This window comes from Haemaphysalis longicornis, unplaced genomic scaffold (assembly GCF_048455015.1).
Source record: "Haemaphysalis longicornis isolate Haplotype H1 unplaced genomic scaffold, Haemaphysalis longicornis Haplotype H1 scaffold_33, whole genome shotgun sequence".
Taxonomy (NCBI): Eukaryota; Metazoa; Arthropoda; class Arachnida; order Ixodida; family Ixodidae; genus Haemaphysalis; species Haemaphysalis longicornis.
In genome coordinates this window covers 3,441,729-3,513,284 of record NW_027526346.1, presented here as the reverse complement: position 1 = coordinate 3,513,284, position 71,556 = coordinate 3,441,729, and the positions used below count along the sequence as shown (strand labels likewise).

Genomic DNA, 71,556 nt, shown 5'->3' with positions numbered 1-71,556 from the left:
GCCAGGGGCAAATACGCTCAAAAACAAAGCAACGGCGGACAACGGTTCGTGATGATGATGATAATGATTAGTGGCTTTCCCTTTAAATCGGGGCGTCGGTTGTCGGCAACCGACTTGCCTGTTTTATTACGTTTACTTGCCCTACTCCCAGCTAACCTATAGATTTGCTTCCTGCCTCCTGTTCTATTTTAAACTCATCGCCCCCACCCCCCTTTTTTCTCCCCTCGCTGTTCTAAATTCTCATCCGTATGATTACTCCGCCTGCGTACCCATTCCTTCCTTACTTTTCCTCCACCACCACTCCAGTCTCCTCTTCGTCACCTCTATGGCCTTGAAGTTGAGGTTCCCCCTAGCCCCAAATCCCAAAGCCTCCGCCAGCGTCGTTTCCCCATCACCCTGCGGTGGCCGTATATCTGTGCAGCTCCTGGAAATATGGTCTATAGTTTCCCGATCACTGCCGCAGCATGCACACGTTTCATCCTGCTGCCTGTAGCTACCCGTGTATTCCCGGGTTCTCAGGCACCCTGCCCGTGCCTCGAAGAGCAACGCACTGCCTCTCGTATTGCCATAGAATCCCTCCTTAATTTCCCGTTTCTCTGCCCTATAAGTATCCAGGGTTTTTTTCGCTTCCATTCTCTGTGCCCACTTCGTCGTCTCTGCTGCCTTTACCTGCTTTTTAACTGTTGTGTAAACCCCGCTTTCCCCTACCGACTTTCCGTACAGCTTGGTCAGCTGTCTGTTCCTCCGTCTCCACCGCGTGTCCACGCTCCTCATTACAGGTACTTAAACACCCTCGCGGCCCATTTTCCGTCCTCCATGTCACGAAGTCGCTCCTCAAACTTTATCTTGCTCTGCGCCTCCCTCGCCTCGAAAGACGACCAGCCCATATCCTCCTGCACCGCTTCATTTGTAGTTTTGCTGTGGGCCCCTATGGCCAATCTGCCTACTGCCCTCTGATTTACCTCCGGGCCCGCTTAGGTCTCTGGCGTCATGCACAGAACCGAATTTGCGAAAGTTAATCCTGGTACCATGACCCCTTTCCAGACTTCCCCTACCACGTCGTATTTGCTGTATCCCCAGAGGGCTCTATGCTTCATTATAGCCGCGTTCCGTCTTCCTTTCGTCTTAAGGTGAACCTCATGCGCAAGCGTGTAATCTTCGCTGTTGTTCAGCCATACTCCTAAATATTTATACTCTTTCACCAATGGTATTTCTACTTGCTGCACTGATACTGTTTTGTGCTCCTCGCAGTCATTAAAGACCATGATCCCCGATTTTTCTCTGCTAAAGGATAGCCCTAGGTGCGTCGCTTCTTCACCGCATATATCCATCAAGCCCTGCATACTTATCCGGTTGTCCGCCATCAACAATATGTCGTCTGCATACATTAGTCCCGGAACCCGTTGTTCCACCACCTGCCCGTTTTTCATGTAGGATAAGTCGAACCCCATCGTGCTGACTTCTAGCTTCCTTTCTAACCCCGTCATGTAGATCATGAACAGCAGCGGAGAGAGAGGACATCCTTGTTTCAGACCCTTGTAGGTGTATACAGGCCTATTGTATGTTACCCCCTCCCACACTATTTGCACTTGGTTCTCCCGGTATAGCTCCCTGAGTAAGCTAAGGAATTCTGCCCCAACTCCCTCGTCCTCCAGGATACTCCAAAGCCGCTCCCTGTCTACATTATCATAAGCCGCTTTAATGTCCAGAAAGGCTAACCACAAAGGTCGGTTTTGCATCTTCGCCACCTCTATGCATTGGCTTACCACGAATAAGTTGTCGTCTAGTCTTCTGTCCTTTCGAAACCCATTTTGAAGCTCCCCTAATATCCTATTCTCTTCCACCCACTGCTCTAGTTCGAACTTCACTGCCTGCATTGCTAACCTGTACAGCACTGACGTGATGGTTACTGGCCTATACGAGCTCGGGTTTGTCCTGACTCCTTTGCCCTTGTACACTAAGTTCATCCTGCTCATTTGCCACGCGACCGGTATTCCCTTTTCTTCTATCCTTGTTCTGATGGCTTGCAGTAGCTTTCTTTGCTCTTTGGTCCTAACTGGTTAATAAACTCCATCGGTATCCCATCCGTGCCTGCCGCGGTATTTTTGGGGACCTTTTCCTCTGCTCTTTTCCATTTCAGCTTGTCCCCATCTATCTTCAGACATTCTGGCCTACCCGCCGCGACATCTCTGTGTCGCTGCGGGGCCTCTTCATCCACCTTACCGAACTTCTCCGTGATGATTTTGTGTAGGTATGCCAATGCTTCCTCTCCCTTGAGCATCTGCCCCTGCTCGTTTTCTATAGTACCGCCTTCTGTGGGACTCGTACGTTTCCCTAATGCCTGCACATGGTTCCAAAACCTTTTCAGCGCGTCTCTACCCCTTCCTCGTATTTGCGCTACCCATCGCTCGCTGTCCCCCTTTATTTTAGCCTGCACTAATCTGCACTTCCTGTTTCATTTGCTTATACTGCTCCCATTTTAGGTCCACCTCCTCCTGATGTCTCCCCATCCTCTTGGCCTGTCTGTGCTCTCTAGATGCCTGTTTACGCCTCTCTATCGCCGCCTTGATTTCTTTGTTCCACCAGCTTTTGGGTGTTTTTTTTCCTCTCCATCGATTGGCCCCCTCTGCCTTGACTATTCTTTCCTGCATAGTCTTGATGAGCCTGTCATATTCCCACTCTTTTCCAGGATTTATTTCTATGTTAGCCTCTATGCTTTTGGCTATAACCGCAATTTGTTTGCTGTTTAACTTTGTGCGCTGCCCCGGTCGACCCGCTTTTTCGCCCCCCAGTTTCCCAAAACTCAGGTTTATGCGCTTCTGGTCACTGCCCAGACTGTGGCCCCCTTCCTCATCTATGGTCATTCCATCCAACAAATCATAAAGTCCCTTTGAAATAAGGCAGTCAATACTCGACTGCCTCCTACCACACTCCCACGTTATTCGACCCTCGCATTTTTGTTTCCTATTTACTATGATCAGCTTCTGGTACTCACACATATCTAGCATTAGATTTCCGTTGAAGTCTGTGTACCCGTCTAGATTTTCAATGTGGGCGTTCATGTCCCCTACCAATAGTACCTCCCCGGAACGTTTCAAATCTTCGATGTCCTTTTTTAGACACGCCACCAGTTTTTCGTTTTGTTCTTTGCTATCCTTACCCGTCCACAGGTAAGACACCCCTAAAGCCATCATCTCCCTACCCTCCACTATCCCTTTCATCCACACATGTTCTTTACAGTCTTCTTTCACTCTCTTCCAATTATCCCCCTCCCGTACAAGCATACCTACTCCTCCGGCTTTTCTCAACCCAGCCGTCCTGTTACAACCTTCCCATACATACTCTCCGATTACCGGAGGTTCCTCCAAGTCCCGTACGTGCGTCTCGGTCACAGCGTATACGTGGATATCGTCCTCTTCTAGCTGCTTAGTAATCTCCATCCACTTCTCTCTTTTCCTGCCACCCTGCATGTTTATGTACGCGATCTTCAGTTTCCCCCCTCTCTTCTTTACACGCCGTCGTCGTCCCTTTCGTTTGCCTGCAAAGATCTGCACCGACCCCGCTAGCTCCCTTTGCTCCTTGCATTTCTCTACGCCATCTTCGCAAAGGCCTGTGGGCCCCCCCAAAAAAGCCACAGTTCGCGCCGCGTGTCGTCTACCGATGGCTGCTCCCACCGGCCCGTTGAAATGCACTCCGTCACGCTGGAACGCCCTTTTCCGGCCCACCCATCGGATATCCCTGTTGATGTCTACGACAGCGAAACTCAGCTCCTGGCCCAGCTCCCGTGTGTCTCGGTTTACCGCTACAACTTCCCTTTCCACATGTACCCCTCTCCCAATTATCTCTGGTACTGTGCTCACGACGACCTGCACATGTGGGCACAGCGCCCGAAGTTCCTAGCTTCACCCCCTTTTCTAGCTGCTTGCGCACTCCTGCGCCCTTTCCTTGCAGAACGTCATTGTTTCCTCCTGCGATAATCACTAGGCTCTGCCCCTGCATATTTTCCCACATTTTATCCTTTGCCTTTTCTAACACTAACCGTCTGCCCCAGGAACACGCCAACCTGCACTCTCTCGTCCTCTCGCACCCGGCCTCTAATCTCCATTTCTGAGTACCGCATGTTGGAGTCCCCCGCCATGATCACCATGCGCCTTTCTTCCTTTTCCTGGATGCCCCCCGGCGCGGCCACCTGCTCCCGCACCGGCTGAGTCAGCGCCACTCCGGGATCGTCTTCCGGCGTGGCATCTTTGTCCTCCTCCTTTCACTTCTCGGGGTCAAGTACTGCCGACACATCTGCCTCGTGACCTGCTTCATTGTTTGTCGGGATGTCATCCTTCGTCGCCAGTTTGACCTCCATTTGCGCCAACCTCGCTTCGAGTGCCCTTATCTGCTCTTGTCCATCCTTCAACTCCTCGTGTAGCTCGCCTACCTGAACTCTGAGCTGCTCCTTTTCTTCTTCGAGCCGGTCGAGGCGCGACGCTAGCACACACACTCTGCACCTGAAGTCCTGCCCTTCCGCGTCCTCATTCGACTCGAATCTCGTCTCCTCGAGCGGGTATTCGTGCTCGCACCCCGTGCACCACACCCGGCTTCTTCCTCTGAGGCATGGTACTGCCCGTCCAAGGCGTGCCCAACTCTGGCTTACTTCACTGCCGCGTTCTCGCGCGCTCCCCTCCAATTTAAAAGTAAGCCGCAACGTGTGATTCTTTTCTACAGCATCAATTCTTTCACGAATTACCAACTATCACGCTTTCAAACCGCCACGTGCAACAACCGCGCGACACATTTGATTCGGTCACTTCCCTACGCTAACAACTACCGCCCCTTTCAACTAACCTACATCTCTCTCTAAAACATGGTGGCTCTAAAAAAGGAATAATAAATTTCAAACACTCATCCGTTTTCGTCGTCGATGCCTCCGCCGCTCTCTGTACGTCCGCACACCTCGACAGCTCAACCTTGACTCAACTCCGACTTTGGATGACCATAGCAGCGCCATCTGTGAGGGCTGACGGACAGCAAGGCCGCAAACCCGAATGACGCAGTGGAAGTAGATGACCCCGAGTGTTCGCGATGCTCAGCCAATAATGACATTGCACACATCCTGTGGGACTGTCCTCGTTTTGCCGACTGTCGCGAACAAGCCTTCAAAACCGTAGGATTGGCAATCCCACCGAGCCTTATAAATTGGCTTTATCCAGGCAGTTCCAATCAGAGCGAAGAACGGCGCCTGCTCGTCGCTCTACGAAACTTCGTCGAGGACTCTGGTCTTTACCATTTCCTTTAATTCCACACCCAATTAGATGTACCATTGGATGTATCCTACTTTTTCCCCAACTCCCATTACCTAATCCCTCTCCCCTAGACACCAAAATTCGCTAAAGCGTAACATGGCGTCTTTGTATCCCTTGTACATAAAATAAATGCGTGTTACCACCACCACCGCAGTTGAAGTTCGCTTGAATACACGCACTTCTGACGTCATTGCTGACATAACAAAAACCCACGATTTGGCGGGACAATAAAACTTTTAACCTAAAATGATCAATTTCTCAGTGAATACGGCGTCATTTGCTGCCGGACAAGCGCTGGGGGCACTATAAAACGCGAAATCTTTCCAATAAAACAAACTTGTATTCTGTCTTCATGGCTCCTTTGAGAAAGCGTTGAATGTGTATGCTGTACAATCTACTTATTAATTCAGTGTAAGTATTTAACATAAAAAGTGTTTTAGATGCGACGCTCAGAGCATCTCTTGTCGGCGGCCCTGTCCTTCCTGCGTGCGTCCGTTGTTGTCCGCGTGCGTCCGTTGTTGTCCGCAGCCACTCTCCACCTCTCCTCTCCGATAGCGAACACTCTCTCGCGAGGGGCATTGGATTTGATTTGGATTGGATTAAAATGGATTGTGTTGGATTGTGTTGCGTCATAGCCGCGGCACTCTCTCTCTCCGCGGTCTCCTCTCCTTCGGGCGCGCTGCGCATATAACCGATGTGCCGCTCTCCGGCGGCCTTTCGGCCGACGGTTGCTCTCCGCTTGCGCTTGAACCCCCCTCAGCGTCGCATCACACCAGGGTTCCCGCGAGGGGAGTTGGGCGTAATTTTTTTTCTTGTATACATGCTTATCTTTATTTGATGCGTTCCTTCCGAGTTTTCGGTGAATACATGTACCTCTTTGCCTTTAATTTATTTCGCTTTGTCGACTTGCCGGGGTGCCGCTAGTCAAATCGGCTTTGACAGGCCTGCTACTCTGTATTGTCAGAACTAAGGGCGATAAATTGTTATTATTATTATTATTATTATTATTATTATTATTATTATTATTATTATTATTATTATTATTATTATTATTATTATTAAGCTCATTCTGTTAGATGTCCACGCTTCTTTGGTGGGTCTTATACGTTGCTATCTCCAGCAGCGATATTGCTACGTAAGTGTTAACGGTCAAACTTCATTTAGGTACAAAGCAACCAGTGGTGTACCCCAGGGATCTGTTCTGGGTCCCCTTCTTTTCTCCATTTTCATTAACGATGTTGCTTCTGTAATTTATTTTTTGTTGTATGCTGATGATATGAAAATCTTTAGAGAAGTGCGTAATATTCATGACTGTAATTATCTTCAGGCTGATATTGCGTCATTCCATCGTTGGTGCACCAAAAACGACCTAATTTTGAACCTCTCAAAAACGAAAGTTGTCTCCTATAGTAGAAAAACTCAACAGCTGCAATACTCCTATAAAATTGCAAGCACTGCATTGCCGAGGGTGACTGAAATTCGAGACTTGGGAGTACTATTTGATTCTTCTCTGACTTTCTCTTCCCACGTTACACAAATTACCCGTCGCTCTCTTCGATGTCTGGGTGCTGTTTGCAGATATTCTAGAGAGTTTAAAGGTCCTCTTCCTTTCTTCAAGTTGTATTCGGCTCTCTGCTTACCTCTTCTCGAATACGGCTCTGTTGTTTGGAATGGAACTTGCAGGTCCAATAGTGACCGTATCGAAAGAGTTCAAAATAAGTTCCTTTCTATCTTTAGGCACCGTTTCCGTCAGGGCCGTACCCAGAGGGGGGGTTTGGGGGTTCGAACCCCTCCCGAAATCTTTTCCAGGCAGCACGTAAACAATACTTACTGTTGCTTTCAGCAAAACTACCCCCTTCCCAAAATTCATAACCCCTCCCGAAAAAAAATTCTGGGTACGGCCCTGGTTTCCGTCATGTACAAGAAGACGCTAACGGCAGCGTGCCTTTTCTGAGAAGTCTTCCTTCCCTTCGGTGTCGACGAATGCGAGCTGATATTATCTTTCTTTATAAACTTCTTCATGGGGATATTTTGTGTGACGACTTGGTTACACTTATCAATGTCAACTTGCCGAACAAACTTTTCCGAACATTTCGAACTTTTAGAACAGATGCTTTAAGTAGAAGACGCTCGTCCATCTGCAGAATACAATGTGCATATAATGAATATTCTGATCGTCTTGATATATTCCAGAGCTCTTTTTTTTTTGTTCTCAAACGACTTGAAGACTGTTGTAGCTTAAGTGCCTTTATGTCATTGCAAATTTATGTGCCGTATTTATTTTAGGCAAATCATGTTCTTGTTTGTTTGTTTTTCACATTTCCTGGTTTTGCGTTGCTTGAATTTCTGTAGGTTTGAGTGCCAGTGCTTGTAATGCTGAGCTTCTTTCAAAGTTGAACCTTCCGAACATTTTGTTATGAAACCTTCGTTTTATGCGTATAACTTATCTCTGTCATGTTCAGTGAGTATTTCCTGTTTTTCACGTGCCTTGAACATTTCGCTGTCCGAGTGTCATGGCTTGCAACGCTAGGTCTCCTGTTTCTGTTATTTTCTTTTTTTTTGGCTGTTTTGCTTTCTGAGATTACTGTAACTATCTTTACTTTATTGTTTCTTTCATGCATACGGTTTTGGGTGTTGTGTTGTCTTGATTTTAGTTTGTTTTTATGTATGTTTTGTATATGGTGTACCAGTACCAAGACCCTAGGGTTGTTCCTGGGCACCGAAAATAAAGGTTGATTGATTGATTGATTGATTGATTATTATTATTATTATTATTATTATCATTGTTATTATTATTATTTTCTATTCGCTTCCTCACCTGGAGAAGGAAAACAACCTTCAAATCCCTCTAGATAATTTTCCTCGAGTACCCTAATTATATAAGAATCCTTTTCTTTTCTGTAACGGCAGATGTTCAGCCAATTCCCTGATTGGCTATGCGCCAATAACAGGGAAATAACCACAGCAATGCCCCTCTGTGGGCACGAGCCACTACATTAAGAAGAAGAACAAGAAGAACAAGAAGGATGACCCCTCTACGGCGAGTCTTGCTCTGGGTGATCGCCTTGTCTCTGGGGTCCCCAGGCCAGACAGTGTGCGAGCTGAACTGCCAAAAGAATCGGGATCACACGACCTGCGCACGAGCTCCCGCCTGGTGCCGTCCTCAAAGCAGAGGCGTGGACGCGGCCTCACGCTCTGCGATCTTGAAGGCGCACAACGACCACCGCAGCCAGGTGGCCCTGGGGAATCTGGCAGGGTTCCCGCCGGCCGCCGACATGCAGGAGCTCCTCTGGGACGACGGTCTCGCCAAAGGGGCGCAGGTATACCACCGTCCCCTGCAGCTTTGTTACACGGGCTTGGCTAGCATCACAAAATAAGCTACGCTGAAGAGTACCGCCACTTCGGGCACCCAGAAGCGTCTGGGCGCCATTTTGTTTCTGGCTTGCAGTGTTGCCATCTCTGCCAACGAAACCGCCGCCGGTTGTGACGGGCACAGTGTGACCGGCCGCTCTTTAGCGTCCGCGCAGCACAGAGAGAGAGAGAGAGAGAGAGAGAGAGAGAGAGAGAGAGAGAGAGAGAGAGAGAGAGAGGAGAGGCGCCCAGAAACAAAATGGCTGCGCCCATACGTAAAGAAATATCACGTGGTGCCGACCGACTACTGAAAATCTAGCCGGCGGCACTTAACAATGACAGAAAAGAGTGCCGATATTCGAAAAGCCTTCATTTAGTGACGCTAGGTTTGACCGTGATGAGCACCTCGGGGAGTGCACATGGCTTTTGGTGCTTTCTCATTTGATGGCGGCCGTTCCAATTACATTTGAACATTTTCTAGGCAGCTTCCACAAACGCCGGTCTTTACTAAAGATAGCTTTGTGCGGTCGCCTATCTGGACGCAATGCAGGACTAAGTGTGGTGCTATGCGCCTCTACCGACGAAGTCTGGCGAGGTGACGTAACGCACATGTACATATCTATGTCGTGAGAACTTATTTTAAGGCTTTATGAAGACGTATAACGTGTCTCAGTGAGCGATGCGGGCTTGGGTTTCCTCTCATAATTTGCATACTTAGAACACATGGCCAGTCTATTATCTATTGTGTACCTTTCATGAGGTATTGTTATGGGGTGTGCAGGTGTGTGTACGACTCCGATATCATGTGGTGGTTGCGTACCTCCCAAGTGGGCCGCTCACCCCGCAAAAAATAGAACCGGGTCGGCGTGTACGATGTGTTCAAATTCAAATTCTAGTGGGGGGCTGCGTCGTGCCGTAGTCGAGGGGTCCTGATCGATTTCAACCACCTGGGCATAAAAGGGCCGCCGCGGCCGATATTGAACTCGCGTCATGAGGCTCAGCAACACAACACCTTATCCACTGGGCCCGCGGCGGGTTCGGTGTTTTTAAAGAGAAGCTTTCTATGCCTTACTGATGGCATCATTCTTACGAGTAAAAGGCACTGCATGAAAGTCAACTTTACGCAATGGGTTTTACAAGACGATGATGATAAGCGAAGGCACATCAAGCGCCTCAAGAAAGAAACGCCTCCCGTGGCGGTCGGAAGCGAACGATGGGTCTCTCGCATCATGAAGCCGACGTCTATCCGAATGCGCCCCTCCGAAACGGCTGAAAAAATTTGGATTTTGGACTTTGACTTCGACTCTGGCTTCACGGGAGAAAGATTCGTGTTTTAACCATGTTTCTCTTACAAAAGGGGCTTTGTTAGATTCAGGCTTCATGGAAGAAATATTCGTGTTTTAACCATCTTTCTCTTACGAAAGGGGCTTTGTTTTTTATACTGCGGCAGCAGGTGCCCTGTCTTCAGCGCAAGTTCTGTGCGTGCAAATGTATTAGATCCACAGTAGACGTCCTCTGAAACACGCTGTGCTGTCCACGTGTGGCAAGCGTTACAGTAACGACCATCATAGGCACGCCTGACATGTTTCTCACGTTTCCTCTTTCCCACAACAGGCCCATGCAGAACTGTGCCAGTTCGCGCACGACGACACCAATAACCGCTGCACTAGGCGCTTTGACGTTGCGGGCCAGAACATCGCCATTTCTACCAGCACGGCACCATTGGGGGCGCCGGTCTGGCCGCCACCGATCTTCGATTGGTTCAACGAATCCTGGGAATACCCATCAAGTCGGGTGAAGGCTTTCCAGAGTGGAGGATTGAGAGGGGGGATGATTGGCCACTTCACGCAGGTCATTTGGGCCAAGAGTCGCTACGTGGGCTGCGGCTACACCTACTACCACTATACGGGGGGTGTAGGGTATCCCTACAAGCAGCTTTACACATGCAACTATGGTCCATCCGGAAACTACCGAGGGAAGCCGGTGTACCAGGAGGGCGGCACATGCACTGCGTGTCCAGCTGGAACCATCTGCAACCACGCCACTGGCCTCTGCAGCGACGGTACGAATAGCGGTGCAGGTGGCGATATGGGCCAGGGCGACGGCGACGGTAGGGGCCAGGGCGGCGGCGGCGGTAGGGGCCAGGGCGGCGGCGGCGGTAGGGGCCAGGGCGACGGCGGCGGCGGTAGGGGCCAGGGCGACGGCGGCGGTAGGGGCCCCGACGATGGCGGTGGTAAAGGTCACGACGACGGCTCCACCGCGGCCTCTAACTCCTGGATGGTCTTTGTGTTCCCATTCCTTCTAGGCGTTATGGTTCCTTTATCAGGATGGGCTTCTTGGTGGTGCTACTCTCGGAAACAGGGCGCGGCGGATGGCGGGGCGGCTCCCATCGTTCCTGCCGAGGAAACGGCGGCGTCAACCGCGACGTCAACCCCGACATCGACTCAATAAGCCAGCATCAGGACACTCTTCCCTGACTGGTTTCCAATAAAAAAATATTTTTATCAGCGGCAAAAGTTACGAGGGTATCGAATGTTTCAACTAGAGGGTTCGCCAGATTGTCAGTTTCGAGCTAACGGCGTACTTATAACATTTAAATTTTCAAAATTGAATAAATCACGGCAGAATTCGAAGTATGTAGTCCGTGTGGGACTCGAAAAGGCGCAGTCTCTCTCTTCAGCTAGTACGGACGTATACGTAGGAATTAAAGGTGCCGCTGTCTCGGGACTTGTCAAACACACGTTACTTCGTCTGTGCCGGCTCCACAATAAACGTACGGTCTTCGATCTTGGTGTTAAATAATTACGATGACATATCCTTTATGGCTGCGAGCCCGAACGCATTAGTATCCAATGATCGCTGGGGCGTGCTCTCATTTTTTTGTATAATTACGTTTCTTCTAATCTCGGTTACTATGATTTGGGCCATGCCCATGCTCGCATCGCCAAGCTGAGACTGTACCTGAACGACTGCATGGAGTGCCACTCCGACATCCCTCGTTAGATAGAGAACAAACATTGCTCAGACAAGTCAAAACAAACACCTGTTGTGGACTTGCTCAGGTCTCAGAAACGCCCAAATTCAACACCTTCGAGGCACAGGGCTCCATCCTGGGAGACTCCCAGATTTTAAGCGTTGGATATGGGGACCCCAGTGCCGGACTCTTCTTGGATTTTTGCGGGAAACGCGTGCAATGTTGCACCTTTAAAACTCTGTTATGCCGTAGGGCAAGATCTCGTAATAAAAAAAAATTCACGCATCTCCGCGACTTGAAGTATTATGACTGGGCAAAGTGCTGAGAATCGTTCTTAACGTAAATCACCCATGGGATTGCCAACTCGCGCATGTAAATGAGTAACAACGCGTGTGTACAGGATATACAATTCCAATCCAATCCAATCCGATACACTTCAATTTCATTCAATCCGATTCAATCCAATGCTCCTCGCGCATGCGCGACACTGTGTACATGGACGCCAAGCCCCGGACAAAGCGAGGTCCTAAGGTGCTTCGCCCCTAAAACACTACAAACACCGGCATAGTTACACCGCCTAAGACATGGGGCTGCCAGCCTTCCCCCAGTGCAGCAACTGCAACGCCACACTTACACAAGAACATATCCCGCGGGAATGCACAAGCACCTCACGGGGCGTAGTCCCCCGGACTTCGCCTCATGGACAGAGGGTCCACATCACGGCCCACTTCTCCTGTTTCTTCAGGAATCCGTAGTTTTATGCATATATAGTTTTTATGCTTATTAGAAAACTTCCGCAGAAATAACAACAAAAAAAAAAACCCCTCAGCAGTCAGAACACATCGCACTAAATAGTGGCTGGCTACTGCCTGCAATCAACCAGATCAAAGGGGCCTGGTGACCATCGAGTGCCTGCCCGGAGACGAATGACTGATAGCAGCCTTACCTCCATGATCATAAAACAAATAGTCTTTAGGGGAAAAGCCCCTTAGGGGCTCAGGCTGTTGGTGTCTCCTGTAATCACCGGACTAAAAAAAAACTGACAATCGTTTTTTAGCGCCTCGCGCTGGACCGCTTCGTGTTTCAAAGACACGAGACTTTTACAGCAAAGCTGTATACCTCTACCCCACAACGTTTTCATCTCCGTGGGCAAAATTACGGCCAGTATGTCTCATTTAATTTGTTTAAATGTGGTTCAACGCAAGAGAGGGCGCCACCACCTCATCAAGCACGTGATTGCTCTTCCCACCGGCGCTTCTCCGGCGCCCAACCAGCGCGCGTCGTGTGGTAATGGTAAGACAGAGACTTGCAATCTTTAAATACCCTTATACACTGCATGCTTCGCCCCTCCCCAGATTTCACGTTAAAGGAGATGGCCCGGAATTTTTCTTTCTCTCTCTCTAGTGGGGATGTGCCTTACTACTCTCTCAATAGCTACTCCTGGAATTCTCATGCTTAAAATACTCATATAAGTCTGAGCACATGCCTCTCACACGTGTTTTTAACCCAGAGACCACAATGCATCGACTAATGATGATGATGCCCTCGATGGTTTTGGCTCGTACCCGCCAGGGGGGAATGGCCAAGGCTTAATCGTTGAATGTACCTCGATGAGACCTTAAAAGATTAATTTATTTCCCAACTCCCTCTACCACATGCACTGGGAGTGTTAGAGCGTAAGGGAAACTATCAGAGGTCCTCACACCGACACCGGAGAAGTGGGAGGCCTTGCAGGCCAGCGATATCCAGGCAAACCAGCGTGGCCCGGTGACCCGAGCCATTCGAGCTGCAGCCGGCGTGGCAACCTTGAAGCATACTTCCAAACCCTTCGCTGCATAGATTTTCATACTATATACTAGAGAGAAATCTGTCGTAGCAGGACGCTGTGGGCGGCGCCATTGCCGCTAGCGACGTTCCTCACTTGGCTTAGCTAGCCAAATGGCTTCTTTTTTGTCTCGAAGCCAAAATAAACGAAAAAGAGTAACGTGTTTTAAATGCATAGCATTGTAGTAACTCACAATGTCACGCGGCGTTCGGCCTAGTCCGCAGCCAGGCCACTACACTATAAAAGAAACAACAGTTTCCGGCGCCCGGATTCGAACCCATGACGGCGCGGGCGGAACGGCAAGTGCCGGGCGCACTACCGATTGAGCCACGCAACCAACACGGATTTCGATGCACCGATAGCGCCTTATATCCTTCACTCATTTATGGTTTGTTTCGAAAGCGCCATAAGTTGTCACGCGCCTCCGCAAGATGGCGACACAGGTTCCGCGATCGAGACTATGATCGAGAGACCCGCCATAAGTTGTCACGCGCCTCCGCAAGATGGCGACACAGGTCCCGCGATCGAGACTATGATCGAGAGACCAGCAGCGCTGGTCGCGTCTCGTGCTGCCGGGACGCCCCGCTGTAGCCCACCGCAAATTTGATGACGTGCAGCGTGTAACAAGAAAACCAACAACCAATACGTAATCCATACGACTTGCCGGCGCACCCCCTCGGAAATGCTGTGCATTTGATCGTGCCCCTCGCGAGGGGGATGTTTTTTTCAACTTACGCTCTCTCCGGGCGATTGGGACGGCCGGAGCAACGGCGCGCCGCCGGTAGCCGATCGCGGAGGCCACGGGCGCACTCACACGGTTGCACGGAGTAGAAGAGGGGTGCCTGATTTTAAACCTTATCTCATATCATTTGTGTGCATTGATCCTGAGACTGCAGTGTAATATAACAGGAACGGCTCGGTGCAGCAGTTGCGCTTTTTTCTTGTTCATAGTGCATGTAGCTTATAAATGATCACTGACAATTTAATCTTTTTTCGAGGTTCAATTTTATAAAACCAAACAATTTTGATGAAGCTTCTATAGTAATGTTGTTGCTTTCTTCCAGCCAGAGTCAGTGGGGGGGGGGGGGTTAAGAGAATTTATTATAACCCACATCAACTTTTCAGCCTGTTCATGAGCCATGCCAAGTACAAGTGGAAGGTGCCTGCCCGGTAGATGACGGAACGCTCTGTGAAGCGCGGCTACCCCAGACAGTGGCGCCAGATTTCCCTCTACACTCGGTTACAACTCAATAACGGCACCACCTCATGTATCACTCTGCCAAAGCGCCGGACCCGTGACGTCAGTGTGCGCGCGCGTTTTGAAAGGGGTTTGATATGAATGCGTGATATCGTCTGCCTAGTCTCACGCAGTTTGTTTGTCGTCACTGGAGTCGTTTATAAGCATATTAAGTCCAAAAAAATTGCCCCCACCTCCCCGAAGGGAATCGTGAGGAAGTGCGAATGCATTTCTTGCGCCGAGAGTACACGGCGTAGTAATTCTGCCATCGCCTTGAGAGGCGCAGTACCGGCGAGGGGGAGCTGTCAGGCGAGGGGAGAGGCGCGCGCCGAGGGTGAGTGCAAACCTAACGAGGGGAGAGGCGCGCCAGCTGCAGAGCATGTGACGTCACGGCGCGAGGAGAGGGGGAGCAGACGCAAAGGCGCCAGCACGCGGTCACGTGGGAGTGTGACGTCACGGCGCGAGGAGCGGTGCGGGAGCCGGCGCGGGCGCGCGCAGCCACGGCGCGGGAGGCGGAGCGCGCGCGGGTCACGTGGGGTGTGACGTCGCTGCGCCGTTGCTACAGACGCTCCTCTCCGCTCCTCGCGCCGTTGCTAGGGGAGAGGAGGAGGAGCGCGGATGACGGCGGATTCAGGGTCGCTTATAAAGTGCATCGCACTTAAAAAATCACGGGAACGGCTCACGCGATGTTGAAAATATTCCCAGTAACGCCTTACTTGCGCCGCGCCGAGAAACATCCGGCTACGGTGATAATGCACAGCGGCAACTTCCGGTGCCGTTCTTAAGTTGTCACCGAGTATAGTATATTTTAGTATGAAACTCTATGCCTTCGCTGCTCAACGCCCCACGCGACATGTCTTCGCGCGATACAAAACATTAATTAAACTTGGTCCTAGGCTGCGCCCCGAACCTAAAGAGACCTAAAACATGCCAAATCACCATTTATAACAAAAACAACACGGGGAATTGAGTTCTCCCGCAAGAAAGAAGAATTGAGGTTAGAAAAGAAATTGCAATAAAAAAAATTACACCATCTTCCCGTGGGGAACCCTGATGAGGATGCGAGGCATCGTGGCGGTTCCGTGTGGTTCCATTGTGTTGCCGTTATGTTGAGTGATCTGGTTTTTACTAGCGCCAGAGGGAATTCCGCGTCCGGGTCCACACCGGTGGCAAAGGCACGCAAGTGCTGCTGTGTTACGGTGAGTAGGTGGTGGTTCTTGAGGCGCCGAAACTCGTCCATCATGTTCTTGTCGATGTTGTCTCTGTGGTAGAATCGGTAGTCTCCGTCAGCTTTGGTGAGGTAAAGGTTGTTGACAACGGTGCACTGGCTGAGAGCAATGTACACGCCCTCCTCTTCGCAGCTTTGTCTTTTCGTTCTTCTTCTTCTTCGGCGGTTCCCCTACGGGAAGATGACGACGGTGGGTGAACGCGAACCTATCTCGTGATGGATTCTTTGGTTGGCCAATTCATAGGGGCATCCTGCCACAATCAGCATCAGAGGCGCTGCGGACGGGGCTGGTTGAGCTGCAAGGCGCATGGCGCTTCCCGCCACAGCTTTCCCACGGGAAATTCAGCATCCCATTCTAAAGTTTTCAGTTCGTCGTTTCCGTTAACGTTCAGCTTCGCGTGCCTTCGTTGTATCAGTAGCTTCTTGACGTAGTTTGAATGAGTCAAGGACATAAGGTGCGTTCGTAGCACTTGCTCCTGTCGCGCATCGCAGGCATGGAATGGGCGAGACCTCTCTGTGTTTGCCCGTGCAAGAGTGTGTAACGTCTTCCTTGCCACAAAGCTCCTTTATGTGCTTCACGTGCTTCACTGTGCGCGAGCAAAAGTTCAGGCCCTACATAGAGTTTTTGCAACATTTGTGTGGGGCTCTCAATGGGAACCTATGCGCAGGGACAACTTGTTTCTTCCTTTAAAGGCAGGGAGTGTTGGGCTCATGCATTTGTTTGTGCACCAACTTGTGTCTCGTTTTTTCTTCTACAAATTGGTTGATCACCCACTTTTACTGACTGTACTTCAGCAGCGCATAAGTTTCCATTTGCCTTTTTTGCTTGTATGTACGGGCGAGGTCAATACGAAGCCTCCATGGGGATTTCTCAAAGAGGTCGTGGAGTCATTTAACTTTCTTACCGCGCGGTTTTCCTTGGAATATCTGTTCAGCATGTCAAGGAAAATTATGACGAACACTCTTATTGAAAGTCTATTCCCGGTGCCTGTTTATCGCCAGCCTTACTTAGGCCACCAGAAAATCAATGTTTTAAAACGCGTAATGAGCATGTGTATCCCGCCAAATGCAAAAACATTTTTCTTCAAGCTTCATTCTTCCACACTCCCAGTTAAGACATGGCTGCGCGAAAAAGGAATGTCTATTCCTTGGTCGGACAATTGTCGCCTCTGTAATCAACCAGAGACAATTGATCATTGTTTTGTGTTGTGCCGGGACGCTGTGTTCTTCTGGGACGTTTTGCAGCGGACACTAAAAAAGGACATCGACATCACCCCGTACACCATTCGCTTCCTGCCATTTGAAGATGTTAATCGGGTGCCATATGACGTTTTCGTTCTCCTAGGATTGTTTAGCTTGTGGAAGTGCCGTATGACTGATCGGCATGCGGAACCCCCTAGGCCGACCAAGTGCATTTTTCGGGAACAGGCGGCGTTGGTGCGGAGCGTTTATGCTGCGCAGAGTGATCCACCAGAGTGGCTGCCTCTTTTGGATGCGTGCGTTTGCTTGCCTGAGTTTTGATCTTTGTTCGACTGTCTGTTAGTGCTTAAATTGTGTGTTAAGTGTCTCGTCTTTTGAAGTTTTCTAACATTTCCATGCATTAAAGAATTTTTTTTTATTTGTAGCGTAGTGGGAAGAGCACCGCGTACCTCCCGTTGTGGCCAGAGAGTCGTGGGATCGAAACCGGGCACGGCTAACTATTTCTTTTTTTTTATAGTGTATTATCGTGGAGCTGTGGGTGTAAGGAGGAGAGTTGCGCATGCGCAGTGAGCGTGTGGACGGCGCCGCCATCAACGGCGCAGGACCAGGCGAGCCTAAGAAATGCTCCGCATTTAAAAGGTTAAACCAGACCGGCTGAGGCTCGAACCCAGGCAGTGCAGAACCGAGAACGCTACCTCGAGGCCACAGAGCCCGAACGCCGGGGTTGTTTTAGCAGCAGCTCAAAAGAGTAGCACACGCAGCGACATCGCACATGTCACGTGATGCGCTGTGCAGCGAAGCGTTTGGAAACGCGTCCCGGAAAAAGGACGCCAACCTCAATGGGTAACCGACAACCGTCCCCCGCCGCTTCTTCCCATTCTCTGGGAGCAATAAAGGTTCGTTCCTCCTCCCCTAGGAAGAAATGCGGGAAATGTATGTATGCATTAATCTTTATTAACAAAAGGGGTGGCCAGTAAGAAAAAAAGGGGGGGGGGGCGGATGTGTGGAAGGGCTGCAGGGTTCCTCTAGGCCATAAATTCTTCGGCGAACTCCCACAGGGACAGCAATATCTCCTTGTCATGACTAAAATTCGTGGGCATCGTCCACTCTTCGCATGATTGCACCTGTTCGGGGTGTCGGGCTCGTAATTCACGGAGGCCCCTCCACCCCCTCCCCCTACCCCCAGTCCCACAGGAGGTGTCGAATGTCGTGCTTGGCTGTGGAGTCCTTGCAGTACGGGCAGGGGTGCGCTTGGTCGATGAGAGCGGCGGAGCCGTTGCGTCTTTCAGGGTTGCTACGTGCCGCCACTTTAACGTACGAGCGCCACTTGTGCAGCACATCCTCGGTAATAGTGGCCCCTGTTCGAGCCTTGTAGGTCAGAACTTGAGCCCTCTGGGTGCGCCCTTTGGAAGAGGGTGCTCATTTTGGGTAATCATGTCTCTCAGGTTTGTCTTCCTTCGTTTTTTTCTCTTATTCGACAGGGCTGGCCTGGTCGACGTCAATCAGTGGTGGCACCGGGTGTTCGGGCAGCGAGAGGAGCGTAGAGTTTCGCGTGCTCGCCATCGCCTGAGTAAACTCGTTCCCGAGGCTACCCGCGTGTCCCGGCACCCAGTCGATGTATACCTGGACGTTGTGGTTGTTTCTTAATGTTCTGCCCTCCTTCTTAATGAGGTGGCACACTGAACCATCGGTGCTTGGTCCTCCAAGCCGTTTGATGGCTTCTGTGTTGTCACACATTATGGTGATTTTTGTCGTGCCGCCCACAGTGAGCGTGCCGCCTCGGTGCGTACAACAAGTGTCGCCATCCACAAGGCATGGAGCTCTAGTTGTGTGCCCGTAGGCTCGGGATATTTGTAGGCCTGTGACTTTCTGTATGACCCAAAATGTGTAACCATTGCAAGGATGGCCTCCCGTTTGTCCTCATTTCAAGCGGCATCTGTGTAAACGGTAGTTGCCTGAAGCACTGAAGTTCCATAGCAGGAGCTCAGTGACGGCATATTTCCGTAGTTGAAAGCAATCCTGCCATTAAAAACCATCACAGCAAGCGGCTCCTGCTACGAATAGCCTGCAGCGAGTAAAAGCGCAATAGTGGCGCTAACAGCGGTGAGCCGCGCAAATAGCGCGAGTGCACTCGCGAGTGCTGAGCGGGGCCCGCGGCGAGTGGGATTCCCACTCGCGAGTGGTGAGCGGACATCACGGCGAGTGGCGCTGGCACTCGCACTCACCAGACAGCAACTTTGGTGAGGCTCACTCACCGCTCACTCGTGAGTGGTGAGGGGGGGGGGGAGCGTATGCCTGCACCTACCTGTCCCGACCTAGCTACCTCCCTTTGCTCCCCCGTTACTCGACCCTCGTAAAGGCCTGCGGCACCCCTAAAAAGGCCACTGCTCGCGCCGCGTGTCGTCGCCAGACGGCTTCTCCCACTTGTCCGCTGAAGTGGACTCCGTCCCGCTGGAACGTTTTTTTTTTTTCGTCCAATCGTTAGACATCACTGTTGATGTCGACGACTGCGAAATTCGTCGCCTTGTCCAGCTCTCGTATCTCTCCGTTCACTACCAGCGCATCCCTCTTCACATGCACCCTCGCCCAATAATCTCGGATACCATGCTCACGACGACCTGCACATTTGGGCTAACGCCCGAAGCTCCTTCACGCCGTTTTCTAGTTGCTTTCGCACTACAGCGCCCCTTCCCTGCAGAGCGTCATTGGTTCCTCCGGCTATAAGCACGAGGTTCTGCCCTGCCTCATCTTGTCCTCCTTCGCCTTTTCTAAAACTACCCTGATCGTTTGCCCAAGGAACACACCAACCTGCGCAATCTCTTCCCCCTCACCCGTCCTCTTATCTCCCCTTCGGAGTAGCGCATGTTCGAGATTGGTACGCGTCCCCTGCCACGATCAACATGCTCCTTTCTTTTGCCTGCCCTCCGGCGCAGCTACCTGCTGCCGTCGCTCCTGAGTCAGCCTGACTTCCTTATCGCTCCGATCCTTTGTGACCGGTTTTCGGGCTTCGCTACACTCCTTTGCCATGACCGCACTGGTACTCCCTCGGTGACCAGCGCTGCCCTGTCCGCCATAGTTTTCCTCCGCGTGCCTGAATCGCTGCGTACGGCATTCTTGGCCGGAATGTCGTCCCTCTTCCCCAGCTTTCCCTTCAGCTGCGCCACCTTCTCTTCGAGTGCATCCCGCTGCTTCCGGTCGCCTTTCCGCTCATCCTGTTACTCTCCAACTTGCAGGCGGAGCTGCTGCTTTTCTTCCTCGAGCCGGTCGAGCCGCGACGCTAGCATACACACAATCTGCACATAAAATCCTGCCCTTGCGCTTCCTCGACCGCCTCGAATATAGTCTCTTCGAGCGGGTATTCGCGGTAGCACCCCATGCACACCACACCCGGCTTCTTCTTTGGTGGCATGGCCCGGCCCGGACGTGCCCAACTCTAACCTGTTCACTGCTGCGTTCTCCGGCGCCGTCCACGTTAGTCAAGAAGCAGGAGATACCGTGCGATGCTTTCCTACAGCATCAATTCCTAACTATAGTTGATGACAGGGTAAAAGTGCAGCTCCGCCCTCAAGCGTTGTTTGGCCGCTAGCTGACTCTCCGCGGTTAGAAAAAATAGTTGGTTATATTGCAGCTGTTTATACCCATTATTACTAATATGAGCGGCTGCCAGTATAACCATCTGATTATGATGTCGTTTATATATGTTTCATTCTGAAGAATGAATGATTTTCACAGGAAAAAGAAAAAGTCGTCCTCATTGAAAACTGGCTCAGGAGAAAAAAAAATTACTCACTAAAACAAAGGTTATTCTTGATAGAAACTATTCCCGGTGTATTTTATACTTAAATCAAAGATATCTGTGATTGTTTTACTGTTAGACAACAGAAATAAACATACAAACAACGCGCACACGATTTTCTGGGTCTGAATAGTTTGAATTTCGACCGCTGCACATCGCTTAGCCGTCGTCTGCTTGGAAAAACATAGTCAACATAATGGTCGTCGTTATATTTTGTCGGGCTCGTCGCAGATCGACTATTTCTTCACTTCGCGTGTGTAATCATTGTCAAGAAATGTAGTCTGTACAATATCTTCCATAGCCATCATCACCGCTAAATCAAGCGTCGTAAACGCAGGGTGGAAGAAAGGGGCGGTTCGTCGCCGCAACGGCTGGATGCAGTGCACGGACTGTGTAAGCCAAGGGTGAAAAGGAAACAAGCGGCGAAAATTCATCGGTGTCTTTCAGAATTCGGCCGCGATATCAACGGGCCACGCATTGTTCTATGCGACTGTTTCGAACGTAGTGACGCACTGCAAACACCTATCGCGGCGACGCACGCAACCGTGGAGGTCGCGATGCCGCATAAGGTGTCCTGCCTTGTAGGTGCGAAGAAACAAGCGTTATTTTATTCCGCTTAAACGAGACGACAACACCGTATGGCGCGAGCAGAGAACTGCGGGATGTGAAACGTTACAAGTCTAATCATTTCTACTTCACGAGACACGCGCGTGGCAAGACGCTCTACGTGAGTTGGTTAGATTGACAGTATACAGTGTCATGCTTTCACTCCAGGCGACCATTTCCGGGGTGTTTCCCGGCGATGTAATAAAAGGGCTGGAGGTGTTTCTTTAGTGTCATATCACCACCGCGCAGTTTACAGTGGAATGATAACGCAGAGAACTCCAACTGGCGGTGAAAATTGATAAAAAAACACCCTTAAGCACTAGAATGGCCTCGTTTATAAAGGAGGCCATGGCACCAGCAGCCGCCTAAAAAAAATACTGTGGCGAGCTTTTATGGAAAAAAAGCGAATAGTGACTTACAAATGCATCCGTCCGAAGTTCGTTTCCAAGTTGTGCTACATTCAACTTTCATTGTTTACACTGATGTGCAGCAGCCTACCGTGAAGATATTTTTATTGTTGATGAGGTTTTTGAAATAGCATACATAAAGAAAATATTCGGTTCAACATGTAGTTGCTTTGCAGCCATGTCATGTCAATCTTTTGTGGAAGCATTTTAATTTCTGATAATTTTCCCGAAGGAATAATCTTCCCCTATGTACACCAAACAGTGACTTCGAACACTGACTGCCCCATAAAACTTGAACGAATAGCTATACAAGTGCACTCAATTCTTACTGCACCTATTTAGACAACCACACTCAACAGGCCCAATAATATGGGTATGAACATGAGATCTAAGTGAATTATTTAAAAATGTGCCGACATCTCCATGCAAGCATTTCCATTTTATCCACTTCTGCAACCAATCAGAGCACCAAACTGGAACAGGGAGAAGAAATATTTAATTCTCACTGCCCCTTGTCAAGGTGCCATGGGCTACTGCACAAGCATTTTCTATTCTTACCGCACTTTCCAGCCGGCAGCAGCAAAGTGGCACCCTGAAAGCCTGACATTGGATCCATTTTGAATTGGTGCACCAGTTATTTCAATGCCTAATGCAGCTTTAAAGCCAAACGCAACAGTGTGTACGTGAAAAGCAGTGACTTCACAGCGTGAAGGTGTGGCATGAATTCATTTTAAAGTACTACATAAGCATCTTCAACTCTCACCACAACTTTATGGCCAGAAACTACAATGCGTGTGCGAGAGAAGCAGCGATTTCATAGCCTGAAAGTGTGGCATGAATTTATTTTAACGTACTATGTTAGTGTCTTCAACCCTCACCACAACTTCATGGCTAGAAGCTACAATGTGTGCATAAAAAGCAGCGACATCACAGCTCGAAGGTCTGGCATAAACACATTCCAACGTATTTTATTAGATTTTTCGCTTCTTACCATATATCTTTCTAGTCAGAAGGAACAGTTCAACCCTGCAAAGGAGTTACATAGCATCTTGAAGAAGTGACGTAAAATCGTTGCGACCTGCTGAGTAAGTTTTTCCAATTTTTACTGCGTCTGAACCAGCCGGAAGCAACAGTGCGCACAGAAAGCAGCGACATGACACTTTGGAGGCCTGAAGTTGAACCATTTTGATATGCCGCATAACTGCTTTCTATTATTCTTGCAGCTGTGTAACCAGAATCAACAGTGCATGCTTGAAAAGTATGAACATAGCATTCTGAAGGGGTGACATACCTCATTTCCACCTGATACACAAGTGTTAGCAATTATTACTGCAGCTCTTCAACCTGAACCACCTTCAGTCACTGTTTGAAGGCTCTCCACAGTTGCTGGAACAATAAAAACATCTAAAAGTGGGAAGCGGTGTTGAGTCTAAATAAAGTATGCTCCATGATAAGACGCTCAAACATGTCCTCCACTCTGTATAATGCAGTCTATCATGACAGAGACACTGGAAATCTGAATGTCTGCCAATACAAAGTAACCCCTTTGTTGAAACTCAAACTGCAAAAGCACCAAAATGCAATCGTTAAACTACAGCCATCACTATATATGAAACACAGCTGCAATAGCTAAATTTTTATAACTCATAAAGCCCATTACACAAACTGCATGAAAATAAAGGGAAGATAAACTATTGGTTCATTCCTACTAAACGCATTCAGCTATTTCAAAACAACTTTAACAGCTCACGACACTTAGAGAAATTCCACACTGCACACGAAATACGCAGCCTCAGTACATGCATAGCCAGTTTCTCTGATGCCACATAGTGTAGCGCCGCTACACTAATGATGGGAACATACGCACCATAATCTTATCAGGCATAATAAAAAGCTGCGCGCGTGTGTATTTTTGGCAATGTATAAAAAACTACGTGGTCATGTTGCGGGGCCACACATTTCCGGCTTCCTTCAACGGCGTGGTTCAAAATCCACAAATCATGCAGTTTCGATGTTTATTTAGCCCTCTTATACGTTTAAAAAATGCTACTGATGATTACGACCAACCAATGACAGTCAAGAAACGAAACGCAACCACATTTGATTACCTCAACAATACTCGCACTCGTTCATTTTCTATGTTCGATAATGTGCCCATTGGCACAAACAGAACGCCATAGGCACCCGTCTCTCGCAGGAAGGCAGGTTCATACCAATTTTCTTAAAGCTACCCAACCCAGTCTCGGATAATTGTGCACGAACGTTTACTTTTTCACGAGTCTCTGCAATATGATTTAATCATACCTGTTTACGCCAGGGAAAAAAAAACGCCACACCACTCCTCCGTTCGTACCCCGGCAGGCTAAAGCAATGCGCGAATCGGCAAGGAAAGATACCTTACATTGTAAGATTTGGCAATCGTCTTAATAACGTGTTCGGCTGTACGAGCGGCCGTATCCGGCGAAAAAACACGCCGCACACGTTTGCACGATCCGCGTCGGGCCGGACGGACACCACGTAGGCCTGCGCTCAACATCGGGCGCAGCCTACGCTCACAGCAACAAACGAAAACGCTTGCAACTTGTCACCGCTACTGCCGTAGACGAAAGCAAATCGCATTATTTCTTCACAAAGTTTGCGTTACTCCGACACAATTTCCACAATCACACCAGCAACAGATCCAGCTTCGACGCTTTGCCGTTCTCAGATCGATTTCGTTGACGACGTTCCGAGTACGTAAAACAGCCCACCAGTTCCACCACGATTTTCTCACGTACGTACAAACCACGACGCGGCAAGGCACACACGGGACAGGTAACGATAAGCGGCTTCGTGATGCACTACAGCACATTCGTAACACAAATCGCCTACAGAGCTGTTGGTTCTCGGCAACCTCGTTGTCGCTCGACAGCCCGGCAGCGGTGGGGAAGCGAGCGCGGCCATATTGGAAGTAGTTCTCCTTTCAAACGTACGTCGCGGGCGTCACACAAACGGCGAGATGCCATTGGTTGCGGATGAACACACAATCCCTTTGATCTTGAAAAGCCGCTGCAGAGTTCACCAACTAAAACTACTAATCAGTCTTACTCACTACCACGCGTTTCAACATTCACGTGTAACAATCACGTGTCACATTTGATTCGAGCGCTTCCGCTAAACACTGCTGCTCCTTCCCACCTAACCTTAGCGACTAAAACTACAACTGTTTTCTCTAACGCATTACCAATTAAAAAAAAAACACGTATCTTCACGCAGTGAATAATGACGAGTGGGCGAAGCACTGGGGATCGTTCTTACCGTAAATCACCCGTGGCATTGCCCACTCGCGCATGTAAATGAATGGCAACGCGTGTGTACAGTATTACAATTCGGATCCAATCCAATCCATTCAAATCCATGCTCCTCGCGCATGCGCAGCACTGTGTACACGGACGCCAAGCCCCGTACAAAGCGAGGTCCTAAGGTGCTTCGCCCCTAAAACGGAAAACAAAATTCAAAACTTATCCGCTTTAGTCGCCGGTGCCGCTGCAGCACTCCGCGCATCCGTACAGTCCGCCCGTATCGGCTTGTTTAGGATCTGCGACACCCTCTTATGACTACTTGCCGCATCAACGCCAGGCTGACATTGAAACTAGTAAAGAGAGGCCGCCACAGCCCCTCTGGCGACTAGCGAATCACTGCTATACTCGGTGACAACTTAAGAACGGCACCGGACGTTGCCGCTGCGCCTTATCACCGTAGCCGGATGTTTCTCCGCGCGGCGCAAGTAGGGCGTTACTGGGAATATTTTGAACATGGCGTGAGCCGTTCCCGTGATTTTCTGGACTTAATGTGCTTATAAACGACTCCAGTGACGACAAACAAACTGCGTGAGACAAGGCAGACGATATCACGCATTCATAGCAAACCCCTTTCAAAACGCGCGCGCACTGACGTCACGGGTCCGGCGCTTTGGCGGAGTGATACACTACATGAGGTGGTGCCGTGGAACATTCTACAGGGCGACATTCTTTCTTCTTGCCCGCAGAAACAGGATTTAAAGTTGCGAGAAACGAAAAACTTTTCGTTTTCTGGCAGCAGAACTCATCCCCGACGAACCGTCACCACAGATACCAGTGGAAACTCGCGACTACACGCCGGCAGGCAGGCCTAGGAACTAACTGCATTCACACTGGGAAACCACGATATATAGCTTGCGATGCGGGCGAAGTTCGCTAAATTAGTGCCTTTCTCCGGTCGCTTTTCAGAAAAAATGCGAGAAACATTGGCTCATCAGTGTAGCGAATGCGTTACATCAAGGTTACTCAGCGCAACGCCTTCGTTACACACAGGTCGAAAGAACATGGGTTTCAATGGGGCTGGCAATGGGGAATTGAAAAACTTCGTTAAATCGAGGAATTTGTTACATAGAGCTTCGTTACATCCACGTTTAACTGTAACCGTATGCATGCTGGCGTTTTGGGGGACAGTAACTTATCCTTTGCAAAGTTACGAGAATGATTGATTGAAGGGTTTAACGCGCCGACGCAACGCAGGCGATGAGGCGCGCCGTAGTGGAGGGCTCCGGATTAATTTTGACCACCTGGGGATCTTTATCGTGCGCCGAAATCTCGTACACATGGGCGTTTTTGCTTTTCGCCTCCATCAGAAAAGCGGCCGCCGCGGCCGGGAATCGAACCCGCGACCTCGTGCTCAGCAGCGCAACGCCTTAGCCACTGAGCCACCGCGGCGGGTAAAGTTACGAGAATGGAAGAATGAAATTCCCGTCTATTTCCTGAAAAGAGAAAACTTGTAAAATTATCAATAGATCTCAAGACTATGCAGACAGAGAGAATTATGGCTTCACCCTACTGAAAATGAGCAGTGAAGTTTATTCGAGCGAGGGGCAGCGACGGAGTTCGTCATGGCGGCATGAGACTGATCAACAGCCGCGGTTACGGTGCCCGCGGTGGGCGATGACGTCTTAGCTCCACCGTTATGGTGACAAATGACATTGGGCTATACCGTAGTGGAATGCAATCAGTGTTTCCTTCAGGCTACCCTGAGCGTTCATATTCATATAATCAACGGAATATTCATATAATGAATATTCCGTTCGTCTTGATATATTCCAGAGCTCTTTTACTTTGTTCTCTAATGAGTTGAAAACTGTTGTAGCTTAAGTCCTTTATGTCATTCCAAATTCCGTTCGTCTTGATATATTCCAGAACTCTTTTACTTTGTTCTCTAATGAGTTGAAAACTGTTGTAGCTTAAGTCCTTTATGTCACACCAAATTTATGTACCGTATTTGTTATATGCAAACTGTATTCTTGCTTGTTTTTCAGTTTTCCTTGTTTTGTGTTGCTTGAATATCTGTACGTTTTAGTGTCAGTGTTGGTAACGCTTAAGCTTTTTCTCTCTTTTTTTTGTGGAGCTTCCTAACACGTTGTTAGAAAACCTTGGATTTATACGTATACTCTATGTCATGTTCATGCAATATTTGCTTGTATAGTTCCTATTTTTCAAGTTATTGAACGTTTCGCTGGCCGAGTGCCATGGCTTGCAACACCAAGCCTGTCTTTTCCTTTCTGACTTTCTGTTCTTTTTTTCTCTTTTATTTCCTTTTTTTTGCTTTCTAGGTTATCTGTAACTATTTTTACTTTATTGTTTATGTCATACAGGTTGTTTTTGTGTGTTGTCTCGTCTTAATTTTAGTGTGTTTTTTTTTTCGTTTTGTATGGTGTACCAGCACCAAGATCCTAGGGTTGTTCCTGGGCACCGAAAATAAAGGTTGATTGATTGATTGATTGATTGATTGATTGATTGATTGATTGATTGATTGATTGATTGATTGATTATTATTATAACGCCGCCCCTGTGAACGCACCTCCTGTAACCTGCAAACGACTAAAAACAAGGTTCACCAACTATGCGTCGTTTCATGTCGTGTTCTCCGATGAGTACTTCGAACGCTTGCAAGACCCATCGTTGTGGCCGAACGGGTGCCTCTTTAAACGGTTTCTAGGTCCTCTTCATGAATCCATGCTACACACATCTGAAACATCTAATAATAATCCACCCAAACGCGCCTGAACATTCTCTATCAAAACGTTCGTGGCCTTTATTCTTCATTCTAGTTTTTTTCTTCGCTTGTATTTTGTTGTTCTTCTCACGCGTGGATGCATTTGTGTCGTCGTCTGTCTTTTTCTTAAGCGCGCCAAAACAAAGGCTACGGCTGTACCTGGGCACTATAATAAAGAGATTGATTGATTGATTGATTGATTGAATATTATTGTTATTATTATTATTATTATTATTATTATTATTATTATTATTATTATTATTATTATTATTATTATTATTATTATTATTTATGGTGACCTTTCTTGCGCGGACCTGCTTAACTATTTAGAGTTTAGTGTACCACAAAGGCCCACCAGGTCGCATCGCCCGTTCTTGACCGCTGCCCGCAACTCCAATCATTCTCATGTGCGCAGAATACAGAATTGTTACAACCGCTTCTTTGAACGCCTTGACATCTTTCAGAAATCCTTTACAACTTACCGTACAGCGCTGTTGAATACAGTATGTTAAACGCCTATGATATGTCTGTCGTTCTTTTTTTTTCTGGAATTTGGTTTCTCTGCGGTTGTGTCTATCAGACTGATAGTTGCCTATTTTTGAAACTGTTTACTGTCATTTGTTCTTCTTATCATTTGTCTCTACACTCTTGCCGTTGTTTTTGTTGTATTACTGTCAAACTTTGTTGCTCTGCCTGTCGTGTGGCCTTTACGACAGGCAGAGCAACATAGGCATCTTCTTTTTTTTACTTTTTAACCTGTACCCAGGCTCCGCCTGTGCTTTATTTCTGTCATTTTCACTACTTCAATTTGTCTGTGTCTTGTCGTTTGTTTGTTTCTTGCTATATGTTTCTTGTATTTTGTTTTCATGTAACTACCCGTGCGCCAGCACTCAGGCCTCTGGCTGTTCCTGGGCACGTCAATAAACATGATTGATTGATTGAGTATTATATTGGTAATAGTGTTGGTAACACTGAAGCTTTTCCTCTTTTTTTGTGGAATTTCCTAACATGTTGTTAGAAAACCTTGGATTTATACGTATACTCAATGTCATGTTCATTCAATATTTGCTTGTATAGTTCCTATTTTTCAAGTCTATTGAACGTTTCGCTGGCCGAGTGTCATGGCTTGCAACGCCAAGTCTGTCTTTTCTTTTTCGAGTTTCTGTTCTTTTTTCTCTTTTTTTCCTTTTTTGCTTTCTAAGATTTCGGTAACTATTTTTACTTTGTTGTTTATGTCATACAGGTTGTTTTTGTGTGTTGTCTTGTCTTAATTTTAGTGTGTGTTTTTTTCGTTTTGTATGGTGTACCAGCACCAAGACCCTAGGATTGTTCCTGGGCACCGAAAATGAAGGTTGATTGTTTGATTGATTGATTGATTGATTGATTGATTGATTGATTGATTGATTGATTGATTGATTGATTGATTATTATTATTGCCGCGGTTGAAGCTGATGCGCCACGCAATGCTAAAGCTATCTGGGGTCATGTCCGTGTACAAACTTCCAAAAACAACCCAGGAGATATTAACCTCATTGACAAGAGGGGTGGCAGCATTCCTGACGTTCCTAATGCTTTTGCTCAACAATTCAGTTCAGTATTCGGCAAGAAAAGTGCAGCCTGCCCCCCTCAAGTGTTTCCAGGGTATGATAAAAGCTCAGAATGTTTTATTTCGGAAAGTCTTGTGGTGGTGGGGGTGGAGAAACATTTATTGAAGCGAAAGAGGTTCGCGCTTGAGAGCGGGAGAAGCCCTCAGTCCAGGGCCCCTGCGGCGGCTGCGGTTCTGCGTGCCCGGTCCACCAACTGTCGCTGGTCCTCAGGATCCGAACTGCACAGCGCAGCCTCCCACTGATCGAGGGTGGGGGTGCGAATAATGGGGGCTGCTGGTGTGTTTTGGCAAGCCCACGTGGAGTGGTACAGCGTTGGATGTTCGCTGCAGTGTGGGCATGTTGGTGGATACATTGTGGGGTGTACGATGTGCAGGAAGCTAAGGCGGGGGTATGTGTTTTGTAGTTGCCGCCAGGCTACAGCCTCCTCTCGGGTGAGCTTCTGGTGTGGTGGTGGGTAAGCACATCTGGCAAGACGGTGGTGTTGCAGAAGTGCACGGTACTGCTGCTGAATAGGCTCTGGGTCACGGAGCGACTGGTGCGGTCAGTGGCGTAACTAGATAGGACGGCGCCCATGGCAAATATATTTTCGCGCCCCACATGATAATAATGATTGCGACAAATATCATCATCATCATCATCTATAAGCGAAAACAACCATGTGGATGTTTTGGGCAAGCGAATGAGTGATTACTTGATTGATTGTTCACTAGAGCGCATCCAAGCATCGTACCACACATCAGATGTCCGCAAGGTTATAAAAACCGCTGTGTCTAGAGTTACGCCTGAAGGAAACTAAAATTGAAATCTAAAGTTATGTCCTACGGAACTTTAGGATATTATTATTTAGAGGATCGTCCGATGAACCCAAAAATCTAAAATTAAATTTACGACCGACAAAACTTTCAGCCAATGTGTTGAATTATGTCCTAGGGAACCCAAAATTGAAAATTAAAATTATGTGCAGCAGAACTTTATGCCAGTGTTTTGAATTGCCTCCGGCGTAACAGCTTGTAAATGAAATTGAAGTTACGTGCGACGTATGCCACAGTAAAAATTTTAGTCCGAAATAGAAATTAAACCGACGTTCGACGTAAGGTAAGCACTGAAAAACGCTTACAGCTGTCGGTACTAAAATACCGTCAGGTTCAATGAAATCTACGCAACTATATTGCAAGGGTCCGTTGTACGATACGTGACGTCAGATTGGCAAACAACATGAATGTTGCTGATATGCGGCCGAACCGGTGCGGAATTGGTAAATAATTGTTGAAACGATCACGTGCATTCGTCCTGTCATCGTAGATATATAGGGTGAGATTTTAGGACTAGTTTTTCATGTAATAATGAGAAAAAAATCTCATTTGTTCGAGCGGTTTGGAGCGTGTTACTGGCAGCCGCACAGTGAGTCGATGTGCGTTAGAATTCCACCTGGGTCATTGGAGTTCTCTCTTAAAATATTTTTTTATACGAATGCACGTACACTTCTTTTCATATACAACGTACGAAAGGACAGGAGAAGTCGGGAATTGCAAAAGAGAACCTCACTTCGAGGGCGGCTGAGTTCCAGTTCATAGCGTCTGCAGCTCTTGCCGAGGACAAAGTTTACATGGGCCAAAAGATTTTTACAAATACAATTAATAATTGATGAGGGTTAGAGAAGGGGACACCTTGGTACTCTCTAATTCTTTCCAGGAAAGAAGAAATCTCAAGTAATTTAATTATTATAGCTGGCTGACGAAAGAAAAATATATTTTATGAAAGCGGCAACTATTATGTGGTTGTTACACCATTTTTAATTGCGGCGCATACAGTCACTTTATACGCAGATGTCTGTAAAATCATAACCATTGAAGTATAAAGCTGAAATTTTGTCTTGAAGGAAATGGTTGGCCCGCATTTTTTGTCCGTGAATTAAGAACATCCCAAGCTTTATTCTTTGCGTTCATAGAGTTCCATACTAAAATACGTATATGAGTACGAAACTATATGTTTGTGTATACGCTCAACGGAAAATACATAGGTGGGCACGCGGTAGAAGGTAAAGCACGAAATAAACTTCAGATTAAAGTGCGGAGTTATGTGGTGATCGTTTGATTTGTTTCTCTACTCGTCGGCAAACCTGATGCGCATTTTTTGAGGAAGCTGCTACAAGGCTGTCGGCCACGGCTGGTGCTAACACGCTGCGACGGGTGATGAAGAAGAGTCGGCAACGCTGCCACCCCTCACTGTTGTGCGGAACGGAAGAGGAAGGTACACCTTACACCTTCCTCTCAAACAGGAACGAAGGCTCGTTCCTCGTTCCTTACAAAGTTTGAAACAAGTTCCCGTTGCAAGTTTATTGCGAAAGGAACGCGTTCCAGAGACATTTCCAACACTGAAGCTTGTCGCTTAAAGGGGCACTGACACAAAATTTTGAAGCCGAGATAACTTCGGAGATAGATTGGTGGGAACACATATACATCATCTGCAAAATATCAGCGGCGAATACAGCCTAGAACATATGTAAAATCAATTTTGAAGTGTGCGAAACGCAACCGAGCAGCGAGCAGAGGACCACGCGCAATTGTAAATAAACAACATCCAAACACGTCACGAGTTTGTGTTTGCCGCTTCCGCACTGCCGGCATTTTTCGCCGGCTCGCCCGGCTCGCCGCTCCAATCGGAGGGCCGGAGGGCGGAGCTTCTGTTCTCGAGAACGAACGACCCGATCGTTGGCGGCGGAGGCGCCGTGATTTTGTCAGCTCATGGGGCAGCTGGCCGCTGCCAAAGCTCTACAGCGATTCCAGGCACTCTGTTTCTATTACTGTTTATTACCATTGGATGCGAAAACGCGCCGGAGGCACGAAAAGCTCACTGAGCTAGCCGCACGGTCGCTGTGCAGGCGGCGGCCACGGCCGCGAAGTGGCCCAGGCCGGCGCAGGTAGCTCGAGTGATAGCTTGTTACCGCTGCACGAAATTGTCCCCAAGTCCCGACCATGCTGGCTTACATGAGAAAGGAGTTAATGATGCGATGGCGGGTTGCATTAAAAATTCTCATCTGCACCGCTTACGAGAGCGGCACTCGAATATCCGCCGCAGTGCTGAGCCGAACACATCTATAGGCGAACCTGTAGGCAGACCGGCCGGCTGCTCCCAGCGCGCGTCTTGCCACCACAGAACAGGGAGGTTGCCACCCACCGTCTCGAGCGTCGCGCGTCGTTCTTTAGCCGCGGTAGCATTTGCACTCGCAGCGCCTGGGTCACATCCACGGTCGCTTTTTAATTTAGCGCCTCACGAGATCAGTACGTGGGGGCGTTCGCAGAAACTGCCGTCGATGCGGATTCGACAGTGCTACGGTGGCTCTGCTCTGTGATATCCCTCCGACGGTCACGTGGTCAGCTTTGTTCACACAAAATCCACAAAATCCATCGTTTCGCGGCACTCGCTCAAACCGAAACTGCGACTGGCCGCATTGAGAATGCCTCTAATTAAACAACCGTCGCACGCTGAAGCAAATGAGGTTTCTACAGGTTATAAGTAGGTCACTAGCTACTTATCGCAACAAAAAAAACAAGATGCAAAATTTTTGTGTCAGTGCCCCTTTAACGTTACATTTGATTTACGACCATTACTGTCTGGGCGGTGACGGCTCGACACTGCCGCCTCTCCCTTTATATCGGGCGCCCAATGTCAGGTGCGGCGTCCTCTGCTCCTTTGTGATATTCCGGATCGCCTACGAAGTTTTCCGTACGGCCGATGTGCTCGTTTTATTTGTACTTCGCACTCCAATTTTTTACTGTAAAATGCCTGGCTAGGCCGGACGTAACTCAGCCGGACGTAACTCAAATCGTTCGGTTGAAGTTACGTCGAATGTGGCTTCAATTGGAAATTTTGGGTTCGACGTAACTGTAGACACTGGCTAAAGTTCCGTAGGAAAAAAAAAAAGAAACTTTTGTTTTCAATTTCGGGATACCTCGGAGGTAATTCTAGACACTACGCAGAAAAAAGTAGTGAAAGAATAAATGGAGCTTGCTGGTCCGCTGTTGTGGCCTCGCATGACGCGAATAAGGCGACGCTCATAAATTATGTACTAACACACAGAAGAAAACGACCAAGTACGCATGTGCAGAGTTGTTATCGTTTTTCGCTTCCTTACCGCTAAACGGATTTCTCAGAATATTTATTGCATACTTTAAATCTGCATACTATGCTACATTTTGTTATCAATGCTAATGATGCATTCAAACACTCGTTCCTGCGACCACTGTTGTCTCCTGGTAGCATATCATTGCCTTTTGTGACGCCAGTGCTGATAATCATCGTGGCCAAGTTGTCGAGAAACGCATTTTATGAATTTGAAACACTTTAATTAGATCAGTTCAGGGGCGTAGCCAGGAATTTTTTCGGCGGAGGGGGGGGGGGGGGGTGTGGTCGACTAAAAGATGGGAGGGGGAAATATGTAGGCAAGGCTTCTTGCTCGTTGTTTTTCTAACGAAGTTAGAAATAACTGACTTCAACATGCGATTTGTATATGCTGTATGCTAACAGTAAAGCACACCTTAAGGAGCTTAGATGATGATGGTGACCTAAATTCCCATTCGCCGGTCTGTGGGTAGGCCACGGGTGATTCGTTCGTCCGTAGAGCAAGCGGTAATTCGGGCACGCGCTCGTGAGCGTGATCATGAGTGGGCTCGTGAGTGGAGCGCGGCCCCCGAAGTTCGTTAGGCGGAAGTGGAGGCCAACACTGGGTGTTTACTATCAAGATTCGCGTGTTTTAGATTTTCCTTTAGGAAATGGAGTGATAAGTTTTCTTATCAGCTATGAAGTACAGTCGAGCGCGATTTGAAGGTTATCGCGCCAGCATCGAGCGGCCGAGCGTGTCACCGGCCTCGTAAGCCGTTTGCACGCTTGGGCAAGAGTGGCAAGAGTGTGAAATCTTGCCTTTCACGGTTCCCAAACGAAACCGTTTCGCATGAAAATCAAGATTTGGCACTCTTCTCTCCCTTCTTGGCTGTTCCATGATACAACAATGGCCCGCACAACTGACTTGCCACCCTTTGGGTTTCATGCTTTGCATTCGTGTTTTCCAGCACGGACTTGGTTGCCTTTTATCTACGCCAACAATAGCGAAACTGGCATGGAAGATTTGCTAAAGCTGGTGTTCTGCCTGCTTCATTTGAAAGAGTAGCTTTCCAGCGATAACCTTCGAATCGCAGTGGACTGTACGTGCGGCCCATTCGTATATTATGGCGGTGAAGCTAGCAAACGTGCGTCTTCGTCCTTAAGTAATCGCCTTTTTGTTATTTTTTGTGCTAGTAACAGAAATGGTAAACTTACGCTTAGCGGAACACCTTATTGCACTGCTGTTGAATGTTGAACTTGTTCCACGTTTCTTAAATTTCATTCTATTTCTAGCCGTTAAATCGAACAGACATGGCTTCAATAAAATTCCGGTTAAGCAAATACAGAATGCTGCTTATAACCGAGAGGGAGGTCAAGGAAACAATGGAATAGTGCCGAAAAGACAAATCTCCGCAATAAAGAGAACTGCACACTTTTGTTGATGTGGAGGAAATACAAGATGGGCAGAGCAATGCTTTCCATACAGCAGAAAAAATGGAACTGCAATAGTCAATGAAATGCCATCTCGGTGGAAAAATAAACATATCAAAGATTGATAGTTGACTGAACAAAATACAGTGACATGCTCTGTCATGTTATTACACTTTGCACAAGTGTAAAGACGAGGAATGACACGCTAAAGTCCAGACCACATGTATGCCTATATATGAGGCGTTTCCTGCTGTTCCGCCAATTCCCGGTCGTGCTGTTCCGTCAGCGGAACAGCGGGACTGCCTCGATGGGCTCGCGGTATTTTCCCGTTGCAGGTCGGTGTATCCGGCGATAAATGCAGCCGGGCTCTATATGTCGACATGTACAGCATCTGGAGCGGGCAAAGGGATCGGACGTTGACGTAGACCTTGTTTTCAGCTTTATATGGACAAGATGTCCTTAAAACTGCTGGTTTCGCGCCTCATCAGGCTGTTCTTCAGGCTACTTACCCCGCACCCCAGCCTGGCACGAACCATTTTGGGGGGGGGGGGGGGCACGGGCCCGGTGTGCCCCTCCCCCTAGCTACGCTCCTGGATCAGTTGGTTATTATTAACAGAAATATGAAAAACACACTACGGCACTCCGTAAAAACTAGAGCGGCCCTTTTCTTGCTTTCGATAAAGAAAACTGTTCTATGATGTCATCAAAGTTTATTTTTACAGTTTCTCCTTTTTTCCACACTCAGCAGAGCAACATAAGAAAGTCTGTCGTGGGTCCTTGTGGCCCGCAAATAGGAAAGAATTAATTTTAGCTTTTTAAAGGATTTTTACACAGCGATATGGAAACGGACATGGCTAACTTTATCTTAATCGCGACGCAAAAGTTAGAAAATACGTTGTCATCCCCATACTGTATAATAAATTTCAGAAGTTCTGCAGGTTTTGATAATCTCCGGTCAACGCGCCGTGAAAACAGCAGTGGGCAATCTAAAGTCTCTTCACATAGGTCCTGCGCGCTACCGTCGGAACGATAAAACTCGCCAAAGGTGTAACAATTTGTTCTAGTTCGTTCTCGTCGTCACTGTAGCAGAACTTGTTTATGTCCAGGAGAAAGCCAAACTTGGCATCGGTATCCTGTAGGCGAGTAAACATCTCGTCGATTTAAGAATGAAGACGGTTGAGTGTGGACTTCATGACCCTCTGTATTTTCTGCTTAGCCGCTCACGCTTCTCCTATCGACTTTTCACCAGACATCTGTTTTCTTTTCTTTTTTTCTTCTCGAACGCCTTTCAACACTGACATCCCACGGCTCACAGAGACCAAGACCTTCATCGAATGACTCACTCACCTGCGTTTCCCATTCGTCACGAAACTGTTCTCAAAAAGCGTGAATGTCTAAAGCAGCCTCGTAAAAGTTCATTCTTGGGTCTTGCAGCCTTTAAACACGATCTACTCGAACCAGTATATTGTTCGAAAAGCCGAGCAAAATAAAAAATATATCTTAACATCTGGTGGTGCAATAGCCAGCATTTCTCGTTTCACTCGTTTTTTTTTTGTCGTTATTTGCCATAACTTGGAAAACTTCAAGTATGTCTTCAAGGTACCTACTGACTGGCTTTACCGCTTTGACACTCCTTGCACTCCGTCTCCGACTCATACTTGACAACAATAGGCACCGCGACTTTTAAATGCCAGGATCTCTACAATTCTCTGCACGTTGTTGACCTCGCCTTGTAAGAATATCTGCAAAGGGCTAATCGAAATATAAGGGCGCTTTTAACCACGCCCCCCCCCTTTCGCCGCTGCTGGAATACAAACGAGAACGCATGAAAACACATGCATGCAGCACGCACGCAAGCACACTGGATATCGTCCCTTGTTGCATCCCGAACTCCTTCATCCGGGTGTACCTAAGTATTCATGCATGTGTGCGGCGCTTCCCGAAAAGGAGAACAGTTTAACTGCTTGAACAGCGGCATTGTAACACAAGGATAGTGTTGTGCCGTCTATGGTCGGCACATGTATGCGAAAGTTCAATGTGTTGTTCTCCTTAGAGTTCACAGAAAAATAATGTTTAACACAAAGGACACGTGTCTCTCCTTAGAGTTCACAGGAAAATAATGTTTAACACAAAGGACACGTGTCCAGAGAAAGGAAGAGAGAAAGGAAACCCCAACTTTCACTTTCTGCCGGCTGCGCCATTGTTGTGTCGCGTCGGCGACGGCCCCGAAGGGCGAAGCAGGAAACAAACGATCGAGTCGAAGCGTCAAGCCAAAAAGAGAATAATTTATTCACTCACAACACATAATACACACACTGGCTGACGTCACAGGTTAGCCCCCTGGTGGTAGAATCACTTGGCATCAAAACCGAAGCCGAAACCGAAAACCCCCAGATAATACAGATAGCTCTGCGGAAGGCGAGGACGAAGAGAGGGGGACACTCTCGGGGCGCTTTGCCGGGGGATGCGGGGGTCGCCGGCGCCTCGTGTGGGTCCCCTCTCTTTGTCCTCGTCTTCCGCAGAGCTATCCTTGTGTTACAATGCCGTACCAATAAACCCAAACTAGAACTTTCTGCAACAGTGACTTCTGGAGCTGCGCCGCCCTGCTACTGAAAGATAGCCCCGCTGCCAGTTTTCCCCATAGGGCACTAGTTGGGCAGAGTCCGCTCGGCGCCCCCTCCCAAGTGGCGCCCGGGGCACTTGTACCCCCCTGCCCCCCTTAGTTACGCAACTGGGTGCGGTGCCCGGAGGGTGCATGCTCGGGCTGTAGCGTGTGCTCGCTCATTTCCGTCAAGCCCTGCGTGACCTGGCGTCCATATTAGTACAGTTGGGTTTAGGGTGTCCCTGTGCTTTTTTAGTAGTCAGAGAGCGCATATTTAGATCCGACCGTTGCCGTAGTTTCTGCATGCCTGCTGGCAGTCTTTTTATATGAAGTGGGCTATTCAAAGTTGGAGATGTCATCGCCAGTGCGATGGCCGTTTCTTCGGTTTCAACGATGTTTTTGGTTTTTACGGTCGCAGTGCGAACGACATCGCCCGAGCTGTCAATGACACTAACTGCTATGGCTGGATGGGTCGCGTAGTGGGCCGCGTCCGTGAAGCGCACATGCGGGCGGGCACATGCGAGTACTTTCCTTGCAGGAATTGTACCCGTGCTTGTCTGCGCTGTACGTGATGCTCAGGATGCATGTTTCGCGGGAGCGGAGCAACCCTGATGAGCGTGCGGATGTCCTGAGGAACAGTTTCCGGACGAGGGTGGCTGGCGTCCGGTATTCGGTAGCCTAACTGCCTATAAAGAGCTCTAAAGCGAGTTAGGCCGTCATTTTCGTGCGGCCCTGATCGCATTCCTTCGGCAGTACTGAAGGCGTTTGGGGATCTTCTTGTTCCGGTCTTAGCGCGAATATTTCGAACGTCACTCAATATCGGTAAGTTCCCCACTCGTTGAAAGATTGGGCGGGTTGTTCCTATATTTAAGTCAGGGTCAGAGTTAGACCCCTACAAACTACCGCCCGATTTCTATTCTCTGCGCTGCTTCAAAACTCTTTGAGACTGTACTACATACACTACTCTCTTTCAGCGTAAAAACTATATTATTACCTCAGCAACACGGCTTTCTTGCTGGGAGATCGACCACCACTAAACTTGTAAATTTTATGCTGCATGCTTCGGAAGCTGTGCAGGAAAGAGGACAACTTGATGTCGTCTAATTCGATTTGAGCAAAACTTTTGATGTCGTCTGCCATGATATATTATTTAGAAAGCTGTGTCAACTCGGTTTACAACCATCCATCGCATCCCTTTTATGTAAATATTTGTCGGATAGGTAATGCTTCGTGCATGAAAACGGGCAGTCTTCCCTCTCCTAAGAGGCCACAAGTGATGTCCCTCAGGGATCTGTTCTGGGGCCACTTCTTTTTTCAATTTTTATAAATGATGTTTCCTCAGTAATTCATCATTGTCACTTTCTCTTATATGCTGATGATGTCAAAATATTTAAGGCTGTTTCAAACACCGCAAGCTGTTCCGCTCTACAGCGATCACGTCTTTTTCAGATTGGTGTTCACGCAACAAACTCCTTATCAATACATCAAAAACTAAGGTAATGACCTACACTACAAAAACTGACAGTATATGGTTCTCCTATAACATTAATGGTGAAGCACTCCCACGTGTTGGGGAGGTTAAGGATCTTGGTGTTAATTTGGACAGTAAATTGAGCTTCTCCCCACCCATCCGGGAGGTCACTCGGCGGGCCCTCCGATCTCTTGGCGTTATATGTCGCCTATCAAAGGAGTTCAAGAAGCCGGGCTCTTTTCTCAAGTGTACACGACTGTTTGTCGTCCGCAGCTTGAGTATGCTTCTGTGGTTTGGAATAGCGCGTGCAAAACACTCTGTATGCATATTGAAAGTGTCCAGAAAAAGTTTATCTCTATCTTCAATCATCGCTTTGCTAGCCATAACAATTTTGGGTCATTCTATGTACCGAAACTAGAGTGCTTAAGCTCCAGACGTATCAAGGCTGATCTTCTTTTTTCTGTTCAAAATCATTCACGGCACAGTGTCTTGTGGTGAAATGCTGCAATATATTGCCCTCCATGTGCCGCGAAAATCCACCAGAAGACACGACACATTTTTTAATCCGAGCGGTCTCCGTGGCTTGTGTCCCTTGTTTCACCTCCAGTGTATGTACAATCAGTACAACGAATATTTAGACATATTTAGTAATTCCTGGACACATTTCCGCAATCATGTATGTGAGCTTGTCATGTAAGTGACCTTTTTTTTCCTCTGTTCACACGCGGTCACTTGAGCATGAAGTGATGACAACACAAGACTTTCTTTTTTATATATTCCCCTTATTCCATGTCTGGTTTTCTTTACATGCACATTCCTTCTATGCTTCTTTTCTTACATGTAAGCTATCTTGATTCACTCAGTTTCCGGGCATATAAACTTTAACATTTATGTATATTTTTAAAATTATCTGTGTATGACGACCACTGGCGTGATGTCACATGCCTTACTGCAAGGCACTGTACTTGTTTTTGTGTGTATGTGTGTGTTTGTGTTTTCTGTGGGTGCATGTATATTCTGGTGTACGACAGTGTGTAATGTTTGTGTGCGTGTGTCAGTATCGCTGCCCTTTAATTGCATTAGCTGTGAGGTGTGGGCATCTTACATTGCATGCTTTTTCTTTCTTTTCTCTTCGTGCGCCAGCACAAAGGCCCTCCGGCTGTTCCTGGGCACGTTAATAAACGATTGATTGAATATTATTATTACTATTATTATTTATTATTATTATTATTATTATTATTATTATTAATATTATTATTATTTTCTATTCGCTTCCTCACCTGGAGAACAAAAAGAACCTTAATCCCTGTAAATAATTTTCCTCGAGTACCCTAATTATATAAGAATCCTTTTCTTTTCTGTAACGGCAGATGTTCAGCCGATTCCTTGATTGGCTACGCGCCAATAACAGGGAAATAACCACAGCAATGCCCCTCTGTGGGCACGAGCCACTACATTAAGAAGAAGAAGAACAAGAACAACAAGAAGGATGACCCCTCTACGGCGAGTCTTGCTCTGGGTGATCGCCTTGTCTCTGGGGTCCCCAGGCCAGACAGTGTGCGAACTGAACTGCCAAAAGAATCGGGATCACACCACCTGCGCACGAGCTCCCGCCTGGTGCCGTCCTCAAAGCAGAGGCGTGGACGCGGTCTCACGCTCTGCAATCCTCAAGGCGCACAACGACCTCCGCAGCCAGGTGGCCCTAGGAAATCTGCCAGGGTTCCCGGCGGCCACCGACATGCAGGAGCTCCTCTGGGATGACGATCTCGCCGAAGGGGCGCAGGTATACCACCGTCCCCTGCAGCTTTGTTACATGGGCTTGACTAGCATCACAAAATAAGCTACGCTTATTAAGAATACCGCCGCTTGGGCACCCAGAAGCGTCTCGGCGCCATTTTGTTCCTGGCTTGCAGAGTTGCCATCTCTGTCAACGAAACCGCCGCCGGTTGTGACGGGCAGAGTGTGACCGGGCGCTCTCTAGCGTCCGCGCAGCAGACAGAGAGAGAGAGAGAAGAGGCGCCCAAAAACAAAATGGCTGCACCCATACGTAAACAAATATCACGTGGTGCCGACCGATTAATGAAAATCTAGCTGGGGTCACATAACAATGACAGAAAATAGTGCCGATACTCTAAAAGCCTTTATTTAATGACGCTAGGTTTGGCCGTGATGAGCACCTCGGGGAGTGCACATGGCCTTTGGTGCTGTCTTATTTGAGGGCAGCCGTAGCAATTACATTTGAACATTTTCTAGGCAGCTTCCACAAATACCGGTCTTTACTAAAGTTAGCCTTGTGCGGTCGCCTTTCTGGGCGCAATGCAGGCATAAGTGTGGCGCCATTCGCCTCTACCGGCGATATCTGACGAGGTGAGGTAACGCACATGTACATATCTATGTCGCGAGAACTTAGTTTAAGGCTTTATAAAGACGTATAACTTGTCTCAGTGAGCGATGCGGGGTTGGGTTTCCTCTCATAATTTGCATACTTAGAGCACATGGCCGGCCGAGTCTATTATCTATTCTGTACCCGTCATGAGGTATCGTTATGGTGTGTGTGGGTGTGTGAACGACTCCCATATATTGTGGTGGTTGCGTACCACCCTAGTGGGCCGCTCACCCCACATAAAATAGAACCGGGTCCGCGTGTACGATGTGTTCAAGTTCAAATTCTAGTGGTGGGCTACGTCGTGCCATAGTCGAGGGGTCCTGATCGGTTTCCACCACCTGGGCATAAAACGGCGCCTCGGCCGGTATCGAACTCGCGTCATTGGTCTCAGCAACATAATGCCTCACTCACTGGGCCCGCGGCGGATTCGGTGTTTTTAAAGCGAAGCTTTTTATGTTGTACTGATGGCGTCGTTCGTACGAGTAAAAGGCACTGCAGGAAAGCCAACTTTACGCAATGAGTTTCACAAAGCGATGCTGATAAGCGTAGGCACGTCAAGCGCCTCAAGAAAGAAACGCCTGCCGTGGTGGACGGAAGCGAACCATGGGTCCCTCGTGTCACGAAGCCGACCTCTATCCGATTGCGCCCTTGCGAAATTGCCGAAGGAATTTGGATTTTGGACTTTGACTTCGACTCAGGCATCACGGGAGAAAGATTTGTGTTTTAACCATCTTTCTCGGGGCTTTGTTTTTTTTTACTGCGGCAGCAGGTGCCCTGTCTTTAGCTCAAGTTCTGTGCGTGCAAATGTATTAGATCCACAGTGGACGTCCTCTGAAACACGCTGTGCTGTCCACGTGTGGCAAGCGTTACAGTAACGACCATCATAGGCACGCCTGACATGTTTCTCACGTTTCCTCTTTCCCGCAACAGGCCCATGCAGAACTGTGCCAGTTCGCGCACGACGACACCAATAACCGCTGCACTAGGCGCTTTGACGTTGCGGGCCAGAACATCGCCATTTCGACCAGCACGGCCCCCTTGGGGGCGCCGGTCTGGCCGCCACAGATCTTCGATTGGTTCAACGAATCCTGGGAATACCCATCAAGTCGGGTGAAGGCGTTCCAGAGTGGAGGATTGAGAGGGGGGATGGTTGGCCACTTCACGCAGGTCATTTGGGCCAAGAGTCGCTACGTGGGCTGCGGATTCAGCAACTACCACTATACGGGGGGTGTAGGGTATCCCTACAAGCAGCTTTACACATGCAACTATGGTCCATCCGGAAACTACCGAGGGAAGCCGGTGTACCAGGAGGGCCGCACATGCACCGCGTGTCCAGCTGGAACCATCTGCAACCACGCCACTGGCCTCTGCAGCGACGGGACGAAAAGCGGTGCAGGTGGCGATAGGGGCCAGGGCGATGGCGGTGGTAAAGGTCACGGCGACGGCTCCACCGCGGCCTCTACCTCCTGGATGGTCCTTGTGTTCCCATTCCTTCTAGGCGTTTGGTTCCTTTAGCAGGATGGGCTTGTTGGTGGTGCTACTCTCGGAAACAGGGTGCGGCGGATGGCGGGGCGGCTCCCATCGTTCCTGCCGAGGAAACGGCGGCGTCAACCGCGACGTCAACCCCGACATCGAGTAAATAAGCCAGCATCAGGACACTCTTCCCTGACTGGTTTCCAATAAAAAACTTATTTTTATCCTTGGCAAAAGTTACGAGGGTATCGAATCTTTCAACCAGTGGGTCCGCCTGATTGTCAGTTTCGGGCTAACAGCGTACTTATAACATTTAAATTTGATCAAAATCGAATAAATCACGGCAGAATGCGAAGTAAGTAGTGCGGGTGGGACTCGAAAAGGCGCAGTCTTGCTGTTCAGCTAGTACGGACGTATACGTAGGAATTAAAGGTGCCACTGTCTCGGGACTTGTCAAACACGGGTTACGTCGTCTGTGCCGGCTCCACAATAAACGTGCCGTGTTCGATCTTGGTGTTAAATAATTACGATGACATATCCTTTAAGGCTGCCGGCCCGAGCGCATTAGTATTTAACTACCGCCGGAACGTGATCTCAGTTTTTGTATAATTACATTTCTTCTTTTCTGGGTTACTATGATTTGTGCCATGCGCACGCTCGCATCGCCAAGCTGAGACCTGAACAACTGCACGGAGTACCACTCCGACATCCCTCGTTAGATAGAGAACAAACACTACTCAGACAAGTCAAAACAAACACCTGTCGTGGACTTGCTCAGGTCTGAGAAACGCCCCAATTCAACACCTTCGACGCAGAGGACTCCGTCCTGGGAGAACCCCAGATATTAAGCGTTGGATATGGGGACCCCAGTACCGGTCTCTTCTTGGATTTTTGCGGGAAACGGGTGCAGTGTTGCACCTTTAAAACTTTGTTATGCAGTAGGGCAAGCTCTCGTAATAAAAAAATTCACGCATCTCTGCGACGTGAAGCATGATGACTGGGCAAAGCACTGGGAATCGTTCTTACCGTAAACCACCTGTGGCATTGCCCACTCGCGCATGTAAATGAGTGGCAATGCTTGTGTACAGTATATACAATTCGAATCCAATCCGATACAATTCAATTTATCCAATCTAATCCATGCTCCTCACGCACGCGCAACACTGTGTACATGGACACCAAGCCCCTGACAAAGCGAGGTCCTAAGGTGCTTCGCCCCTAAAACGGAAAACAAAATTTAAACACTTATCCGCTTTAGTCGCCGGTGCCGCCGCTGCGCTCCTCGCATCTCTGCAGTCCGCCCGTATCGGCTTGTTCAGGGGCTGCAACACTCTCGTGACTACCTGCAGTATCAACGCTATGGGCTGGCATTGAAACTGGCATTGAAACGCGCTTGACACATTTCACGTTCAGTGGAGCCGCTTTTTTTTCTTTTCACGTTCAGCAAATATATTTAGGAAAGCCGTTTAGCTTTCGGTTGTACAGTTAAACCTGGATATTAAGAAGTTGACGAGAATTCGAAATGTTTTGTTACATGCAGGTTTCGAGTTTAGGCCGCGTGAATTAAGCAGAAACGAAACCAATATGCTAGGCGTAAGTGCTGCTGAACTCGCCCTTCAAGGGTTTATTTCGCAGTGAAAACAGTGTGAGTTGCAAATGCTGCTTTCCGACGAACTTAGTCATTACAAAGCACCGAAAAGACGCAGTGTCACTTACATGTATTCACCAACGTAGCGTGTACCTATCACTTTTGCCTTTCGACACTTTTCAATGCCTTAACCCATTTCAGGGCCCAAACTTCCGTTGAAAGGGCGCCTTTTCATCACGGAATTGATGCTCTTTGCCGCACTCAACATTTTTGAGAGCGTGCTAGCTGGATGGAACATTCTACCGGGCGACATTCTTTTTTCTTGCCCGCAGAAACAGCATCATTTAAACTTGCGAGAAACGAAAAACTTTTCGTTTTCTGGCAGCAGAACTCATCCCCGACGAACCGTCACCACAGATACCAGTGGAGACGTGCGACTACACGCCGACAGGTAGGCCTAGGAACTAACCGCATTCACACTGGAAAACCACGGTATATAGCTTGCGATGCGGGCGAAGTTCGCCTAAATTAGTGCATTTCTCCGGTCGCTTTTCAGAAAAAATGCGAAAAACATTGGCTCTTCAGCGTAGCGAATGCGTTGCATCAAGGTTACTCACAGCGCAACGCCTTCGTTACATACATGTCGCAAGCACATGGGTTTCAATGGGGCTCGCAATGGCAAATTGAAAAACTTCGTTAAATCGAGGAATTTGTTACATAGAGCCTCGTTACATCCAGGTTCAACTGTAACCGTACCTGTAACTTCTGGCGTTTTGGTGGACAGTAATTCATCCGTTGCAAAGTTACGAGAATGCAAGAAAGAAATGCCCGTCTATTTCCTGAAAGTAGAAAACGTAAAATTATAAACAGATCTCAAGACTATGCAGGCAGAGAGGATTACGGCTTTACCCAAATGAAAATGAGCAGTGCAGTTTATTCGCGCGAGGGGCAGGGACGAAGTTCGTCATGGCGGCATGAGACTGATCAACAGCCGTGGTTACTGTGGACTGTGCCCGCGGTGGGCGATGACGTCTTAGCTCCACCGTTATGGTGACAAATGACATTGGGCTATACAGTAGTGGGATGCAATCAGTGTTCCCTTCAGACTATCCTGAGCGTTCGGTTTTTGGAGTCATATTGCGACTTGTAGTCTTCAAATAACTGCATCAACGAAGCGACATATTTCTCGTGCAGCACATCCACGTCCTCCTGGGTAGGGTTCTCCATCTTCTCCACACCAATGGGCTTGCCCACTGCAAAGTTAGACAGAAAAACAGCGAAGTGGAATGTTGGGAGTATCGTGTGTTCTCTTCGGTCGATTGCGCATACTTTACAATCAAAATTCTGGGAAGCTCGGGCTCACGCGCAAGACTTGAATGGCGAAGCTCTTGTAGGTGATCACTGACGGATACAAAATTTACTTTTAGTATCGTTGTGGTGTCGTACTTGACGTCGGTGGCATAGGATTTTAATGAGCTTGTGTGTTGAGAAAGGCCAGAGTGAGCTCGTTTTCGTACGCCACCCTGCAAGTGCGACTTATCCTCCCTAGCGGATGCTCTGCACGCCGGGCCTCTCGAAGCAGAGAGGCGGCCTCTTCCCCCTCGGCGGTGCGAACTATCCGCGGCCGGGCCATGTGGAGTCAATGACCACCTGCGGCGGCTTCGACATTCAAGCGTTCTACTGTACAGAGCGCATGCTCACAGCGACACGAGGACGAACGAACGAGGGGCGTACGCTACGGCGTGTCTTTCTCGTCCTGAGCAAGTGTTTCCACGATACGGCGAACACTGGAGTTTTTTTGTGGCCAATATTGGCCAATCTCCCTAAGTGGGTATGCTTCGTTTGACGAACGTGGGCCCGAGGCACGCGTGCAGGAGCGATCGGTATTTTTAAGACCACGGACACCATACACAAACGATTCGCTTAACAGCTTCGCTGTTAAAAGGGAACACATTGTTTTATCCATAGTGCGCACGTCAAGGCCCACGGGAGCAGTGACATTCGAGCAACTCGTACTGGTTTCATTCTTTCTTCTTGTGGGGCCGAAGTCGTGAGGCTGCCTTCCAGTCCTCTCAGGTATACGGTTGGGGGTTGGAACTGGATTACATTTACAGGCCCAGAAAATGTATTGGGTATCTCCTACCACTCATAATGACGGCACCTGACCGTATAGGGTCAAAATTTCTCACCATAGCATGGAAGAGAATCACGGGCTTGGGTATGATGAGCAACAGGTCTATGGTTATTACGGAACCCACATGCTGAAACAAAAACTTCCGAAATTGCTAAATGTTTGTCCCACAAACGACATTAACATCGAAATGACACCAAATTGCGGACCTTCTTTTCCCTCCAGAGGAATTCTCCAGAATCAAGGGGCCGCTTCTTGTAGTTCATTTGTCCGTGCCTACGCGGGGTAACCGCAATAGATTCTTCGTTCCGAACTGAACCGTTACTTGATTTTTTAAAGCAAAGCTCTGCTACTTTCGTCCAGCGGTTTCGCGGAGGAGGCGCAAGTTAACCTTTTGACCGGAGACGCACCCCGGCGACACATTCCTCGAAGCGATTCACGTGATTAGCCGGGCCCGCTGTTGTCGCTGCGTACAAGGCCTCGTGGCCTCGTTTTCGGGTCGTTCTGCTCACGTAGCGGCGGCGGCCGCGACGGGAGCGGCCGCTCAGCTGATCGGCAACCGAACACACCCGCAGCCTCCCACGCAAGCGCCTCTGGGTCGTTTCGGGCTATGTGACTCATCTCGCGCCGCCTTCGCTGAGAATGAAAGCGAGGCCGGTCCTCCTCCTCCTGTGAGCGTTGCACGGGACCGAACATCTTTGAGCCGTGGCCGGCAATACAGCTACATCAAAGGTTAACCAAGGGAAACCAAGACTCATCCAGACTAAGCCAAGCTTTTGCTTTGCATATCCAAGCTTACCTGAACTAAGCTTCAGCCATTTTTTTATTTTGATTTTTTCCCCCGAACTTATGGAAATATGTGTGTCATCGGCAATTTAGCGCGCTCTCTGTTGTTGTGATGACTACGCAAAAACATGTTTGTAACCGAGACTGTTGCGCGCTTCATGTTACTGCTAAAACTGCTGGCTCTTTGTTTTCCTCTTATTTTTGGTGTGTCTCTTGATCATGCTGTTTCATATTTCGCCAGTACGCTGCTTAAAACTTGAACGTGCCATATTGTGCTGCACATTCGGGGGGCGGGGGGAGCTGGTCAAGCTGTTTGCACAGCTTTTTTGTCTTGCCTACATCATCTCGAAGGATAAAAAAAAAATGTGGTTGATACCTCTTTCAAAGGAATCGGCAAAACGCGAAAGTGAAATGTGCCTTCACAGGAGCATTCAAATGTTTATTATGCATCCATATGAACTTGGGCATCGCTATTTATATTACTTCGGTAGGCACTGTTAGACAAATCAACGTTAGACACTGGATTGCACGAGCCGAAACATTGCGTAAATCCGACTGGAACCACAGCCCCTTGAAAACCGTGCGAACGAAACGGAACCGAAACAAAACCGAAAGCAGTAGGTGGCGGGGGATACCTTAATTCACCCGCGTCCCGCGTGCACGAAGACGCAGGCATAGAGACGCCAACTTCTCGGCGCACATTAGCGTCATGATGAACTACTTCGATTCGCCTCTCTTAGACGACAGCACCATCAGAATTAAGAAGGTGGTGGGAAATATATAAGGCGCGTTCGTAGACCTATTGGCGCTTGAATTCATAGCGCAATTGCCCGAGCGCTGTGTACCTCCCGTTGCGGCAAGAGAGTTCAGGGCTCGGCTCCTAGCGCAGCCGCGCGTCAATGGAACTTTTTCTGGCGGTGTCATTTCCGTGACGGATATGACGCCGGTGAGATCTCGGTGCACCCGGGCATAAAACACCTGTGTCAAAAATTGACATATTATGGTTGAGAACCATACCACCAAAAAAAAAAACATTTTTTCCAGGGTTTTAGTTTGTTCGCCGATTTCGGGGTCATCCTATGCCATCAGATAGGTTATCACATTTGTCATTGATTTTATAAATGATTTCATTAATACGTAAGCATTTGTGCCACCCTCGAGGACCTGCTCCAGCTCGTTCATAGGTGGCGCTAGCCCTTTTCTCGGTTGGCTAGAAACCCACACATGTAGAGACGAATTGGTTAGCAAGTAAATTAAGAACTCCAAGTAAAGAATGACTGCGTGCATATGGGAACACTGCCGTACCCTGCGCACTGTAAGCTCCGTTGAACTATCCTAGCCCCTCTGCGGATTTATTCTACGGAACGTTGGTCGGATGAGGTGTCCAAACCAAGACGCACGCAGGCTTTCAGTACCAACAAAATAGCTTGCTTGCTTGCAAGTATTTTACTCCCCTACATTCGGTTTAAAAAGATGATTATCTGGGAGGACGTCATCTCGAGTGTAGTCTTCCTCGACTCCTTGACCGTTGTTTTCAAAAGCTACCAGCCAATTTTTATTGATTTTTTTTTTGCGCTCGATTTTCACGGAGTCAAACGAAACAGAGCAGTCCATCTGTTCCGTCGTTTACGTAGTTACCGTGTCGACCGGAACCCGACTGTGCCTGCGGGAAAGGGGACGAGGCGCACCCCACCGTGACGAATGCACGGGCATGGCGAGCGCTGGTCCGCGGAAATAATCCCCCCCACCCTACCGCGACGAATCCGCCAGTGCCCAGATGGGTCCCGGTCAACATGGTTACCACGTACAACACGGAACATGCGGACTGCTAAAACTCTATATTACAGGGTTTTAGCATATCGTCTGTTACGTACGTTCCGTGTGTACTGTGCATACAGAGACTCGGCTGCGCCTGCACGCGCGGGTACGGCGAGGAAGGCCGCACCCCATCGGAACGGCCCGTCAGCGGAGCTAAGCCACCTTATAACTGAACGAGTGCGCACGTGCCCAGTCGGGTCCCGGTACATACGATACACAAGGAACGTACGGAAAACTTATTTCCGAGTGCACCGGATGTGCGGACGTACCGATGGTGACAATTCTTTCCCGGAAGGGCATGTAGCCCCAGGTGTACTGCAGGATTCCTCGACCGTAGAAGATGGGTGGGGCGACCCCGGTAAGACTCTTGAGTCTCTCCTGCAGCGAGCGCAGCGTGGATCCTGGAGGGTTTTTCACCTGGTGGAACAGGTCGGTCTCGCCGAATGAGAACACCGGAACCAGGTCAGCGCTGCACAGGAGAGAGAGAACGAGAGAGAGATAACGAGCTTTAATACTTGATCCGCTTGATCCTGTACTAGAAAAGCGCGGACACGCAGTGGTTAAGGAAGACTCGAAGGCTAACGATGAAATACGGAAAGAACAGTGGAGAATGCAAAAGAGCCAACGTAACCAAAAAAAAAAGGCAAGGCAGATGGAAACGAATAAATGGAGAGACAAAATGGAACCTTAAACTTCGTTGGAGATGTACAGGGCTGAGAAATCGAACACCAGAAAGGAAAATTTTTACGATAATTCCCAGGGCAGTGCTTTGCTTTTTGAAGCTAAAGCAGGTTGCTTGCGACAATATGGTGGGGAATGCGTGGTCTGCGGAAAAGAAACAGAAACTATGCGGGACATAGTGTTAGAATGTGAGGATATCCATCCAAATCTACATGACGGAAATATTCGAATTCCAGAAGCCCCAGGATTTAAGGGTAGCAAAGAGGAAATTAACTTCAAGGCTGTCGAGGTGACGAAAAGAAGATTAGAATGCTGGTTGACGAAAGCAGAGAGGGGAATACTGCCTAAGACAGTTACCACCTGTAACAGAAAAAAAGTATTTTGTGTCTAATACGCTTTTTGTGCGTGCCCTAACCAGCGCTAGTATTAAACCAAGAGTGTAAAATATAGGTATATTAGTCCTTTTTGGTAGATGACATGTTATCACCCCGCTTCAAAGGGGAAACCAATAGCAATCATCATCATCATCATAAGGTGTGGCGATGTTAGCCGGCCTAAAATGCCTAACTTGCTACGCCAGATGATGACGTAAGAAAGGGGATGTGGATGACGTTGAAGAAGTTGATGCGCACAGATACGTTCAAATATTAACATACACTGGTCTCGGCCTGTGCGTTGCAGGTTTGCGATCAGAGCTTTTGTAGCCCGAAAAGCCCGCTTGGGACATGCTAAGACGTCCTCCAGTTGAATGTCTGCGGGAAGCGGCAGTCCCCAAGACACTGCAAAAGACAGTCTGTGCACAGAGCATGCCCATTCACAGCATGCCCATTCACAGAGCAGATGCTGCATGTTTTCAGCTCACCGCAGTGTTGGCACAGTGGCGACGTGGTCCGGGATGATCCTCACAGAGGTAAATGGCGGCAGACAACCGCAATGTAGATTCACTTGGATCGGTATTGCAAAGTGATCGTAAATAATTGGAAGGGACCCCCCAAGGTTTTTGTTGGGGGATGCGAAGCATATAGTCAGTCGATCGTGTCAAGACACTAGCCATTAGCATAAGCATACCAGAATACAAACACATTGCTCATTTCTCGCAGGCATCTCTAGTGAACGTTCTAAATGGTCGGTGGTGGAAGGGGTAGAATGCATTTATTATGACGTTAGACACCATGTCGTATTCTAACACATGTGCGGGGGAATTAGAAAAAAAAAACCCGCCCGCATCTTCCCACGGGGGGAACTCGAGTAAATGCGTCGCAGAGTGGTGGGGGTATCGCGTGAATGTTGCGTAATTGGGTATGGTTTGGGAATGCTTAATTGTTATTTCGTCTTTATTATTCTTATTTATTGAATGAAGGAGAAGCGAAGGCAAGGAGTAAAAGTTAAAGTGTATTTATTGCTTGGTGCCGTCAAGCAAAGCGTCAAGTCAAGCGAAAGCCAAGCAAAGACGCCCTTGACCGAATTCCGAACGCGCGCTCCGCTGCTTATATACACACCGCCCGCGTTCGAGGAGTACGGGGGAGAGACGCGCATGCGCACACTTCCGTACACAAGCGCGCGAACTTTCCACGCACCCACCACGTCGTTATCACGTGTACACGCCCTGCCACCGTTACTGTTGAGCGCGACGCAGCGCACGGGTAGCTACGACGCATGCGCGCACAGACGCGCTCCCCCCGCACCGCCGCAGCTGTTGTTGAGAGCGACGGAGCGCACGGGGTACACGCGCTCCTCCCGCACCACCGCACCTGTTGTTGAGAGCGAGGAGGGTACGGGGGAGAGACGCGCACCTGCACCTCGACGTGACGCGCATGCGCAGTGAGCGTGTGGACGGCGCCGACATCGACGAGTGACATCGCGAGCCTAAGAAATGCTCCGCATTTAAAAGAGAAGGTGGTAACGAACACGAAATAGGGGAAAGGGAAGACAGGAGGACAAGAGGTAACGTGAAGTCATCAAGGGCAGACGACTCAGGGCGGAGAACCGGTGCCGACCGAGGCAATGTCGGTAGGATGTTCGTTGTTGAAAATAAGTGTTACAGGCTCCCTCTAAAGCACAGCAATAAGGACGACTCTTTAGCTGCGTGCGGTTTCATTTTCTACCATGTTGTTCTAATGTCATCGCTACCATTTTACCAGTGTGCATCAGGATGTAGCAAATGGCAGTGTTCACCCCTCACCCACACATCAGGGCTTGTCGGACGAACCCCTTGCGGCTCTTGAGGGTAAGGGTGATCACGCTGCTCTCCTTGTGGGCGTCAAGCGACTCCTGGGCTCCCCCGACGGCGATGAGGGCAGCGTTTCCCGTGCCCCGCTTGGTCAGGATCCACTGCAGGCTGTCCCTGTCGACCGAGCACAAACCTGTGCAGGCGACGACAGAGGTGAGAAACGATGTCTTAATTAAACAAAATTTTGTTAGGCGAATATATTTCAAACGACCCAGTTTCTACTGGTCTCATAAAGTACGTGGCGGAGAAGAACAAACAAACCAGTCATTACTCTGACTACATGCGAGTGGATACAGTCCGCCAGAAGCGGAAATTCCTACGGGAATGGTTTAACCTGCTGAATGCAACAGATTAAGCGTGAAAGATGTATCGTTTAGGTATGCGGGAGTCTCCTGGGTCCCCATGCCTTGTTTGTGCACGAGTTCGGGCCCTTCTGCATTGCGAAGAGAAGGAGTGTTACAATCGAACCAGTAGATCACTCAAGTTGGGGTGCGTCTAAGCATCCTGGTTTGTCAAACACGCCGCTGGGTCGCGCATTACCATTGCATATCCCGTATATAGGGGCCAATGACGCGTGGCGCCCATCTATGGGCCCGTTTGGACAAACATTCACGTGCTTCTTACCATCTGTATACACAAACACGGGCCGGCTGGTGGCGCGGTATAGAGGTTCCTCTGCGCATCCAGCGCCAACTGTTTGCTTGGAGCTCCCCTACTCTTTAGGGCAGCTGCTCCCACAGCGGCACTGTTCGGTCTCGGTAGCCCAAGGGTGGAGGGAAATAAACATTTATTGAACTGTAGGAGTTCCTTTGTAGGAGGCCTCCTTAGACCAGGAATCCCTGGTCCTTGGCTTCCCGGCGGGCCCTGTTGACCGATCGTTGCTGGTCTCGAGGGCGTGAGCTCGTTAGCTGGTCCTATCACTGCTCTAGGGTGGATTTTGGTAGGGGTGTTAATGATGGCGATTGTCGGTACTCCCGCACCTTATGGTAAAGTGTATTGGGTTTGGGGGAGTCTTGACAAGTCAGCGTGTATGTTCTTGGTTGGATGGCATGGAGTAGTGTTCCGTGGGGGCTCGTGCTAGTTCACAGGTGACTGAGGGTTAGTGGCGTCCTCTGGTCATCTTGGGGTGTGGTGGAAGGGTAGATGCGGCGCTTCAGTCTATAGTGGGCGAGGACATCGGTGTATCATGTTGAGATGACGTCGCTGGAGGTCATAGATCGGTCTGCCAACGAAGGGGAAGGCTCGGAAGCGAGCCGAGGGGTGGAATCGTGGGTTTTGGAGCGATCGAGCCACAGTATAGCATTTTCCCCCCAGGGACTCGTGATTTTAACACGAAAGTTTTTCCCGGATACACAAAGACTTCTCCGATGTCACACCGTCACGGAAGTGACAGCAGTACAACAAAGTAAGTGGCCTGTAAAGAGTGCACCCCTGCACACAGGGTCTTCTTACGGGGAAGCAACCTTTAGTACTGAAGAGTACGTTATACTTAGGGTTGTTCGTTGTCGGGTTTTATATTTTAACACAGGCGTGTTTTCTACCGAGATACACCAGGATTTCACTGACGTCATATCCGACCCGGAAATGATGCCAGTACACCTTTGCGAAGCAATCCGCCAGCATGACGTCGCTCGCCAAGCACACCCACAAGACAGCCGCCTACCCTCAAATCATGCTCGGCTGCAGATTTCGCTGCACATGGCACTTTCGTATTTTACCGTTTCCTATGCCCGAGGAATCAACCACAATATTGTTTTCTGCTTTGTTTCGCGCTTTAAACAGCAAAAAATAGCAAAATGTTAGTGATATTGGTGGTTTCGAATCGCAAGGCTGAATAAAACCACAGCAGAAAAGATCTGCCCTCCTCTTCATGACTTGTACCCCACAGGAATTGCAGGGCCTCTCGGAGGCTACCAGTGCCCCGTCACCGCTAATGTAGCCAGCTCGCACTACATATGTAACAGAGATTTAGCATAGCGGCTAGTGTACACTAATGCTACGGCGGCGGGCTACAGGGACCCGACTGCGCATTCGCGCTCGGAGAGGGCGAGGAGGTCTCGCCTCAGTGGAACGAATGCGCACCGGCCCAGTTGGGTCCCGGCACGGGCCGCCGTAGCATTAGTGTACGCTAGTCGCTAGCCGCTATGCTAAATCTCTCTGATATCACCGTCTCAACGAAACCCTCTCAAGCATAGAGTGACGTGTATAATGATAAGAAACTCCATCCTCCCTACGGTGTAAGAGACGTACGAGAGTCCCCGCACGTACCGTGCCAGAGCAGGAACTCCCTAAAGACGGGGAGGGCGAAGTTGACGTTGAGCGTGAGACTGCACATGCGGATGCCCGAGAACAGGCCGCCGAAGTCGTTCGCCTCCGAGACGAAGTTGCACAAGGCGCCCATGCACATGATGCCGTGCGGGTGGTAGCCCATGATGTAGTTCCTGCCCTGGTCCAGCTCGGCCGTCTTGACCAGCTTCACCGGGTAGTAGTCGCGCACGTAGGACCAGATGCGCCAGCTGCGCACCCAGTGGCTCTGGCGGCCGCCCCGTTTGGGCGTCTTGAAGTCGTACACGTACCTGCTCGCATTTGCGCGCGGAAGGAAAGAGTGGGTACAAGTGGTATTTGAGGGTGAACGTGCTGCCGAAGATACACACACCCTCTGTGATAAGGCGCACCGCAGACGCACCTAACGACTGTTTTAGACCGCGTGCACATCACTGTTCTGCATGTGGGCCGGAATGTTGTGCCCATGACCGTGTGGTTCTTTTTAACCGCCATTTGAAGCGGAGCTTTCGCTGTCCTATCTCGTGCGTATAGATGGTATTCACAGGAAAGTTTAGCTGTCAACTTCTTCGCTTGGCAACACTGGAAATGGCCACGGACATGGCCGATGCACCGCGGACATGGTTTGTGCCGCTGCGCCCACACGCCGCAGAAAAAAAAAAAAAACACCGGTGGTGTCGTCTGCTCCGTCTCAACCTGATTCTCAACGGTGGTGTCAACAGAGATGTTAGTAATTGCTCTCACATTGGAGACGAAGCATTACTTTACGTTCGGTGGGGTAGAGTTTGGAACGTCCAACACACATTTCTTGTACGTAGCACGGACAAGTACCGCCATCCCACGGATCCCGACGTAACCAGTGACGGCGCACTCACATGGCTGCCTGCATGCGCGCCTCGCCAGTGGATACATCCGATACAGGCCAGGGGATCCGGAGAAAGCCAAACCCCTAAAAAACACACACATCTCTTCCCCTTCGCGCACGCTAGCGCGCCAACTCTGGCTGGCGCTTCCAGCACGAGACTTCTTCCGGAGAGCGCGTGACCTTAGACTTTACCCATTCTCCGCATACTCCAGAAACGACCGCACAGCACACTCGTCCACATATGCGCGCTCCTCCTAACCATCTGTAGGACGCGCGCTCTCCAAATGGCCGACTGCTGACCTTTTTTCCTTGACTCTGCCCACCTCTGCTGCTTGCTCTCCCTCCTCTCACACGCTGCACGTGAACTTAGCGCTTGCTTTCCCCTCGCCAGGCCGCGCCCTCTCCACATCGCTGCTCCCGCGTTGCCACGCCTCGTCCCATGAAATCCTGGACAAACAACAACTTCGCTCTTAAAAATTAGCAGTGGCTCAGCTCGGCTATGCCAGGATATACGTAGCGTGAGCTCAGGTTCAACAATCCAATCCAATCCAGTCCAGTCACTGCTCCTCGCGCATGCGCAGCACGGCTCTCCAGGAGCCACGCGAAACGCCTATCAAGTGGCTCCGGCGCAGCGTCAGACTTGGATACTGCGCAACGGAGTCTCACAGCTGGGCACGCGCCGGCGCCAGTGCGTCTGCCGCGGCTATGACGTCACTCCTCTGGAATGTGCAGACCCAATTCTCTACACACCCGAGCACCAATTGGATTGGATCCAATCTAATTTAATAGAATCCAAATCCAATCCAATTCAATTTAATCCAATGCTCCTCGCACTAGCGCAGCACGGCCCTTCCAGGTTCACGCGAAACTGCACAACCTCGGCCAGTGTAGCTTACTCTACACTGGGCCCTAAATAGACTTGCTTATGTCGCCATTTAAATCGCGCAATCGCTATATAGAGTACCACTTCATGACAACGAATGCCAAATACTAGGCAATTTTATTTTCGCGTACCTAGAAGCTCCAGTTAAACGCAGAAATTTCACGGGTGACCAGTGCGCATGCGCAGAATGCAAAGGGCCCACGTGAGTCTCACGGACGTACGTGTTGACCAACATGGTGGCACCGTCAGTTTATAAATGCGTGAACCAGTTTATCACTTGCAAATCAGTCTATAAATGCGTGAGAGGGGGTGATAGCATAGTAAAAGGTTGCGCTGGCGATCGTCTTCGGCGTGGCTTTGTAAAGCGGGGACTGAATAACTGCGGCGATACTAAGCATTTTCTACCGACTTCGGATTTGCTGCGTTTTTGCAACGGAGATGAAACCCTTGGGGGTAGAGGTACACAGCTTTTCTGCCAAAGTCCCTAGCTTTGAAGCACGAAGCTCTCTAGCGCGAGGCGTAAACGAGTGTCGCGGGGTTTTTTTAGTACGCGTTAAGTTCCAGCGCGAGGCGTAAGCGAGTTTCCCGGCGTTTTGGTGCCATGACTACATGAGACGACGATTACGACGACAGGAGACGCCAACAGCCCCAGCCCCTAAGGGGCTTTGTCTCTGAAAGGAAGCGAAAGCCTGGGTGATTATTCTATTCTATGCGCAGTGCGTGCGTCTGCTCGTGCTTTGTATGTGGGCGCGGTCTCCACAAAGTCGCACGCCGTTCAAAACATGATTTGGATAACACCCTCATACGTCTCATCACTTGGATACGTATTTTCAGTAGATTAGTTACCGGTAGGCACCATTTACAAGGTTGAAGTGTCACGTACACGTCTAATCACTGGGATATGCGTTTTGAATATAATAGTTATAATGGGCACCTTCTTCAAAATGATTACAGCCAAAGCAAAAGTGGGTGTATGTATCTTTACCTTAAGGCCGGTTGTGTCCATTGCAGCACGATGGCCTCTTTCAAAGATCTGCAGCCACGCCTATCGAGTGCCTGAAGGACGATACTGTGCTTGTATAATCATTGGGGCGTTTTTAGCAAATGAAGTCAACCATGGTTGCTAAATCCTTGTCTGGTGAGGAAATGCTGTTTATGTCCCTAGAGGCCTCACCTAGTAGCATTGTTCAACCTATCTAGTACAGCCTCCCGTGGTATCCGGCGGTGTTATACACCGGGGCAGGCAGCACTTCGAACCTGGTGCAACGCCCTGGAGGCGTAGCATGGAAGGTGCATAGGGAGCCCAAGGAGAGCGGCAACGCTTCCCCCCGTGCTTTCTCCTTCCCCAAAGCTGGAGACCTATGGGAGAGGCCTTCGTCCTGCAGTGGACACAACCGGGCTTAAGATAAAGATAAAGATTGCTGTGGTGGATACGTGTATGTTTTCTTAAAGGAGCCCTGAAAGGCATTTTGAGCACACTAAATGAACTAGCGCAATCGCTAGATTGGGTCGCCAACGTCACCTGTGCCAAGTATTACTCTTTTACGCGCAGCGGAAAGCTCACACTTTTGTTGCAAAGTTTGTCGCTTTTTTCTCACCCTTTCCTTCGTGTTTTTGGACGCCGCCATCTTCACATGTCTACATCATCGATTCCCACATGTTCATCATGAGCTAGACATCCTGCTATTGGGCGGCTTTTTCACGCACTTCCGGCAAAGAGATGAGTCGTCTGCTCAGCGTCGGCTCGCCGGCTGATCTGCCAGCGGAGTGCCGGAGTGCTTTGACATTTTACGACAAACGAAACAAGTGTAAACAAACGCTTAACCGTTTGTACTGAATGCAACACGGCCATAACACGACGTGGATTTTATCTTACGTGAGTACGTACCATAAAGAAAGTCCCGTGGCACTTCTTTGGTGCAATCGCAGAGAACGCCCTGAGCCGAATGCCCGGGTTTGACGCGTACATTTTATTCAACTTCAAAACAATCCAGAGATGCGTTTGAACGAACGCAACGTCACAACATGCGTTGCAAGTCTGCACCGCGATTGACAGACGATGAGTTGCCTCCTCCTGCCCGTCGTAAATACGGCACTCACCTCACACCCGGTTTGCGGGGACGAGCAGCAAGTCACAACTCTGGCGCGCAAGCGAGAAGGCTTTTAGCCAGGCACACTGCACATACCCCATGCGAGGTTGAGTGGTCCGTCGTTCGAGAAAGATAATGCAGACCATGGGAAGCACTATCCACACACACACACACACACACACACACACACACACACACACACACACACACACACACACACACACACACACACACACACACACACACACACACACACACACACACACACACACACACACACACACACACACACACACACACACACACACACACACACACACACACACACACACACACACACACACACACACACACACACACACACACACACACACACACACACACACACACACACACACACACACACACACACACACACACACACACACACACACACACACACACACACACACACACACACACACACACACACACACACACACACACACACACACACACACACACACACACACACACACACACACACACACACACACACACACACACACACACACACACACACACACACACACACACACACACACACACACACACACACACACACACACACACACACACACACACACACACACACACACACACACACACACACACACACACACACACACACACACACACACACACACACACACACACACACACACACACACACACACACACACACACACACACACACACACACACACACACACACACACACACACACACACACACACACACACACACACACACACACACACACACACACACACACACACACACACACACACACACACACACACACACACACACACACACACACACACACACACACACACACACACACACACACACACACACACACACACACACACACACACACACACACACACACACACACACACACACACACACACACACACACACACACACACACACACACACACACACACACACACACACACACACACACACACACACACACACACACACACACACACACACACACACACACACACACACACACACACACACACACACACACACACACACACACACACACACACACACACACACACACACACACACACACACACACACACACACACACACACACACACACACACACACACACACACACACACACACACACACACACACACACACACACACACACACACACACACACACACACACACACACACACACACACACACACACACACACACACACACACACACACACACACACACACACACACACACACACACACACACACACACACACACACACACACACACACACACACACACACACACACACACACACACACACACACACACACACACACACACACACACACACACACACACACACACACACACACACACACACACACACACACACACACACACACACACACACACACACACACACACACACACACACACACACACACACACACACACACACACACACACACACACACACACACACACACACACACACACACACACACACACACACACACACACACACACACACACACACACACACACACACACACACACACACACACACACACACACACACACACACACACACACACACACACACACACACACACACACACACACACACACACACACACACACACACACACACACACACACACACACACACACACACACACACACACACACACACACACACACACACACACACACACACACACACACACACACACACACACACACACACACACACACACACACACACACACACACACACACACACACACACACACACACACACACACACACACACACACACACACACACACACACACACAGCTTCGGTCGCTGCATTGGCTTAGCTGCAAGCTTCGTTCGGACAATCAGCGATGCTACGACGATACAGAGCTGCGTGAGGACGACGTGCTAACCACTTCACGTATTTAAAAACACAGGGGCAAAGAACTAGGTTCATCGGAAGCAAAAAATCTTTCCTCCATTATAGTGCCTGAAATATACTGGCTAGTGTGCCGAGGGCGGACTCCAGGCGGGCGCCGGGAGCGATGTACGCGGCCGTCTGCCGCTTGGGGAGCTGCCGTGCGGGAGTGTGCGCGTTCATCCGGCCCGAGCAGATCGCGCGGTTACCTCCGAGCTGCGTAGCAGACGGCAGCGGCAGAACTTTCCATTCCCGCTTGCGACAAAAGCGAGCGAAAGCGACGGGAATTCTGTCGCGCAACCAAAATTTGTCCCGACCATTCGACAAAAACGATCGTCGCGCGACAAAGCGACGGAATTCCTGCCGCTCTCACTCGCTTTCGTCGCAAGTGCGAACGAGCCTTTATGCGCAATCTCCGCCCCACATAAAACAAGCTCTTGCTTGTCGCCTGAGCATACGGTTGATATCTGACTACGTTACACTGTGTTTGCCAGTGTATTTAAACGATGTCACTAGGTTTGAAACGTACGCGCTCGGCGTGCAGCTTTGTAAACGCAAGCGGTTTCACATACGCACGCTATTTTGCTGCTAATAGAGTTTTAGTACAGCGTTTGTGGCCTTTGCATACGCTAAACGCAAAATTTTTGCGTCCCGCTACGTGACACCGCGATGGGAGTTTTAGTAGAGCGTCTCATCAGTTTTGCGTAGCGACACACTAATGCATACGGCGCCATCTGTCAAATGTTTTCCGAAATGTCTCGCCGGCTGATCTGCTAGCGGAGGGCCGGAGTGTTTGGACATTTTACGACTATCCAAACAAGTGCAAACAAACGCTTTCCCGTCAGTGTTGAATGCAACACATGGGTGCAGCTTGTCAGAACACGGGTTCTCGCTGATCGAGTGCAGCGTTGGTTTGCTCTTCGCCTTCACGTTCATCGCCGCTGATAAAGCGATCCGATCCGGCGCGTTTTGTGCACGGGTTCTGTGTCGGTTGAAAATGTCTTTTTTCATATGCCGCCGGTAGTAGGAATTACAACCACCGCAAAATAACACCCGGCACCAGCGGGGCCACATCTGAGACCGCGCTTTTTGGATAAACAGTGCGCGGTGCACCAAAGGGAACGAGCGCACGATTCTCCCCAAGCGGCTGCGAGTTCGCCGCCGATACCAACTGCAGCCCTGCAGTTACGTGCACCGCGAAAGGGCAAGGCCAGGCCGCACACATGCGGCCAGGTCATTCGTTCGCTTTTCCAGCCTGTGTCCATGGTGTCTACAGAGATGAAAAAGCCGAAAGAGCTGGCCCGTAGCAGACGGCAGTCTGTGGGAGCGCAATAGCGGAAGTACGTCACCGCTGAGGAGCGGAGCATCATGGGAGGGGAGGGCAACAGCGAAGAAACAGTTGAAAGGAGGAGGAAATACGGCGCGACGATAATTCGCAGTTTTTGATTTACGATTTCTCAGCTAATACTCATCGCTTTAACAAAATTCTTGCAGGAGGAGATTGCTAATACATTGCTTTATTTGGTTACATGTACATCCATGCATCGGCGGAAGGCATTTCAGGACCCCTTTAATTAAGGACGACCACCGTCAACACTCAAAAGAAATAAAATTTACTGATACCCTTCACACGAATTCTGTGTCACTGCCATGCCATGTGCTAACTCGCTTCACTCGTCATCCGCCTTGAGTGAGTGAAATGACTCACGAATCCACCGTACCGCTTCCATCAGCCTTTCTCAAAGCCCCAGAGAAGCGAACGTTCGTTGCCGCTTAGCATTCACTCCATAATCCCAGCGCTCACTGCTTTAGCCAGCGGAAAATTAAAATATACGCACCACGTCATGTACAGCAGGGTCAGCCAGTAGAAGTTTGTGCAGAGCAGCAGGTAGGCGCAGAACCAGGTCCACAGGAAGCCACCGAACAAGACGCACAGCGTGAGGAACAGCACGGCGGACGTCTGCAGCCGCCGCTGGAGTGGCACGTTCAGGGGTGCGAACTCCACGCCCAGGACCCTCATGGCTGCTGCTGCGAGAGGACAGGGAGCGAGCAGTTGTGAGTGCGGTTAGAGGATGCTCGCGCTTTTTTAAACCAAAGCCTTTTACCTATACTACCCCCCAAGGGTTCTGTCGCGACCGTTGGTGTCAACAGAAAACTCCCGCGAACAAATAAAAGAAGTTACTGGCACCGCCAGGAATAGAACCTGGAACGAATAGAGATACGGAGCGAGAGCCCATTGTCTTACCGGTTGAGCTACGAGCCCTCGCGGACACAGGGAAACAGAGGGCGCACTCACCGAGCACGTCTGTGGGTTGACCCCCTGCGTTTTCGCTTAATGCCACGTGATAGCGTCACGTGACCTCCCGCGCCGCTGTGCGCTCCGCTCGCGTTACGTGTAGTGGCCATATGCGTGGCTTGCGCAAGCGCTAGGAGTTATGTAAAGGAAGCTCACACCAACGCATGGCACCGCACTTCGTCCCTTCCATCGATCTCGTCGCCTCCGTCGGCGGCGGCAGAAACGGTAAAGTGAGATCGTCTAAGCGGGTTCCGCTTCTTTTATTTTATGATAAACCAGTTTCCAGTGATGTGCTTCCCCAATACAACTCAATCAACCAGCACTCATGAATCATGCATTGGTTAAACCTTAGCAAAGAACATATTTGTAGTAATAAAGGGTGTGGTTAAGTGCATTTCACTTGTATCCGGTTTCAATCCTTGTAGAGCCACGTGTGTGAATTCGAGTGACGTCGCATCCTGGTTAATCGTTGTGGGGTCGTTAACAGCTTCGCTTTGCAACCACCTTCACAGGGTGGATTGTGGCGCAATTTTTAGACAAAAAAATTTGTTTGCGATGGTTGATGAAACCCTGAGGATGGCACGATCGAATTGCTTCAAATCGCGTGAGGAAGGTTAACATGTCCATCAGAAAGGCAATGTAGAGCAGTAGTAAGTTACCGGTATTCTTGAGAATCACGTACGAACCCTTATTTCTGCTGCTGCGTTCTGCGTCACTGCTACTCCTTTTTTGTGTTGATCATTTGAAGACCATCACTCTGTAGCAGACGGAGCACGAAGGTCAGAAATTGAAATCGGGCAGTCAGAACAGTAGAGAACACAGGTTCAGGAAAAACTATTGTGATGTCAACGCACAAAGGGAAAGAATCATCATCATCATCATCCCCAGCCTATCTACGCCCACTGCAGGGCAAAGGCCTCTCTTATTAACCTCCAATTACCCCGGTCCTGGGCTAACTGCGACCAATTTATCCCCGAAAACTTCTTGATCTCATCTGCCCATCTAACTTTCTGCCGTCCCCTGCAACGTTTGCCATCTCTAGGGATCCACTCTGTTACCCTTAATGACCACCGGTTATCTTGCCTTCGCATTCATGCCCTGCCAACGTCCATTTCTTCTTCTTAATATCTACTAATATGTCCTTAACACGCGTTTGTTCCCTGACCCACTCCGCTCTCTTCTTGTCCCTTAATGTTACACCTATCATCTTCCGTTACATTGCTCGCTGAGTCGTCTTCAATTTGTCGTCTTCAGTTCGTCTTCAGTTCGTCTTCAGTTCGTCTTCAGTTCGTCTTGAATGAGTCGTCTTGAATGAGTCGTCTTCAGTTGAACCCCCTTAGTGACCCTCCAAGTTTCTGCCCCGTTGACTCCACCCCATTCTTATCCTAATTATCTCTGCCTCACGGTTGGGATCCGGGGTCACAACTTGGCCTAAGTAAATATATTCGCTTAAAAGAGAAACCACGCGTCTCTCCAAAAGATAGCAGCGCCTTATCTTAGGCACGCGGTCTCGATATCGTCGAGGAGACTGCGCAAGCCGAACTCTATACAATCAGTTGGACACTGTGCGATACAACAACAGCAAAAACCGTATTCACTGCGCACTTGTCTGCTTGCCACAGAAACCCGTGTCCAAATAAAGAAATGTTTTCACGGCTTTATTGGCTGCGCAGTTAATCGCAAGTCTTCATAATTGAAAGAGAAAGCACAGTAGTTGATATTGCTTAAGTGAGTCACCTTCAGGAATTGGTTCATTACAATCGAAAGTTCCAATAGGAATTTGTACAGGAAAGACGAAAACCATTCTTTGACAGAGGTTAGTAAGACTGGAAGTTTTTGCGAATGACTGTGACCTGTTGAACGAAGTAACATCATACCATAAGTATAAGAGGGACTTCCTTATGGGGGAGGGGTATCAATCAAAAGGATAGCGGCAACAACTGTTGCAGAACTGATCCTTAGTGCACGTACTAGTCGTTGCGGACAAGAATTCATAGCCAAGAGACCATTAGTATATGAAAACCAGGATAAGGGCAAATTTATATGGGCAGGTCATTTATGTACAATTCAATATCTTCTACTGCCAAAACGCGGCCACAAAACCAGACGAAATCTCAGTACAGCTCTTGTATGTATACTGTGAGTGGTCTTGTTTATACTATTATTTTACTTTTCGTTTCATTATTACATGTTTTGTCAACTGAAACTTTTCTTGTTCAATGTACTGGTATAGACGGTATGTGATAAGTATCGTATAACTGATATGTACGGTCTTTCAGCCAACCTTAGCCAGAGTTTAAAAATAATCCGATACACTCTAAGACAACGCAACCAAATGCATGTTGCTCACGACGCATATATGTAGTGTGTCACGGTATTTTTCGTGTTTTGCTTAATTACATAATTAGTTCATTTTAATTAGCCAACTTACAAACCAAGGAAGCTAGGCAAAAAGTCCAAATTAGAAAGTTGCAGAACGGTTTGCAAAACGTCCGAATGAACAGCTTCAGTCTTTCTATCTATTAAGTATTAGTGTTTTTCAGCTTACTGAGGATGTCCGCGAAATAAAAAAAAAAAAAAAAAACACCACGTGACATGTCGGCTTGTGCGCCTTGATTGCAGTGCTCCCAAACGTTCCGCGCACTAACAGCCATAGACGCGCTGCCGCTTGAAAGGCGACAGGACAGCAACGTAGGCGTTGGCTGCGTCGTTTACGCCAGCGATGTGCTCCTCTCGCAACCGCTCGTCATTGCGATAAGCAGACGCAGCGGTTATCGCTTGTGCTGACGCAAGCAACAGGTTCGTCATCAGTTCGACGTCAAAGCAAAGTTGCGCTATCACTGCAGTTGTGTATATTATCATTTTGATAGCGGCTGGGCAACAACGAGGACAAGCCTCTGCAACCTGCAAACGGCAACCTAGCCATTTGTGATCCAGGATTTTAATAGGCACGTTGTTCTGATGTTTGCCTCGCAAGCAGCAGCGCCGTTTTCTGTATACTGGTGGTTCGGGGGGGGGGGGGGGGGGGGTATTTCTTGTAGGAAAGATGCCACGCATATCGCGGGCTCGGTTGGTAGCATTCATATTATATATACGTAAGGGGGGGGTGGTGCCCTGTCCTAGACAGCAACAGCCGAGATTATCACGAGTCACGCACGGGCACCCACACAACGAAGGTATCTAAGGTAACGGCATGATAACAAGGACGAGAAGAAGAAGAACGAACGGTTTGAGTGGCGCAGACGAAAATGCGTTAGCTGTTGATATTGTAGCCGACCAGTAAGATCGCAGATAACACAAATGGCAGGGAGGAACCGACGCATTCATCACGGCCGTCTTTCTTTACACAGTGTCTGATGCCCTAGCGTGCGCTACAGACAACTTTTGCTACTTTAGTAGAAAAAGTGCTGCACCCACAGCGGCCTCTTTCCGGTGCAACGTGCCTATAGCGCTGTTCGAATACAGGGGCGGTACTCTCGTGTTCGTCCGTTTTGAAAACGTCCGTTTTGCGTCCGTTTTATTGTGACGTACTTCCAGTTGTAGGCGGAATTTGGGTTGACTTTTGCGCAATTGTTCTTGTAAACACATTTTAAACGACTAAACCTATTTTAAACTATCTTTTATGTGTTATTCCGCCAGCGAACCAACAAGGCGACGAAAAATCGTCTGTTCCAAATTGTCTGCTCCGAGAAGCCCCGGCTCAGAGCTCCGCCGTGCTTGCATAGCGTCACATCCGGGTGTTAGCTTTTAGCCAATCAGGGCTTGGTCAAAACGGACACTTTTGAAAAGGACGCGAAACAGACAAAACACGAGAATAGCGCCCCAGAACTTACACAACATGAGTATAAGGCGCATCTGAAAGCATCAATTAGCTTTTTTTTAGATGCTCCTGAACCTGAATTCGCTTATTCATCTATGTTCTCTCCCTTCGTAAACATACATAGACCCCCACCTTGATGTGAATGACATGCGGTGACGACTTAAAACTTGCGTTCAATAGTCCCCGCTTACCTTCTGCTGTTCAGTGTTAACCAGGAGTTGGGTCACACATTTTTGTACTCGGTGCAGCGACACCCCTGGAAGACGCAGTTCAAGCCGAAGTTATTGTCAATTAAGCGCTTGAAATGGTCAGAAGCACCCAGGCGTAATCCTATTTCCTCACAGGCTTCAGGAAACATTATCTTTAGGGAAGGTTGTGACGATGAAACGTAAGTCACTGACCAAGTCAAAGAAGCGGTTTGACGTTTCGGTACCCCTACGGGTACCTTGATCACAATGAGCATGTGCGCAATGAGCACGCACAATGAGCACGCACATGCTCATTGTGATCAAGGTACCCGTAGGGGTACCGAAACGTCAAACCGCTTCTTTGACTTGGTCAGTGACCTACGTTTCATCGTCACAACCATGCTTTTACCTGACCAGACGGTAATCCGTCAAACTCTGGACTATATCTTTAGGGAAAAAATGCACTCATGTATTTGCAGGAAAGACGTTTGTTAGGGGACCTAAGGAGAGAACAAAAAGGGGGGTAATATAGTAGCGGTTTATTTCCTACGTGTGCGGGCTAACGATTCAAACTAGGCGATGAAATACATCACAGTCTTGCTACGTGCAATTATGTGCGCGAAGTGTTTGTCCCATTCAAGGTGAACACATTTCGTAAGCAGCAATGCAAGAAACGTAGAAATTCGAACATGCAGACTCACCACTCGCATGCACGCCGTAATTACAGGACGTCCGCCGCTGTGGGATGAAAGCCGGCCCTTCGGCGTGCAGACGAAAGCACGGATTCGAAAGCTATATGACAGTAAACACACGTGCCGCTCCGTATGTGCAGAGTGCACACTGGGGAGAAGCTGGCGCGCTCTCGCAGTTCGTATAATTAGCGGACCCACTCCCTGAAAAAAAAAAAAGTGCTGGATCACGCAGTTTCCTTCGGCGGTAGATCTATCACGGCATATATCATCTCGGGAGGATAGAGCACTTTTTATCACCCAACTGGGCAGCGGAAAACAAACGTTTGAAAATGCTTACAATTTTCCGCTGCTCGATAAAAAGTGCCTAATCTGCGCGCGCCTTCCCTGCAATCGCTCCCGGATATCGTGACGTAACAACCGCAGCAGACAATCGTGCGACCAAGCGCTATCAGGGAGTGCATCCGCTAAATGTGCAAACTGCGAGAATGCGCCAGCCCATCGCCAGACCGCTCTGCATGATTTGAGCGGCAAGCGCTTTCGTGTTGAGCTGTCATAAAGCTTTTGACTGTACTACCGTCTGCCGAGCCGTCCAGTCGATGCTGCCGCAGCCTAAACAGAGAAAAAAAGATAGAGAAAGATACAAAAAATTTGGTTGTTCCCGCTTTGATAGGAATCGGTAAAACACGAAAGTGGAATGTGCCTTCACTGCAGGATCAGTTGAATGTTTATTCTGCATAGATATGAACTTGCACAACACTATTTATATTTCGTCGGTATGACACCGTCAGACGCATCAACCTTAGAGACTGGATTGCACGCGCCGGAGCACTGCGCAAACCCGAGTGAAACCACACGCGCTCGCAAACCATGCGAACGAAACCGAAAGGGTTGCCAGCGAATCGTTTGGTGAACTCACGGTCCGCTGCATCGAAAGAGCGTGATTTGCGGGGCTGTCTTCTGGGTGTGCTTGGCGAGCGACGACCTGCTGACGCGTCGTTTGGCAAATGTGCGACCACCGCGTTCGTGCTCCGTGGAGCGTACGGCAGACGGTTGTGTTGCGACGAGCTCAGCTGGCGCCAACTGTAGGTGCTCATTAGCGTCGTGATGCACTACTTCGTTTAACCTCTTTTAGACGGCAGCACCATCTAAATGGAGGAGATTAGAGGAACGATATATGGCGCGTTCATACAGCCGTCTGTGCTTCAGCTCATTGCGCAGTTGGTTAAGCGTCTGGCATCTCCCATTGCAGCGACAAAGATCCGGGCTCAAATCCTGGCGCAGCTGCGTCAGTGAAATTTTTCTGGCGATGTCATTTCCGTGACGGATATGACGTCAGTCATATATTGGTGGATCCAGGCATAAAACACGTTCGTGTTAAAAAAGACGCTATCTTTCCACCCGCCACGGTGGCTCAGTGGCTAAGGCGTTCTGCTGCTGAGCACAAGGTCGCGGGTTCGATTCCTGGCCACGGCGGACGCTTTTCTGATGGAGGCGAAAAGCAAAAAACGCCCGTGTGTGGGAGATTTCGCCGCCCGTTAAAGATCCCCAGGTGGTCAGAATTAAGCCGGAGCCCTCCACTACGGCGCGCTTCATCGCCTGCGTTGCGTCGGCGCGTTAAACCCTAGAATCAATCAATCAATTTTAAATGCAGAGCATTTCTTTAACTCACATGTAGCGTCCGCCGTCCGTCCGCAACAGCTCAGCGCGCAGGCGCGCCCTCTCCCCCACTCCTCCTCTCCCGCATCACGCTATCCTCCTCGCTCTCAACAGGTCCGCACCCCTCCCCCTACACTATATAAAAAAAATAATACTTATCGGCGCCTGGTTTCGATCCCACGACCCTGCGGGCGGAACGCAATGTACATGGTGCTCTACCCACTGCGCCACAAAGCCGACACAGAATGGGAGGCCAGCAACGCGCCTTATATCCTTGACTCATTCAAACTACGTCAAGAAGCTGCTGATACAACGCATTCACTACCACCAACTCCCCAAACACTAAACGTTACCGCAATACACCCACCCCCTATGCGACGCATTTACTCGAGTCCCCCTCGCGGGGAGATGGGCCCAATTTTTATCTTTCCAGCATTTAGCAACGGCAACGCATCTGCCAGAAGCGCGATATCAGACGCATGTGTCGGCAGCAGTGATAAGTCCACTAGAGTAATGTATAGTTGTTTGCATCATTTTGGTTGTTTAATCTAACTTGTTGCCATGAGTGTATGAGTTATTACCGCACTGTAGCTTTTCTAACGAAAGTTTCTGTACCATCCTTCCAAAATTTTCGGCGGGGACTATTCTAGTTCACTCCAAGTGCACTTTGAAACCAGGGCGTCTGCTTATCGGCCGGTGTATACTTGGAGCGCCCCCCGCCACTACTTGAACTCAGAGCTGTGACACCCACAAGCAGTGTTCTTACAAAGGTGTTTCGTTGATTGATTGATTGATTGATTTATTGTGGGGTTTAACGCGCCGACGCAACGCAGGCGATGATGTGCGCCGTAGTGGAGGGCTTCGGATTAGATTCGAGCCCCTGGGTATATTTAACGTGCGCTGAAATATCGTACACACGGGCGTTTTTGATTTTCGCTTCCATCAGAAAAGCGGCCGCCGCAGCCGGGAATCGAACCCGCGACCTCGCGCTCAGGAACTAATGCAGCGGCGGGTAAAACTGGCTTAAGCGGGTCGGAAAGACAAAAAAAAATAACTGGCTGAAACGGGTCGTCAAGACAAAAAAAAAGTGTCAACCAGTCTTCTGTGGGAATCGGTGTGCGGTCATTGATGAAGCCTTCTCCACCAATGAGCCCCGCCCCCCCCCCCCCCCCCAAAAAAAAAAAAAAGAAAAAAAAAACCCGGCCACCTTCACTAACGTGAAATCTGGGGAGTGGCGAAGCATGAAGTGTACAAGTGTATTCTTGGCGCCTTGGCGTTTTCGCCAGCGGAGATGAAACCTTTGGGGGTAGAGGTTGATTGATTGTGGGGTTTAACGCGCCGACGCAACGCAAGCGACGAGGCGCGCCGTAGTGGAGGGCTCCGGATTAATTTTGACCACCTGGGGATCTTTTAACGTGTGCCGAAATCTCGTACACACGGGCGTTTTTGCTTTTCGCCTCCATCAGAAAAGCGGCCGCCGCGGCCGGGAATCAAACCCGCGACCTTGTGCTCAGCAGCGCAACGCCTTAGCCACTGAGCCACCGCGGCGGGTGGGGGTAGAGGTATACAGCTTTGCTGTAAAAGTGTTTTTGAAGCACGAAGCGTTCTAGCGCGAGGAGTAAACGAGTGTCCCGGTGACAAAACCATTCTTGCCAAAACCATCCTTGACACCTCCGCGTCAAGCTGTCGTAGCACTAGGTGGCTTATTACCGGAAAAAAGTTCTCCCGTGACCGGGCCTACTATGCCTCCCCCTTCTGAAGGGTTTCTGCAGATTTTTTTCCCGCTATTGCCCGACATGGTTTACAAGAATCCAATTTTGTGTAAAAAATTCTTGGCCCTTCACTGCCCCGGTCGTATCATGTTTCGCTCCGCGTTTGAACAGCACACTTAGGTTCCAGGTGAGGTTTTATAGGGCTCTCTTATGGCACCATGCAAACATGAGAAATTTTAATCTTCAAAAATTTTTGAGGTATTTATTTGTGAGGAGTAAAATTTCACGATGTTAAGAGCAGAGCCCGAGGTAAAGCTATAATTTGGCGCAATTGTATGCCGGTATTTCGCTTGTAGAGGTATCAACTAGGTAGATAGGTTCTTTGACATGAGTGACAGAAGTGGTTAGCTCTTGAAAAACACATGAAAATCAGGAATGAGAGAAAGCGAAAAGAGGCAGTAAAGACAAACTAAGACTAAGATGAGAAAAAAAAGTTCGATCAGTCAATCAAAAGGGTCCAAACTTCAGCAGTCCAAGCTCTAATAACAAATTCGTTAAAGCGAATAGAAACAGGAAAGGAAAGTTAAGACAGACTAAAATGACAAGAAAACAAAAACATCGTTCTGCTCAAAAGCAATTCAAAACTTCAGCAGTCCCAGTCCCGTAGCAACAGTTCAAAGGCGAAAAACACACACACACACACACACCAAACGGTCCGATAAAAATTATTGCTGGCGGGAGTTAATATAGGGTATAGAGCCACTTTGAAGAAGCAAATAAAAAGTCAAAAGATTCC

General features: G+C 49.0%; 3 protein-coding genes across 6 annotated transcripts; 2 read left to right on the top strand and 1 right to left on the bottom strand.

Moving 5' to 3' along the window:
* The first annotated feature begins 8,320 nt into the window (after window positions 1–8,320).
* Window positions 8,321–11,172, top strand: LOC144177873 (scoloptoxin SSD43-like). Its single transcript, XM_077705453.1, has 2 exons — window positions 8,321–8,614; window positions 10,260–11,172. The coding sequence occupies exons 1-2, from the start codon at window positions 8,321–8,323 to the stop codon at window positions 11,094–11,096; spliced, it is 1,131 nt and encodes a 376-aa protein (XP_077561579.1). The 3' UTR covers window positions 11,097–11,172.
* A 28,843-nt stretch (window positions 11,173–40,015) lies between these two features.
* LOC144177872 (scoloptoxin SSD976-like) lies at window positions 40,016–43,295 on the top strand. The gene is made up of 2 exons (XM_077705452.1): window positions 40,016–41,001; window positions 42,481–43,295. The coding sequence occupies exons 1-2, from the start codon at window positions 40,683–40,685 to the stop codon at window positions 43,092–43,094; spliced, it is 933 nt and encodes a 310-aa protein (XP_077561578.1). The 5' UTR covers window positions 40,016–40,682; the 3' UTR covers window positions 43,095–43,295.
* Window positions 43,296–45,556: 2,261 nt separating this feature from the next.
* On the bottom strand, window positions 45,557–67,651 carry LOC144177890 (2-acylglycerol O-acyltransferase 2-A-like). Of its 4 annotated transcripts, XM_077705483.1 has the most exons (7): window positions 67,402–67,651; window positions 66,704–66,768; window positions 62,235–62,424; window positions 54,555–54,862; window positions 52,239–52,419; window positions 49,645–49,844; window positions 45,557–45,893 (listed from the first exon to the last, which is right to left on the bottom strand). In XM_077705483.1, the coding sequence occupies exons 3-7, from the start codon at window positions 62,414–62,416 to the stop codon at window positions 45,742–45,744; spliced, it is 1,023 nt and encodes a 340-aa protein (XP_077561609.1). In that variant the 5' UTR covers window positions 62,417–62,424; window positions 66,704–66,768; window positions 67,402–67,651; the 3' UTR covers window positions 45,557–45,741. The 4 variants fall into 4 exon arrangements, with proteins under 4 accessions (XP_077561609.1, XP_077561610.1, XP_077561608.1 ...); XM_077705484.1 differs by lacking the exon at window positions 66,704–66,768 and having other exon boundaries at window positions 62,235–62,421; XM_077705482.1 differs by lacking the exon at window positions 66,704–66,768 and having other exon boundaries at window positions 67,402–67,649.
* Window positions 67,652–71,556: the final 3,905 nt, after the last annotated feature.

What these genes read in the sequence shown, in the direction of transcription:
- LOC144177873 (XM_077705453.1), top strand. Translation starts at nt 8,321, where the DNA reads ATGACCCCTCTACGGCGAGTCTTGCTCTGGGTGATCGCCTTGTCTCTG. An exon ending in GTCTCGCCAAAGGGGCGCAG is followed by an intron (nt 8,615 to 10,259) that starts GTATACCACCGT and finishes TTCCCACAACAG; the next exon opens with GCCCATGCAGAACTGTGCCA.
- LOC144177872 (XM_077705452.1), top strand. Translation starts at nt 40,683, where the DNA reads ATGACCCCTCTACGGCGAGTCTTGCTCTGGGTGATCGCCTTGTCTCTG. An exon ending in CCACCGTCCCCTGCAGCTTT is followed by an intron (nt 41,002 to 42,480) that starts GTTACATGGGCT and finishes ACGCCTGACATG; the next exon opens with TTTCTCACGTTTCCTCTTTC.
- LOC144177890 (XM_077705483.1), bottom strand. Translation starts at nt 62,416, where the DNA reads ATGAGGGTCCTGGGCGTGGAGTTCGCACCCCTGAACGTGCCACTCCAG. An exon ending in ACCCTGCTGTACATGACGTG is followed by an intron (nt 54,863 to 62,234) that starts GTGCGTATATTT and finishes AAATGCGAGCAG; the next exon opens with GTACGTGTACGACTTCAAGA. An exon ending in CGACAAGCCCTGATGTGTGG is followed by an intron (nt 49,845 to 52,238) that starts GTGAGGGGTGAA and finishes TCTCCTGTGCAG; the next exon opens with CGCTGACCTGGTTCCGGTGT.